Genomic DNA, 72,089 nt, shown 5'->3' with positions numbered 1-72,089 from the left:
GAGGGGGGAAAAAAAGGCAGAAATCAACTTGTAGTTGCTAATGTTTTTGCATGTACAGATACAAAGAATAAGAGCAATTATTTAGTATAATCCACTGAGCTAGAACCCAATACAACAGGATGAAATCTGTAAAATAAAATTAAGATTTTAATTTGTGAAAGCTTCTTAAGAGTGAAATCTATTAAGAAAGGGACATTTGATAGAAGTTGTGGAAATCCCAACATGGTGCATTTTTACAGAACAAACTACACCAAATCCTGTCTAAGAGCAGCCCGTATTGAGATATACTGGATGATCTAATCCAGCATGTCTGTCTAGGTTTTTTTTGAATGGCATAGAAAGACTTGATTCCAAAGATAAAGAAAAAAGTTAACTTTGAAATCCTGTACTAGTGTTCTAATTATCTGATGTGATAATACCCAGCAACAAGAAGAACATAAGCTGGTATTAAGGTGAACTGCAAAATGAAAACTCACTCCAAAGTTTCATCTAAATCCTTCTACTAGGTCACTTATTTCCCACTCAATACAAGAACACATTTTCATTGTAACTTTGCATTATCTTCTTTGAAAACTGTGACTTTTTCATAAGAAATTGGATTTATGTGACCTCAGATGTCAGAGAATAACATTTTTGAAGCTTTTGATGGAGAAAGTTAAATGACTTTACAAAGGACAATATTATTATAAAGCTTATTTAAACTTATTTTCTGCTGAATTTTCTTTGCGGTTTGCCCACTGGGAATATTCAACACTCACATTGAAAAAACTCCTTTTTCACTTTTCTTTTTCAATTCACATTTGAGATTACTTTGAAGAAGACATGACTTCTTACAGGTAGACAGAGTAGCAGAGCTGTGGAAAAAAAAAAGAAATCGTTCTTTTGATTGATTTCACAGCATGCCTTAAAAATTAGAGGCATTTTAGGAAGGCCAGAACAACTTTTCCAAATTATGTTGTCTCATGCTGAGAAGCAGCACTAGGTTCACTAAAAGCCTGTAGATAGTCACTGATAAAGTAGAGAATATAAGGGAAACTACTTTGATGTTGCTAGTACATTTCTCTAGAATGTTGCATAATAATTTATTCTGAATTTTAATGATGACCAAACACACTGCATAGTTTGAACCTCATTGATATATCTTGAGGGTGGTTGTAGAGTAGAAACTTTGTACAATTTGTTTCTGTTTGCCATTGGCAATCCTGCACTAGAAGTGCGTGTGTCTTGGCTGGGAAAAAGAACGGTCTTCTATCATTAGGCAATAGAATTGAGCAAGAGATGGGATCTTGTGCTGTGATGGAGAAATGAGATGTTTTTTTTGAAATACACCAGAAGGTCAAGAATTTTTTTGTAAGATCAAAGCCAAAGCACTAAAGAACAGGCTGCTACTTTGTAGAGGTAGCAAGATTATTCGTATTTTTTACAGTTATTTTGAGGATAGATATCTTCTAGGTATGAATCAATTTCAGATGGTGGGAACAGCTTTCCATGTTGTTAGGGATATCTCGTTACTGTCTCTTGCTTTCTTCCTTTCTTCTGACAGTGCTAGTGACTGCTATCAGAGACAGGATATGGAATTTTGACAATTCCTGTGTGCTCTCTGATACATTCACTGTTTACATAAAGCAGAGGGAAATACTTTCACTCTACATTGTTTTTAGTTTTAATGGAGAAAACAGATCCAAAAAGACTAAAAGAAAAGTCTGTGTGCCAGAGAAGTACTTCATAAAACATGCAGGAGAAGCTGCATGCATTTCAGATGTGTAACTTTTTTACTGATTTTTCTTTCCTCGCCCTGTAGGCAGAAGGAACAGAAAAGACTATGCTGTCCCACTTTTTGGGCTTTCATAACAATTTTGATCCCTGGTTTTCTGTTGAAAAAAACCAAACACCATAAACCAGCTACTGAATGTTCCCACTTACGTCATCTGCCCGACTGTAGTCGGTTCTGGGGTTCAGGATCTGCCCCGTTTACAGTGACTGAAATCGACAGATTTTCCTAGTTTATTGGATTTGTTTCTAACAGTGTAAGTTAATTCTCCTGCATTGCAATCCATTTTTTTAATGTGGAAGTGTTTTAGGAAAAAGAACAAGATTAGAGTAATTACTATACAAAGCGTTCCCAAAAAGTGCAGCAAACAAAAGGAAGCCAAGATTGCAACAGATAAGGAATGTCATTACGAACGTAGCTCAGGGCTATTGTGACTTGTGGCCATAAACGCAGGAAGTAATTTTCCTCCTGGATCTTTTTAAATATAGGAACAAAATAAAAGTCTGGTGATTGGAGGTATGGTGTGTGGGAGATACTGAAAGGTCATATAAATGTCTGGGCAATGGGATGGAGGTATCCCCATATTTAGGCACAACAACACCTTTTGAAAGGATGAATGATTTTTGTTTGCATGTATATGAATTCATAACTCCTAACTGTTAACTTTTTTAGGATGTTACCACTAATACACCAGCATCTGAGATGGAATTACATAACTTCTTAACAGCACTTCCTTTCTTAACAGTCAAATAATGTGGTAGGATGTCCCTGTTCTTATGCTCTGAACAGTATGTTCACAGAATTGCTTAGAAAAACTCTTCACTTCTGTTACCATTATGTCAACTACAAGAAGCACAGGCAGAAGCTTTAGACATTTTAATAAGTAACTGGAGAACTGTCTAGATTGATTAAAAACCCCAGACAAACACCATGTATATGAAACAAATTAACCCTGCTGAGACAATAAATCAAAATTTAATCTCCAGAACTTTACCTTCTTCTTTAGTACAGATCAAATAGTGTATATGTTTATCTCTACATGTGCAGTGTATATGTGTTTTTCTGTGTGCTATTTTCTATGATTAGTAGGTAATTTTCAGCTTTTATTTACAGTTCAACTAACAGTACTTTCACTGCTTTCTCAGGAGACTTTATTAACATTTCTGTTTGTATATTATACACATGCTCTTTAATCCCTCTATAAATATATTCTCTATAAGGACTTTTTTGGGGGGCTAAAGTTTAGCTAAGTATCTTGCTATTGGGTTTTTGACTCAACCACATGTTTTTCATGTTGTATTTCACGGTTAATTCTTGCAAATTCAAACTGGTATCATGTTCAGCAAAAAAAGTATAGTTTATTGCTTATCTGGCCATCTCATTTTCCAGTTGCGTATTTCCTGCAGTTCACTGATTTTTCCTGAATGTTTGAAAAATGAAATTTTATCTGTAAATATTCTTCCTTTACTACTTATTCTGCATTTAAATTAATTCTTCCCAAAATCTTTGTTTGTACTAAACCCTGAGGGCAAACCAATTGCTTTCATTTTAGATTCAGACAAGCAGCTTCCAGAACAGACAGACATGAAGTTTTGGTGAGATAAACAGAGTTTGCACGTTACAGGAACTCTTCCTTTAAAATTCAATCTGCAAATCAAGGTTCTTAGCTTATGAAATTACAACACCTGGAGTGAAATAGTCTTCTGTATGGTAGCTGGGAATGAGGTTGGGGTTGGTGGTGATCTTGCAGGTTGTTTCGTTTCTTAGTGTTTCCCAGAGAAAAATGTCGTTTTGCTTTCTTCCACTAATTAAATGCTTGCTAGATGCAAAGCACAGCACTGGTTTGTATAAAAAGGACAGGTCAAGTGGTTAAAGAGCTACCCAGAAGTCTGTTTCAATGCCCCATAGCCATCAAGTGCCCATATGAATTTTGCAGTACAAAATACTATCTCCATTAAAGAAAATTGTAAAAGCCAAGAGACTTCTTGAAGGTAGGATTTAATCTTCAATGTCTCCCTGTTTCAGGTCCTCCCCTGTAGATTGTAGTCATTCTTTACTGCGCAATCAAGCATACAAAATGAAGAATACACTTCATATAATGTGAGAATAGGAACTGTAGTAAAACATAAGATAGCAATGCAGAATGTGATTGCAAGACTGGGCTTTCTATAATTTATTTGATTTTGCTTAAATTTCTCTCTCTCTGGATCCCCAGCAGGTTTATGGATAGTGCAGAGAAAAATTATGAAGTAATCAGCATTGCAGAAATCATGCAGTGCACTCTGGAGGAAAGCATGCCAGCAAATTAAGTAACGCATATTTAATTTCATTAGCGGTTAGAAATTATGTTGATCAGAATATAAACAAAAGTTGACAGTTGACAATTTTTGTCTCAAGGGAAACAAAATGTTTAAGTTGAAGCATTTAAATTAAAAAAAAAAAAACTTAGATTTGTTGAAAGTTTTTTAAAACTTACATTTGTAACATTTCATTTAAATAGGGTTTTTTTTCATAATTTATACATATTTTTCCAAAGAAAAATGCTGACAAAATTAATGCACGTTTTCCAAGCATTTTAGTGAGAGTATACTGGCATTTTACCCCTATCAAGTTCTGTGGGGAAAATTTAATTCAGGTCTCAATGTTAAAAGGAGATAAGGTAGTTTACAACACAGTCTTAAGTCAAGATTGACTATTGCTAGCTATAACAATGTAAATTTAGAGTTAAGATATTCAAGGTCTTGTGGAAGTGGTGAGGAGTCTTCTAAAAACTAGCCCAAGATGCTACCTTTGGGGAAACTTGCCACAGGACTGTAAAATCATCACTACAAGTTTCATCACGATTCTTGTGAAAAGGCTTGGTTTTTTTTCCTCTAGGCTGCTTTTCCTAGAAGAGACTTGCCTACATAACCCATGGTCAGCAAAAGTCATATTTCTGAGAGAGGTTCTTGGTAAGTGTTTTGAGAAAGATTTTTGGTTTTGCTGTGGTATTAGTCATGTGAACGTTTAGGGGCTTTGTCAAAACAAGAGCTGAGTAAGAGATGAAAACAGAAAACGTTGTGTAATGTTTCTATTGTATCTTTTTGTGTTATTTGAAATTTCAGTTTTATTTATTATGACCTTCATTATTCACTCTTTGTTTTCTAGTTTGATTTTTTAAATCCCTTGGCCAATCCCAGCCAGACCCAGACTCAAGGACAGACTAAGAGGCTCCAACAAGCTGCTGGATGAAAGAGGCACTTGAGTGTGGTCTAGCAAAGAACAGGAGGAGAAGGAATGAGGTTCAGAATTACCTGCCCCTGTAAACACAAACCATTTTTCATGTTCTTGTTCTGTCTTTTGCTGAGAAGAGCTTGTTGGGAGAAGACAGAGAAAGGCCATCTGTCTCTGCCTGTTGACCAATTGGTACTTCATCGGTTTTCCCTGTTCTCACCGCCCCCAAGAAGGCCATGTCTACAAACCTTCTTGTAGCAGGAATTCAGGTCTTATGATGAATGTCATTCTTCTGCAGCAAACTTTTTAACTTAACTCAGTGCTACTGATTTTACACTGTACTATTTCTGCTGAGAATAAATTTCACATGGAAATGTCCCGGGAATTAGGAATTTCACAAGGCATTTTACTTGCAATGTTTTTCTCCATCTTCACTTGATATTTGGTTCATAGACCTTTCATATTCTTCTGTAGCATTAGCTGGTGCAAGGTTTCTAGTGAGAGAGAGGACATTCTTATTTATTAAAAAATGGTTTCATAGCATACCAGAAATCACAGATTGTTTGGAAACCAAGGATACATGGAATCTTATGATTCAAACCATACAAATGCAGTGAACGAAAGGGTTTTTTATAAGAAACTAGCAGCAGACAGCTAAAAGACAGAGAAGAAACCTGAAGCCAAAAGAGAGAAAATGATAAATGTACAATTTAATTCCCCAAAAATTTCAGCAGCTCTACATTGGCAAGTGCCCTCTGTGGTTTGGAAATTAAATATTATTAAAAGTTAATCCAGTAGGCTTTCCTCCTCAGGCCAAGTGTAAGAAAGAGAAGCAGAACGTGCAAGCCTGGTCATGTACTTATAAACATCTTCCTGCATGGTCAGGATGTGGGCTTGCTAGTTGTCCTCGTGCCTCCATGATCCCATACCAGTGCTGATGCCGGTGCTCCTTAGTGGTATGAACTGGCTCAATCTTCTGAAAGCTGACTCACACATATTGTGAGGTACAAAAGGCTGGAGAAGCTCTTGGATTACTTGTGCCACTTTATCAGCAGCTGGTTTGTTTACAGGAACAGCTCATTGAGAAAGCCTGTAATGTGACCAAATGGGATGAACATCTGGCAGTGAAGGAACAGGGGCAGTGTGGGTATAGTCAGGTTCTTGATTCCACTTTCTTTTCCCTTTTAACCTGTCATCCTAAGTTTCAGCCCTATCTGTGTATTTAACCATGACCTCCAAAGCTGTAGCTTTTCAGTAAGCTTACTTGTGTTACTTTTGGTTTACGCAAGAAATGGAAGGCGGCATACATTTGTTCCATTTTTTTTCTCATGGAGCCTGTGTAGTAAAAGCGATTATATGTAAGTTGGAAAAAAACCCAAACCAACAAGCACACACATGGAGCTATCTAAAGTATGTTTCTTTTTTCAAAAACTTATGAATTACAGAGTCTGTGGTACAGGTCACATGCTTGTTACTACATATTGCCACATAAGATAGCAGAAACATTGCAATTCACGCTTTTTCTGGAGCTTCATCCATAATAATGCAATGTGACCTTCAAAAACCTGCCTGGCTACTTTAAGTGTTTACAAGAGAGTAAGGAAGGTATGGTGTGCTCTGTTACGTAGGTGTTTTTAAATATTAATAGAAAGAAATGATCTTTCAACTCTTTCCCCAATCAGTTTCTTTCCTTCTAAAATAAATAGTACATTGAAGCCTAATCTGTTTGCAATGTAGTATGATAAATGTATGACAACTAGTGTTCATGAGAAAATAGAAACCATATTTGAATATCAGTTACTAGTTGAAAAATAAAATTGCTACCCCTATGCAATAGGGTAGTTGCAGCACTTAGTTATGCAGGGTCAAAGTGAGTTTCAGTTCCAAACAGGTCATGGATTTTTGAGAATAAACTATATGAGCTCAGGCCAGTAATGCTGGAAATACTTTCTGTGATGTAACAGCATACGTTATCTTTGAAATAGAAGTGTTTTTCCCTGACCTCCCTACCTGCCAAGGAAAATAATGTAAGTGCATCTAATACTCCTAGTCTCAAATAGACCAAACAAAATCAGGATTGTGTTTATCATTGACAATAAAATTTTCATATGAAACATTTTTTATCTTTTGGGTGAAATGAAACTTCTACTTTTCCCCTTAATGCTAAAAAATATTAAAAGCCTTTTGAACATGATGCTAGCACCGCCAACAATTTCTTGTGAGAAATAAGAGATTACAGGGAAATTAGAGGTATGAGAATATTTTACTAATTAAGAATTTGATCTTTTTATGTGAGGAAGCCTGCCTTACTAAAGTAATCCCATTTAATTTGCCTTCCATCTTGAAAATTGTCTGCTTTTGCAAAGCCAAAAAATACTATATCTCAGTAAATGCTGTAGCAGGGACCTATGAGTGTAAGGTCCCTCCTTAGCCTTTCAGTCCATTTTGCCAGCTTGCTTTCTAAGCTTGCAGCTGTGTTTTTGCAATGATTTGCAAGCTGTAGAATTAGGACCAGCCAAGGATGCACTTGTTGCATACTCCAGATCAGCTGATCAATTCCTGCCGGTGCATGGGCCAAGAAAGGGGGAGGGAAGGCAGATAGAGTAATGTCCCCAGACCTCCTCCTGGGCAGAGTTGATGTTGGAGGGATATACAGGCATTCAGATTATGCTACTCCATTCCAGTCTGTCAAGTCCAGAGTTTCCTTAATGTAGCAGCGTGTCGCTGCCTAGGAAGCCCTTTGAAATGTTGGATGCCTCCTCTTCACAGCTGATTCCAGGCCAGCTTAGGAAAAAACCCCTCCTTTTCTCAGACTGAATTATATGTGTTCTTTCTGTCCATCAAGAGTAACTCAGAAACAATGAAGACATTGTGCGTGGTGTCCTCATGCTGCTAGCAGCACTGGGTTTTTTTTCTACCACAAATAGAAGTTTCCCTTCCTTCATCAGGATGTGCACATGGAAGCAGGACCTCTACTGTTTCAGGCAGTGGCCAACCTCACAACTGGTTTGAGGTTTTTGTGTTGTTTTTTGTGTTTTTTGGGGGTTTCTTCTGATACACTACAGTTAGCACTGTTGTTATCAGTTACTTGGTACGAGATGAAATCCGGCAGCCCGTTCTTCTGTGTATAATTTCTAAACCTCTGGATCTGACATGGGAAGTGGAACTTTGCAGCCACACTCAGTGGTTGCAAGAGAAACCAAGAACTTTGCATCCAAAAAGGCGTTTTGCCCTTCTCTTCCTTCTGACCCAAATCCTAGAACTTACTTTCTTTTAGGAAGGAAATTCCTAGCCATCCACTGTACAGTGGGTCTTTATGCCATTGCTTGCCACCATCTGACATGAGCAATTTGTCAACAGATTATAGTTCAGGCTGGTTGTGGGATGCTGTGGTGGTCTGCAAATGAGTAGTTCCAGAAGCACCATCGTATGGCCCGTGTAGAGGGTGTTGAAAAAGTAATGTGCAGAACCATAGAACAGGCCAGGTTGGAAGGGATCTTGAAAGATCATCTCGTTCAACCTTTCATGGGAAAGGGAGCCTAGGTAAGATGGTCTAGAACATCATAGAGTCCTCTGTTCCAGAGGAGATGCCTCTAACAAAGCTTTCCGGCAGCTTGTGTGGATTCTTGTCTGTCTTCTTACCCTTTATTCTCTTTGCTGGAATTGGTTCATGTTCTTCCCCCATAGGAATTTTGACACTTCATCTCTCAGGCTTCGGACTGATCTCCAGCCAGTGGATGACAAATTCCTCTTCAAGTTCTTCTCTATTTAGTCATCTGGTGAATGTGTTTCACCAGAATTCAAGTGAAACTGACCCAATACCAGTCTGATTCTAAATATGGGGGGGAAACACTCCGATTCTGTGTCTGCTAAGGTGACCTCAGGCTCTACAGATTCACTTCCTTAATGACTACCTTTACTTCACCTTTTCATCCTTGACCATCAGACGCCCTACCTCAAAGTGTAAAAATGTGAAGTTGTAGGTGTGGAAAGGTCAAATATGAAAAATAATAATGTAATTTCATTTCAGCCTGGCACTAATAGAACATGAAATTAAAAACAATGCTTTACTAGATAAGGAAGAACTGATTGCCTGTAGAGACGCCCCAGTCCTCAACTATCAAATGTTCTATCTGACTAACCCACATCATTTAGAACAGGAAACCCAGAAAAATCTGTTTCCTCCAGATCATGTTGACGTAATGGTATACAAGGTAATAACTATTCTGGATTTCAACGTGGCCCACTGGAATCCTCAAAGGCAAAATGAGACAAGAAAGCAAACAAAACATTTCCTTTCTTTTCCAGAGAAAGATAAATAGGAACAGCTAAGCAAGCTCTGACAAGCTTTAAAATCTGATATGAAACTGGATTGCATTATACCACCTGAAGAGGATGCCAGAGTCATCAAAATGATGAGAGTTGGTTGTTCCACTAAATAAACCTCTGTTTTAGGAGGAAAAAAATAACAGTTGGTGACTAGAAACTCTTTTAATCCAGAATGGAAATGCTGTCTATGAGACTAAAAGCTGATGGTTTAAAAAGCCTAACGATTTGCTAGACATTAGAGGAAGCAAAGCAAATAATCTCTCAAAACATTTATTATTTTTTGTTGTTCTCGAGCCATTTAGTTAGGAAACAACTCCGGAGGTATGAAACCTGCAGAAAAATAGTGGAACAGATCTCTGAATAGTGGAGACCAATTATTTCAGTATTACATCCAACTTTAGCTTAAAAAGCAAACAAATGTGCTTGAGGTTTGCTACCCTTCCCCCTATCCTTTCCCTAATTCGATTAAGTAGATGGAGAGAGAGTGACAGACAAACAGAATGTGCTTTCTCTCTCTGCGTAGAGGTGGCTATTGGTATGCAGCAGGCTAAAGTCGATGGTACTTGTGATGAATTGATTGAGTTTGCTCTTTTGGTATAGCCACCAAGTTCTGCTATCAGAGAAGATACAGTATCCTGGTGGATTTTAAAACTATTCTTTTAATCAAAAGTGTGATGTATGGCAAAAGGTTTGCTTTTTACCAGCTTCAGGTTTTTCCCCTTTCTTTGGTCACCAAGTAAGAGGGTGGTGCAGGATGTAAAAAAAATACATTGATCTCCACTGGATTTAATAAGTACAGTTTTAAAACTAATTTTATACAAACTTATCACTCCATTTCATTTTTTTGATATGTGAGTAGAGTTACATATCCAACAACTGATATGCAAAACCCTCAAATGCTGCCAAAGAATACAAGTTATACAAGCGAGCATGTCACAGGCTTAGTGACTCAAGTCTTGGCAGCTGCCCTATAAACAAAGCTACTGAATTGGTTTGAATCTGTCTAATCATCGAACTTCTTATGCAGCTCATTTTCAAAGATACGCTTTAAAGAATTACTAGAGAGTGAAAATTTGATCAAAATGCATGAATTACTAATGAGTTGAAAAATTAGAGTAGGCTTTAGAAATCCAATTATACTAGTTGTATTTCAGTCTCTGAGTTTTAATCGGACATGAATACATGCTAAATCTAAAGCAAAGATTTGCAAATCAAAACGCATTCTCTTTCTGTATTACTGTAATTTGCATTTCTGCTTTGGGACCCAGACTCCAACTCCTGTACCAAACACCACTGTCAGAACTGCTGATCACCTATAAAAACTGATTTTGAATATCAGGCAAATATTGAGGGTCCAGTAGTGCAGCTTGCTTTGTGGATGATTAGAGGCCTGTTCATACATTCTGAGTGTTTTAAATATACAAAAAATGACAGCATGCAAGGGGAAAAAAAAAATAAAGTAAATAATTAGAAACCAATAACTATGATTCTGCAGGTCAGATCTTTCCTCAAAGTTATAATATTATGGAGGTAGCCAAGTTCCAAGAGAGGGCAGTCATGCTGCTTATTAACTGTTATTTGCCGGTTTATAAAAGTATAAAATGTATTTATACTCCAGAGTTTGAATAGCAATGAGTGTTAAGTATTAATATTTGTTGAGGATTCCTTTGCTAGCATAAAATTGCCTGCTTAATTGATAGCAAGCTCCCTTAAGCAAATCCCTGTAAGTATTGAAAAATTAGCGTGATTACTATATTATAATGCTAGAGTCTTTATAGGTAGATTTGCACTAATCTACACCTGTGACTTTAAAGTCTCATCTTATGACAGCTCTTTCTTTCTCTTTTTATTTCTTCTAGGATGTTTGTTGACTTCCAGAACTGAGGACTCGATCACCTCTCCCTGGAGAGGGGAGAAAGACGATTTGTGGTCAATTTGGTTTGACATTGGCATTTCATTTAGAAACTGAAGGTGAGATCTCAGTTTATGCATATTTTCAACTGCCATTAGCAAATCTTCACGGTTTGTCACATGCTCTGGAGCAGCATTTACCGTTAGTTAGTGCCCAACTCCATGTAAGTTAACACTTTGTTCTGCATTTTCTCCAGAATTGTGCAGCTCAGAAGCTGTGACCCAATACATTTGGAGATGAACTTTAGTTTTGGGACAGGCCAAAAATGACTTTTAACTGAATGTTTCTCTGAATATCCAGGAATTAAGGGAAGCTGGAGGTAAAGAGCTAACTAAGACTAAGACAGCTAACAAAGCCCGCTTTTCTCCAGAAGGCGGAGAGCGATGTCATGCAGGAGGCGTTGGAGTGAGGCAGAAAATTCCAACTCGTTTCTTTGGAGGATTCTTGCATAGTTCTCGCCTTCCCTGACTACAAGGGCTGTCCAAAATGCTTAGTCCTCACAGGAAGATTTGGCAAAGAAGGAAAGCTGCACGCCTTCAGGACCTGTATGCAGTTAATGCCTCACTGCTATATGCTCTCTCACAACTTTTTGTCTATAGCACAGAGCTAGACTCCGATTCAGTTGACTTGTACGCTGGTTTCAGTCTCACTGAAGTTGATGGGATCTAAGCATTTCCCTGAAGCTGAGCGTGCATTTTCAAATATTGCTTTACATACAGATTTTTCTGCAAAATGACTAATGTTTCAGTGCCAAAGTTCCATTTAATTTGAGAACAAAAATATTTTGTTGTAAATGTAGCACCAAGGCTTGAAGTTTACAGAAATTAAACACATTTAGTTTATTTAAACAGCTATGACTGCTTTTCAAGCCATCACTAATTGAAAATGCAATTAACACAGTCTAATATGTTTTTAGTCCCCGTGTCTGTTAAACAAACCCCACAGATCTTTGCTGGCACCCTGTAGTATTTTAATTTATGCTACCAACATATTTTCATGGTCAAATGTTCTAAGAAATTCTTCTTGGATATGAAGTTTGAATTTCATTCCAGCATGTAGAGTGATTACTGAGCCATTTTTCTTAAGTTGTATAAATATTTTTTTCCAACAGTATGGTATGATGACAACTTGAGGGAAAATTAGTGGCCAAAAGCAACCTTACTATTCATTCCAACATGTATACAGGCTCTTTGTTGCTCATACAAATGAATCTTATTTTTTCTGCCACAGAGCTTGCAGCATGTACATGTCATAGTCAAATATCTATACTGGAAGAAATAGCCACTTATCTTTAGTTCAGCTTAGTAGTACAAACTTTGTACTTTACGGAAACATTTTGTTCTGTGTTTGTTTTTGTTTTTTTGTTTTTTTTAATGGTTGACATATTAGACATAGTGAGGAATGACAAGGAATAATGAGGCTACTCAGATGATATATTTGACGATTTTTCAAGGAACACAGTCCCAGAGGTGGGTCTTCTGGTCACATGTGTTCTTTTGGCCACACTGTAACATAATTTTTTTTTTTTTTTTAAGCAGAACTCGCTTTTGCATTCAGTGGACAGTTCTGTTCAATAAATGCAATGGCAAAGTATGTTCTCTTACACTTTTTTTCACTTGTCATTATTCTTTGGATGGGTAGCTTTCAAAGGGAAGGGTTTTTTGGGGGGAGTTTTGGGTTTTTTGTTTTGTTTTCCCCTTCTACAAGTAAAAAGTATTAATACTAGCAGCTCAAACAACAGGAGGAGGAAAACCCATATGAAAAAATGTAAATTTGTCCTGCCACAAAGGTGGACTCGATGATCTTAAAGGTCTTTCCCAACCTAAATGATTCTATGATTCTAAAGACTGTCATGAAATATTTGGGAAGTGTCCAGTGCATAAAATCACAAGCATTTCAGTGACTGTGAAATTTATCCATCTATGATAACATAAAAAATAATATATAAGAAATTATAACAGATAAGGCAATAGATTTGCCTCCAGCAGGTGGAATTTTAGGGATACATAATATGTCAAAGATTTTACATCAGTTAATGTGTTTAAATTAAAGAGAAAATCTAATTTTTATATACTTCAGGATCTGAGAAGAAAAATGAAATTACAAATTAGACTTAGAATAGGTAAAACCTGCTCAGTGAAATGTAGTTTATACAGATTTAAGCATATTCGATGAACTTCACAGAACAGATTTGACAGATGAGCATCACTGAAAAATAATGCTTTACAACTTTTCTAAAGGTTACTAGCTTCAGGTACAGGCATAGATAGTGTATGTTGCTCTAGAACAAAAGATAATTTCTATTGTATGTGTATTCTGTGAGTGTATAGATACAGAGATACGTATATGTGGAGATATGTATACGTGTGTGTGTATATATATGTACAAAAATAGTTACGTACAGAGGATGTAAAAATGAAAGTGTACTAGTCCCTGTATGAAGTCAATATATACTGTTCTTCCTCTAGGAAAATGGGAGTATTAGATGAAGTGCCGGTGTGACATTGGCTATGTGTGAATACGTAGCTGCATTTTCTCTGGCTTTGCATTAATACATACCAGGGAAAGTAACTCTCTTAAATCAAAACAACAGCAATAGTTTTGATAAGTGTCAGCTAATTTGTAAGCGTTGCTGAGGGAAGTGTATTTAAACAGCCTTACAAATACAGAGAAGAAGAAAAGCTCCATAAAGGAACACTATATCTGTTTGAAGTGAAATTGCAGAAGGATTTTGTACAAGGAACCTGATTCACTTTTGTAACAGCTGTTCCAGAATAAGTGGCAGAGATTTCGGTATTCTCTGCCCATCTGTGGATCTTTCTTGAGAACTGCAGCATTCATGTGTATGTGAGGTTAACTGCTTGTAGTGTTAATTGCAGAAATATATCTTCAAGGTCAAACGCTGTACAAGATTCTGAAGTGTTAGTCATTTATGTAAATAGGAATGGCTAGATGAGCTAAAATACAACTATTTTTCCAAAGAGTTTTACATTCCTATGTTCCAAAAATATCTTTATTTCCTCTTCTCCTCTGTAGGTTTTGTTTGCAGTTGTGGGAAAGTGCACTCAAAGTTGTCTTTGTGCTTTTTGCTGAAAGCAAGCAGAAGTGTGCTTATTCTCATGTCCTATAGTAAAGAGTTCAAAGCTGTGTAACTGAGAGCCTTATTTCCTATTCTTCTTTCTTGAGTTTCTCAAGATGGCGGCTGCTGAGGAAAGCTCGCATTGCAAAGAGAAGAATGCTGCTGAGGTACCTTGAGCCATTTCTGTGGAGTGAGCTAATAAACTGGCCTTACAGTTTGCCTGAAATCAGTGAAATGAGTGATGTCTTCAGTGAATATGTTCTTGGTGACTGCTGAAGAGGCACAGTTGTGTTTTGGTGTAGCTGGAGTGTAGTTCACTGCTGAAATGCTTGTGTTTAAGGTAGTCCAATGGAAAGATGCAGAGAAGGAGGTGGCAAGGTCAGGGTGATAGATAAGGGATTAGATAGATCTTTTGCATTCTTCTTGGATGTCACTACAGTAAATCTCTGCTTCATGAGGCTAAATCTAGAGCCTTAAACCATCCAGAAATCCTGGACCAGATGTCAGACCTGTCACCAGATGATCATCCTGTCCTGTTTGGCCTTTCTTCTGGGTGAAAGCAGGAGGGCTAGGAACCCTCTGATGAAAGTGAAAGCTGAAAAAGTGCAATTCTGTAGCAAGAAATTAATTCTGCCTCTGCAGTGGTAATAATCTCTGTAAGGTTTGCCCAGCAGATGCCAGCAGCGAATTAGCACAGAGCTTGTGGAAAAATAAAAGGAGCTGAATATGGAACTGTTGTGAATGCTTCACTGCTTAAAGAATGATTGCTTGAAATAGATTAATTTTTTTTCATTAAGGTTAATTTTTACTGTGAAGATCCTCATCCTCTGAATCCCTGAGAACAGTGTGTTAGATTGTCTCTATACAAGTCAGAAAACATTAGGGTTTAAATTTGGTCCACAGTTCATAATAATGGCCTTCCACATAAACAATGGTGTTAATTTACTTATTTTAAAAATGTTATAGGTTTAGCCTTCTTGCATCTTATATATTTTTACCTGACCTGTTCTCTTTCTGTTTACTGTCCCCTGCAGAGTAAGAGCATAACTCTTCTTGTTTACTGTACCTCTCAGTTTGAATTACAAATTTGACCTGACATTAAGCTGTTCCGTTTGGTACTGAAGGGGGGTGGGAGGGTGGGAATCTAAGTCATATGGTATTATCCTTCACTTTCATTGAACCACCTGGACTTCTGGAGCTAGAGCTGAAAACTTTCAACATCTCTTGATGCAAAGCAAATAGATTTAGCTAAAAGGGAAGTTCAAGCTGGAGAATCATCCTGTAGAAAGTTTAGAGCAGTTCAACACTGGAGGAAGGAAATCATTATCTGTCAGAAGAGCCTCATCCTGCCCAAAAGCCATTGCATTAGATATCTAATGCTGTTCCTTTAAAGATTAGGCTCATATTCAAGATTTCAGTGGAAACCAGATTTTGGTTTTACTGAAGTTTATTTTTGGTTTGCTGTTTGCAAAGCTTATGTTCCAAGCAAGAGGAAGAGGTCTAGTCTGTCATATCAGGACTGCCTTAATTTAAGGAAACTACAAGGAGGACTTGTTACTGCATGGATCACCCCCTCAATAATAAAATTGATACACATATGATTTTATGATACACATAATACAAGTGAATTCCAGGTCCTTCTGAACTGCACAGAATATATGTTATCCACATAATTATGTAGATGGCTGTGGTTATGTACCTTTTCAAAAAGATTTCCTTGAGTCAAGGCGTTAAATAATACAAATAAAGTAACACTGTCCTGTCACAAAGCAGTTGAAATGCCTTGTAATTTGGGCTTTCATGTAGGATCATAAGCACTGAAAAAATGGAGTTCACTAGTAATATTTATTCTTTATCCTTAAAAGATTCCTGTTAGAAACTGTAAGAACCCACTGAAAAGTAAACTTGTGTCACATGGGATTGAATGTTCATTACAAGTAATAATCATTATATGAGTCTAGATTATTACTTGTCATTTTATGTTCTTGGCAATTAGTGTATCTCACTTAAAATATTTATTTTTCCTTTTGGCTGAGTTTCCCTACAAAACTGGAACAGTCGTCTTAAAAACGATGATCTCCCAGGCAAAATAAATTAAGTCTTGGAATTATGTCAAGACTTGTAACTGAAGACGAAGTTTCAAAACAATCTTTGTGCAAAAATGAAACTCACTTTCTCCCTTTAACTCATTTTTCTACCTACTGCTTCTCTGGGTGTTTCTGTATGTAAATCAAACATATGCTCTTTTTCTTGCTTTCTGGAAGACTTCCAAAGGTTGGGGGGAAGTCTTACAGGAAACCTTTCCAAAACATATTTAGGACTTGTTCTTCCTGTGCAGATAAAACCCTCAGATGTGTTTTAATACAGACTAACTGAAACTGGAAAACTGTAATATTTGGTTTGGGGCTTTTTTTTTTTTTTTTTTTTAATTAAAAGGTGGAAATTTGATGGCTATTTTTGCTGTTAGAATTTACATCAAGAGTTTTACTTCATTGTTACTTCCTTGTTTCTTTCGGTGAGTTCCAGATGTGCTAATAATTTGAGATTTATCTTAGTATAAATGTTTATTTGATCAAATGAGCATGTATTGCATTCTGAGACTTCCTTATCGGATTATCAGATGGAAGTGAATGCAGTGTCTGCCTTTCATGAAGTTTTCTGTATGGCTTTAATTTGAAAACATCTGTCTTTGAGTTACAAAAATAATCCAGAAGAAAAGACCTATACATACAAGAAAGATATGGCTTTAATTCTTTCCCAGATACAGGCTTAGATTTTCCAGGTGTCCTGGAGTCTAATTGCATATTTTATTAATCTAATTTTGTCTTGTGTGACTATTGATATACCACATAAATGGAATCCATTCTTAGAATACTGCCCATTCACAGAATTAGAATTTTGTACCAGTGCAATATGACAAGATAATTGTGCAATGTCTAAAGTGATTGGCTCTAATTAACTTTAAATTTCTTTCTGTTTTTTCTGCCTCCAGGGAGCATACATCAGAATTCTGGCCTTTTATTACTAACATTCTTAAATTATGTATTCTTTCATTGATCCCTCGGAAAACTCAGCCCTCCCTGTTTAACAGGTATTTCTTTTGGGGCAGCAAGGAGTAGAGATGAACAAAAGCAGTCAAGGCAACAATATATCATCAACATACATACTGACATTTACAATATTCCCATCATTATTTGAAGTATGTTATTAAGAGAAACTGCTGAGTTACTATCTGACATAGTGTGATGCTTGCTAGTCACATGGTTTGCATATACTATCATTATTATTAAACCTTCCCTTGTTTATAAACTACATTGAAATACTGCTTAAACAAGGAGAGAAGCAGAGGTAGATGATTATCAGTGTTAGGACCTAACTAAAGAAGCATGCTGACTTTAAGTTTACATCACATCTTTTGCACTACTCTGTCACGTATTAGGAAATGCTCTGATTTTAATGAGATAAAAGTAGAAATTAATACAATCAAATCAGATAGTAGTTGTTAGTCCAGAGGGATATACACATGCTTTCGGGGATGCTGATGGTGTGGCTAGCATCATGTGTGCATTCAAAATAGGCTTTAAAAATAGTGTTAAAGTAGCCAAAAATGGAGGCGGGGGAGAATGATTCAAGGTATGTGTGTCTGCTTCTTTTCTTCTCCTCACAGTCTTGTTACTCCCTGACTTCCACAGAAGGTAAATATTAGTGTTTCCACTCTTTCAGTTACAATGCTGAAAAAAACGATGCTTACATCAGTGAAATTAAAGTCAGTACTCCTAAGGAGGGTAAATATTAACTTTTCCCAGCTTTCCCAGGAGTTATTAAATCTTCTAACGCTATGAGCCCAAATAATTTACCATGTAAAAATTTATTTTTGTCAGGCATGTAACCCATGGAGTACCAAGGTTTGTTTCATAAATGTAGCTGGGGAGTGACCTGGTTTCAGAAGGTCCAGTGGCACTCAGGAGGTAGGAAGCTCATTTTTTATTTTCATTGCCACTATATGCCATGCTTCATCTAAGAATATGTACCAAAATGGGCATGTATAAAACATGAAAAAAACAGATTATTCAGGATTTAATTGAGGTTTTAATCAAGGCAAGAAATTAGATTTAAAGGTTTATAAAATGAGATTTAATGAGTAAGTAGACATTTCAATCAATGTCAAAGTATTCATCCTTGTATATACAGAGAGCGAAAGTTCATATATATATCTATAAAAGAAAACAAAAATATTTCTGAACTATTTTATAAATAGCTAAAATCCAAGAAGATAAAAATCTATACTTTCTTGTGTGATATGCAACATATTCAGTTGCATATATAAATGAGGAAAGAGAATTTTGCCTCTTGTTCTATTTTACATTTCGTAAGAAAAGTAAATTCTTAACTCCTTATAGGTATATTTATGTTCTAGATTCCTGAACTGAATTCCTGGTCTGTAGAATTCAAGATGTAAATAAGTAGATGCTTACAACAGTGGAAAGAATTATACGAAATAAGTCAGGTCCACCAAAATATGCTTGGAGTATGTAGATCAGAACTACCAGAAGGAAAAAACTGGCCCCTATTACTGCAAAATCAAAAATCTTCAGAGCAGTGTGTTTATTCTACTGAATAAATACTATTATTAGTGTTTATAGAATCAAAATAGGATGGTAACATCTTCCCACACCAGATTTTCTTGTCCATGTCTTTGTTATTAGGATGCGAATGTTTGAACACTGTCACTGCTCTAGATACAACACTAGCCTTTTTTTCCAAAAATTACTCTTATCAAAATTTTTTATATTTAAGAAAAGCCAAAAATAATTAGCATAAAACAATTATTTATCTCTTTGATGATGTAAAAGGTGTTTGGCTGTATTGTTGAAAATGAATCCCTTGGGATGCTGTAATCTTCATAACTTCTCCATTTAGAGTATCATCTTCAATTATTGTTATCAGTCCCTCAGCAATTATTGATGGGCTGAAAAAAAAAAAGTTATTTCAGAATCATGATGTAATAGAATATGTGAAGAGGACAAGTAAAGAAACTTAATGTAAATCTATATACCTTGAAAATTAAACAAACTGGTATTTGAACAAATTTATTTTCAAGAAAAGCAGAGGTGGTATGAGTGTTTCAGGAGAGAAATTCAGTCTCCTCAATCAGGACATACAACGTAAAGTGGCAACTTTACAAATCATCATTTGTTTGCTCTAGTTACTGCTAAATCCCTGTGGACGTCCAGCTGCCACTGGACTTCCTATCAAAGTTTTCTCTGTCAGGGTGATGGACAGAAGTAATCCTTACACAATCCTCTGCAGCTCTTTGCTGTTGATTTATCCTGTCTCTGTAGCAGGACTGACATACAAATTAGCGTAAGGAGAATTTCATCACATGCCGTTTGCTGTGGTCAATAGGTGCAATATATTTTACATATGAAAAAGTGTGGGTGAAACAACACAGTCATACAATTTCCTTTGTGCAGAAGTATCTGAGCAGCTAATTGCTAGCGACCACGAAAGTGTTAAAAAAATATCACTTTATGCTTGTCTTGTTCTCCCACTCTTTCCTAGCTGTCTGCTTTTGGCCTTTGTTGGCAATACCGTAATGGGCTAGGTAACTCTTTGATCTAATCCACCATTGTCGCCACTGTGCTCTTATGAACTTAGTCCAGTTTTGTCAGTTCTTGGTCTGACTTATATCTTGGTTCACTTGCAAATTTTGTGGAAATTCAATACAAATTATATACCCTGTATCTCACAACAAGTTTGATTAAACAAATTTATGAAAGAACACCAAGGGCTATTAAAAACTAAAACCACCGTCTTTAACTTGGGAATGTGATTTGCACTCTGCTGGGAAATGGGAATGCATAAAGGGAAATATCACTATGTAGGTGATACTCTTAAAATAGCCTTAGATATCTGCCATTTGTTCCTTATATATAGGATAACACATTTGATAGACTTTTATCTGAGGCAGCATTTCCCTTTTATTTTAATTTTGCTGAAAGTACTATTGTGTGTGCTTGTTCTTCATTAACAAAGGGCAAAAAACCGCTGTATCTGACTTGACTTACTCCATCACGCCGTAGAACTGCATCATATTTTTGATCTCATCCTTATATGAATAATATTGTCCCATATTCTCTTCTTTATCTATTGACTGAAGAATTGGTGTGTTGACAAATCCTGGACAAATTGTGTTGAGTCTCACGCCATAGTTTTCCATATTAGCAGCTAACTAGAAAACCAAAAAGTTAGGCATTCGTCATCAACATTTTAAAACAATGATGTTGTGTAAGTAATTTTTCAAAGAATGAGATTTACCACTAAGTACTTTTCAGCCTTGCCTAGAATGCAAATTTTGTTACTACTGATTGTTTTGTTTCAACAACTAAGTTTGAAGCACGTTTTCTCTAGTAATTGTACTAGATTGCTAGGAAAAAAACATCTGTTTTGCTGGGAGAACAATTCTACAAGAAAACAACACTCTTCTTTCCACGCAGCTGTTTTTTTCTAATATTTTTGTTATTAGTGCTCTTGGCGTGTCATTCACAGTATTCCAGGGTGATGATATAACTCTCATAAGCAAAACCAAGTAAAAAAAAAAAAATCTCCCAAATGTATGCTTCCAATCTTATAAGAACTTTCTTATTAAAAGAACACTATCTGAAATCAAATCAAGGTTTAACTCTAAGATTGTATTTACCTTCCTCATGTCAACAGAAATAGGATTTGGTCTCTACCGCTAGAACTGTAATGCTAAACCTTTCCAGTTGCTCTATTGTCCCTGCTAAGGGACGAATCTATCACAGAGCATCTCTGCAGGAAAGTCCCTGTGAACTCCAGGAAAGAGGCAGGAGTTTTTTCAGGAAGCAGTTCAGGAACATGATGAAAGCAAGCAGCACAAATTGTTCTGGGAATGGTAGGACCCTTCGTTTGTGGTGCTACCAATGCACGCGTGTAGCAAAGAAGTCTGATCAGCATCCAGGCATGTGCTGAATGCTGGATGAAATTTCTTAGCGATGGCACAGAACTTATGAACTATACATAATATATCCAAGAATAACCGTAACTGGTCAACACTGAGTTCTATTTATTTTAACATTTAACAGGAATCATTTCTGGTATTCTGTAAATCACATGTCATTTTCATGGTATGGTAGCCTGCACTTTTGGTCTGGAGAAGAAAAGAAACTGAATCCTAGATGTTTTGTGTCATACCTGCCCAACATTAGGCTGTAATGCCTTTCCTGGTAAATACAGTGATTTGCTATGTTTATTATTCTTTTTCTCCTTGGCATTCTCATGTTCCATAGGGACAGCAAATCCTCTAATTTTCCAGCAGACCCTTCATTTTTGAACTTAGATGGTGGTGTTTGTATTATCGTGAGAAAACAAAAATGGAAAACCAGGTGTCAGGTTCACGCTGTGGCTAATATCTTATATGCAACACTTATCCATACTAATCTGTTTAGGTTAATCTAAAAAAGAAGTTATTTGGATGGAGGTGTGAAATATGGATAAACTATCCAAATGATCATTTCAGGTGCTTTATTCTGGAAATTAGATTGGAAATCTTATATGAGTAGACTATTTTTAAGCTTAGCCTATGAACATGTAATCATATTTCCTCCCTCCAAGTTATTTTATCATACTGCTTGTTCAATTTAACTAGAAAGTTTTGGAGTCAGAGGCTAAGACTTACTATGTGGTCATATAACATCTAACATGTCCCATCCTGAATGTGTCATTTTGCATTTCCAGCATATTAAGAGTTGGTAAGAATAAATAATGGTAAACATTTTTGTGTTCAAGTCACTTTTTGTACACTTTAATGCCTATTTATCATAAAAAAAGTCATCAAACCTGACTCACAAATAAGGAAACCAAAATGTTAAATGACTGAGATGGAGTTATGAAAAATATTTGTAAAGCTTGGATAAGAATTTGACTTTTGGGCTCCTCCCACTGTCCTTAAATTATTTTGTAACATCTTTCTTCCATGCTCCCAAAACCTTAAGTAGGTCATAGACACACACATGCCTTACTTATTCCATCTGTGGATTACCTTTGTGAAAGGAGGGAACCTCCACTGCTTCAGACACTTCGTATTCTTTAAGAAAATTAGTTCCAGTTGTGTGACAATAGAGAGGGAACATGAGAAACTTAGCGTGTTCCCAAGGGTCTGCTGATACTGTTTTCAAAAACACATACTTACTGCTATTGACCGTGTGAATCCAATTACACCATGCTTTGTAGCACAGTACACAGGCTGGAATGCAGCAGGCATAAGACCTTTAAAATAAAATGGTAGCTGAATGAAGATGTTGGGTACTCCTATTTATGATTACCTTAAACACACATATAGGTCTATAATGTAAAAAATAAGTGATTCATTTATAGAGATGCAACAAAATAGATTAGTAAAAATTGGCAAATTATGTTTTGTAATGTGAGGTAGGCTGGGAAAAGATATGAGATGGATAAAAACATGAGGAGGCAAAAGAAGAGTAATAAAGTATGGCTTTTAAGAGGAAAAGTTGTATCTATGAAGTATGACTTAAAATGGAGGACAGGATCTGGAAGAAAACACTCAAGGATGAGATTTTTAGCCTTATTCTATGAATCTGTAAAGTATTTAAAGTATGTAAACTATTTTAGATAAACTTCGATTGCTGACACCCTACTGCTGATAAGTTAACTGGATACCTGCAATCATTTACAGTGATTTCAGGGAGGAAGTGTGGGAAAAGGTAAGGGAAATAGCAAAATTCATTTTGACTACTGTAACTGATTTAATATTATCTTTGTCAAATAAACAAGCACTAACAATATTGCATGGGCAGATGTATTGCTGACTGCGCTTCAGTCAGCTGTGCAGCACATGCATTCTTATCTCTCGCATTAGGGCTAGGGGAAAAGTTTTATCTGAGGCTGAGTTTTGTTACTATTCCACAGAAGCAACATAAGCAAGGGATTTAAATCAGACATTATACTTATGTTTTGATATATTACAATGTGGTTAGTACTGTAACAAATACATACTCTTTTGCATAGTGGTTTTTGCTCAAAGGAGCAACTATAAACAAAGTAATTCTGACTTGATGCACCATCTGTGAAATTGTAAAATGTATTTTACTTACGATACTAACTACTCTGATAATATTTCATGGGTGATAGTTTTTTTTTAAAGAGATTTAAATTAAATAGGGTAGCCATTTTGCAATAAGAAAATGGGAAAAGCACCACGAAGTGAATGCAGGACCTCAGTGCAGAGAGAGTGTAGAGATAAGTGAGTAAACACTGTGAATGGAATGATAAGATGAAGACCTCAGATAGCGAGCAGAAAGAAAAGAAAGCAGAGATGTGGACAGGAAAGCTTTTTGAAGCATTTTCTAGGTTGAATTAGATTGGTGGAAAAGAATTTCATGGTATGGTACCTCCCACAGTGGGTCCTGTTCTGGAATTAAAAGCCATGATGAAGATTTTTAGAAGCTAACAGGAAAAAGAGGTAACAATCCTGGGTAAATATCATTGCTATCTTCTGTAAGGAAAAGAAGTAAAATAAAAAATGGCTGCTAACATTGTGAACCTTTATGGAGGGAGTGGGAGAGCATAAAATCATTATTTATAGTAGAGAAAGAAGAGAGAACAGCGGTTTTGGAGGAAAATTAAGGACTTAATTCTAGTAAGACTGAGTTTGATGGCAAAAAGCTGGTCAAGAAGAGTTGACAGACCATAAGTGTATATACATTTCTGCCCATTATTCCAACAATTTTGACTATACAATGACAGCTGAACTGGATGCTATAGTTCCACCTGAAAGCTAGGGTCTTGTGAATAGCAAACCACAGCCTCTCTTAAAGTTAGAATATAAAATTTGTCTGTGTTCCTGAATGTGATATTGTAAAAGTGGATACTGATTTTGATGCATTAATGTTTGATTCTAATGGAAGTCATCCCAATTAATATCTCAGATATGTTTTTTCATTCTTCATATTTCATATCTTTAAGTGATATAATGAAAAAGGGATGTGACTTATCTTAGTGGAGATGAAGAATACACTACCCAGCTTTAAGTATGGGTTTGCCAGAAAAATTAAGTATGCCAGAGACTTGCATGGGCTCTTTGCTCTGGAATCCATTTTGTTTGAAGGAAAAAACTTTCTAAGATGGCACAAAGCTCTAATTACAACCCTGACAGCTTCAAGGTTTTATCTTAGTTTAAACGCTACGTTGGTGATCCAGTGAAAGCAACACTGTTATTAGCACTGTTCAGTGGTGGGAAATGAAGAGCGTAACCTAGTGGCTGGTTGTTCTCTTAAACTTGTATTTATCTGCTTAGCTTAGATTAGTGTGTTATGCTTCTGATTGAGAACCTGCTTTATGAAAAATGGCTTTTGTGTTGTCTCCTGCGGGTTGTGATCACAACACAGGCTTAATATTCCTCTGTTTGGTGACTTTTGATGGTCATCACCATTCTTCAAATAATTGGAAACTTTGGAATATTAGCACATTAGAAATATTATGATACTATTTTTTTTAAACTCCTGAGTAGTTTTACATGTTTTAAAGAAAAAAAACAATGTCAATGAGGCTGCAGCTAACAGACATACAAAAAGACAAAATCTACTGGGAAACACAGAGGAGGAATTTAGAGGTAATTTTAGTTTTTTTTAAACACAGTAAGACAAATTACTTGTTACTTGAGAGGGAAGAGAAACAAAGTTAAGAAATAAACAAAGGAAGGGCACAGCTCACAATAATGAAGTGGAATAAGGTTCAAAGACTTACTTAAATGTCAAAAGACAGCAGGAATAACTAGGCAGGAAGGGAGGAACAAATAACTTATTTTTTGAATCAAAGCATTAAAACCAGTTCTTTTTGAACTGAAATTATTATTTTTGCTAAAGTGGAGAACCAAGAAGAAATCAATTGACTCGCTTTCAGCCAAAGCACTGACGATGAAGAGTAGTCCTAGCATCCCTCACCCAAAACAATGACAGTCCTGTCTCACTTTTGTTCCTGATTTCAGTACTCGGAACCAGGGTGTGGGATTTCCAGCTCTGAGCCACTTCCCTGCCCCGGCAAGAGCTGAACCTCTATCTGTTAGCAGTGTGTCCTAGGGACTCTGCTAGCAAGTATTTTGGGATGAACCACTGTGTGACGTTGAGCCTGCTCTGCCTGAGTATTTATTCAACCAGTGAGCAAAGATGAGTTCATAGCATATTAGTTAGGACATTCAATTATTAGAAAATCTGGATTCTATTTGCTGCTCCCATGAATATTTAATTATCTTATGCAAAGTGGAACGGCAGTGAAACAGACTGGAGAACATTATGCACAAAATAATGGGGGGAGGAAGGGGAGGGTGTTCGAGTGGATGGTGATGGGGCAGTGTACTCCTGGAAAGTGATACATGTGGTTTCCAATCTCTCTTAGCAAGGGGAGGCAACTATGCCTAGATTTTCCTCTCTCTGGATGTTGCTGCATCACTGAACTGTTACACGAAAGGGGACAGGGAACTTCCTTCTCCCCTTAAAGATCTTCATCGAGAACTAGTTGGTGAATTGCAAACGATTTCATGATGACTGAAGGTGCTCTTTGGTTTACCAAAACCAATTCAAGCAGACCAGCAGTAATCCTGCGTGCCAGTGTTAACTGTGGTCTTTCTTATTTTTCTCAGTTCCTGGCAGGCTGACAGACAGCTCTTGCCCTTGGTTATACTGTAGTCCCCTTGTTGTTACAGTGTCAAGACCACTCTACCATTTGAGACATGGTATCAGGCTTCTCACTACAACTGCTTATTTATCATGGTCAATAGTTTCAGTATCCCCATCTTGAGAAATTAGTATTAGAGGTGGAGGATTGTATCAATAAGCTTGAATTGTATCAGTAAGCTTTGTTGAAACCAGTATTTCCTTTCAGTCCACTGAAGAGCTTTGATGAATACAGAATGAAGCATTTTTTCCCCAGGTATGCTTTCCCACTGAACACATATTGCCCTCAGAGATTTGAACAAGTCTCATTCTTTGAATAAGATTTATTAGCTTTTAGATGACCTTTCTGCCCCCTATTTGCTCCATGGGTGCACTGTTAGGCAGCTTGAGACAAACGTAATTTCTGTTTGATAGTATCTTTAAGTTTCATTAATTGTTGGAAGAGTGTACTTCATGTTTGGATGAGTGTGGCACAGAGAATAAAGAACCATAGTCTGTTTTCTAACATGGTTTTGTTGATCTCATGGAGGCTTTGGGTTCATCAGAAAGCAGCACTTCTGCACTATGATTATGCAGTGATTAAGCTCTATTCCCAGTTATACTTCAGACAAATATATTCACTGTTAAAACATTTAAATATTCCATTAAAATATTTAAATCTTCTCTCACTAATGTGATAATCACAGTATCATGTGGGATCGTAAAATTATAAATTTTTCATTGTTTATGAAAGAGATGTGAAAATGCTGAAAGGTGAGTTTTAGCAAACTGATGGAACCTATTTAAAAGCAAACCAAAAGTGTGCTTCTCTATGTGCTGGAAAATATTGCCAAAGTAATTTGTTTTCCTTTCTGTATTAGGTTTGTTTTATAAAATATACTTATCAAAGCCTATTGCAAAACATAGAATACTTACAAATAAATAATATCACAAGATGTAGCCATACTTAATTTAAATTAAAAATCTTTCCAAACCACACTACAGAAATCTCCTTTGTCGCCCTTAGGCAAAAGTCTGGATAAAGAGTATGGAATATGCTTACAATGTTCTTTGAAGCCCAAAGCCTCTTTTGAAGAAGCGGGTACGTAACTAGAGAAACGAGCTAGGGGCATGATGGTCCTACAGAGAGATGAGAGAATTGATTAAAGGGGTTTACATAATACCCTATTCTTAAGAATAGAGAGCGGTACAAGATCATGTTCATTATGTCAGTTATACTGCTGTGATCTGTGTCAAAACAAAGGAGACACAGAAATCCTAGCAAAAATTCTAAGCTGTGTCATTTCTAGGAAGTTTTTTAACAGTGAACTGAAGTCTCAAGGGAACAGTTTCTAAATTTTCGAACCCCATTCCTGTGTCATTCCTGTGGATTCTGCTCAGCATCCTCCTTTTTACAAAGGGGAGGGACCAGAAGCTCTTTCATGATGCTGAACTGAAGGCCCCAGTTGTACAGCCATTTACACCTTTGCTCCACTGTATCGCTGTGATAAAGTCTTGCCTTTACTCAATGATGATAATGATATGCTTAGCTTTATTCTTGTAATATATATAGGATCAGGTCCTAAAGAAGCCTGTTTGCCGTGAGGGGTACTTTAAGTATTTCTTTTGGCTGAAGCTTTCTATAGGAGGAGGACAAACTGGCCGCTTGTGGAGCCGGAGTGCTTGAAGTTGAGTGCAATCAAACTGCCAATATGGCTGTGCAACAGAAAGGTATCCAGGTACACTACACATTCAACAACCTCTCAAAATACGAGCATGATCTTATGCTAATAATTTTACCAGTTTTTAAGCCCTCTATGAATACTTTGATTTTCTTTTTTATCTGCTAGAATCCAGGCAGATACAAATTTAGTTTTACAGAATACCTTCTTGAAAGTATGAAAGCTATCAAAACAAAAGTGCATGAATACACATGAATTCCTTTCCCCCTTTACTTACTAAAAGTGTACAGGTACCAGCCACCAAAAGGTAAGAGGCAATGCTAAATTTAATTACGTAAGTAATCTCAGGAGTTAAATTTAGTTTTGTATGCTTTTTCTGTTGCTTGTAACGATTCTTTTAAACAAAATTAATGTGTGTAGCTTCCTACAGAAGAAATTTTAGAACATTTTACTCTTTGAATTTGAAATGAAGTTTATTACAATGCAAAAACCTGCAGTCATTGGCATTATCTTTTATGGGGCCAAGTTGGCAGTATAACACCTTTCCCATTATCTGAGTTGTTTAGCGGCATTATTTCCTCTTGATGTGAATGCACAAATCCCATAAAATTAAGAAAGTTTTATAGCTTTAAGATGCAGTGAGTTAGGAGTTGGGTGCTTGCTGCATGTGCTCACATATTTCTCTCCCTTTCTTACTTAGTCCTGTCTTGTGGAGACACTAAAGAAAGGAAGTTTCAATACTGGAAAGAGGGGTGGATGCTCTGGCTTTCATCTAGCTGAATGAATACTTTAAGCATCCACTTCATAGGAAGCATTTAAGTAGTTCAGTGGGTGTTTGGAAATATAAAACAGTAAGGCTTGATTCTGTCCCTAGTTCAAATCATTGGCAAAATTCCCATGGTGAAGAACTGGAAACTAATTAATGTGTAAAGCAAATATTATTGAATCTTACGTAGGCACTAAATATAACTCCTCTTGCTGCTCAGCAAGATACAAGAATATTTACTATCTGCAGAGTGTATCTGATAAAATCTTATAGAGAACTTGGACGGGGGGGATCAAAACCACTCAAGTTTAATGATCAACAGAAGCTAGCTCTGAGAAAAGAAAACACTTGAAGGGAATGTTAAGCAAGCCAATGGCAGTTTGCCTTTTATGTATGGAATAAACTGCAGGACTTAGACCTTCAGACTGGAAAGGAGAATTACAGTCACAAAGCACAAATAGTAGTAAATAAATAAACGATAAAAATTAGTGTATGTCAGCTTTTATAATGTGTTTTTCTTTATGACCTTGGAAACGATTGCTAAATACAAGCCATGTAAAAGCAAACAAAGCAAAGAACACTTTGTTTTTGACAGATACCCACAATCATTATGGCACAATGTTAATGTTAAAAAAGTAAGTCAATGAATGCAAATTTTAATCAAATAATTAAAATGGCACTTATAAGCTCTTAACAAACTGAGAACAGCCAAGCTGTTAGGTCTTAAAATCAAAATAATTTTGTGTTCATCTGAGACTAGTTAGAAAAGGAATCAAACTACTTGCTACCTCTGCCCTTTTTAAAGCACTGCATGGGCATCAGCACTTCTGTGAAAATGTTTAATCTTTTACTTGTATTGATGAACTCTTGTACTACAATAGCAGTTTCCTTCAGGTTAATTTGGTCCCAATACAATGTCCATTTGAGCCAACAGAGATAAACTTGCTGGCGTCAGTAGGCAATGTGTTAGGCAGCATTGCAAGTGCTGACTTAAAGGTACATGGAGACTTTTAATGAAGAACCCCTCACCCGTATGAGATATGAGCATGTATGTGCCGGATCCTCAAGATCCACGTGCATTATGTCAATAGGGTGAACTGGACTTCTCATCACAAAAGCCAAGGTTTACAGGAGAATTTAATAGTACTTAGAACACTCACACCTATCCACAATCAGGAACTATGGCCGCTGCTGTCTTACTGGCTTTTCATTGTTAAAACGCATAGGAATACCCTGGAATAAAGTTACTATCATTTGGTATTCTGCACGGATACCAAAGAAAGCACTGACAATCCAAGTGTAAGCTAGCATATGTATTATTTTTCCCAGACAGTATGAGAGTAGCAAGAGAGAACAAACTCTTCAAACAAACAAGAGAGAATGCAAGTATTTTCCCACAAATTTTTTGAGGAAGAGTGTCAGCTGACATCATTCTCTGTTTACTGTTCCTCCTTCAGTTGTGCTTGTTTGCTGTGAGCCCAGCCACTGCAACATTGAGCGTACCTACAGGAAAGGGTGCAGAATTCTGCCTCACAACTAAGCAGCAATAACCCTGACTGACTTAGAAGCCATATAATTCTATTTTTATGCCAATAAATTGAAATACAGTTATAGGATAGATAAGTAGTGAGCAAAGAATGTGCTTGCTTAAGCTTAATGAAATACGAGTGTTAATTTATGGCTTCTCAAGCAGAGGTAGATCACATCTGAGAGGACTTGGAACATAGGGTTGGTGTGTGACAATCTTCATTAATAAAGTAGATACAGTCTAATCTTAAATATTCCTACAGCTGTGCTCCTATGGAGTTGAATGGAGGACCTGCTACTGCTTCCTCACTTTCTGTGAAAAAAGATTATCTGATTTTCCATATTTGATGCCCAATAAATACTTTATAATATAAAAAATAATCAGATTTAAAGTAATCCTGAATTCAAATTAGGTCTATACATTAGACTTTGTTTTTTTACACACAGCGCAGTGTACATTATCTTTTAATTCAGCAGTGTTATTGAATAGTGTTGAATAAGCATAATGAATTGAGACTAGTTAGGTTTTCTCAACGTGTGGCAGCACTGAAACCTGAAAAAACCCTATTTACGTCATGCTCAAGATTATTAAATGTGAGACTGATAGGTTAGGAAAATTACTGAATTTTTATTGAACTGAGTTTAAAAAAGCAAATGAAAGTTGTGGTCCTTTGACATTACTTCTGTTGCTATGATGAAAACCATGTCAAAATGGGAATAAACAGGGAAGAGCCATAAGAAAGAAGAAAAAGTATGACTGATCACTGTGATTCATTCATTTTAGAAACAAACCAGTGAGTAGAAAGTGTTTATACAGAAAATATTCTCACCTGCCAAGGATGAGATATTAATGATTACTCCTCCATCGCCTCCATTTCCTTTTCTCATGTATTCTAGGCCGAGGTAGGTTCCTCTAATCACAGATGTCTGATATAGGGGGGAAAGGGATAATTATATTCAAAATATCTTTCTTTTGTGCTCCTAAAAACTGCAACTTGCTTTTATTGTGGTGCCTAGAACCTGTATTGCTTTACCAGTGATCTTATTTATACTTCGAAGATTATAAACACAGAAGACAATCCACAGTAATGCAACTTAATAACTTCAGAAACACAATTGCAATGGATAGAAATAATAGCGGTTTAATTATTTTTCTTGTTAAGATATCAATAATCAAACTAAAATGTTACAATGTGAAATAAGAGCTGTGCAGGAAATGAAATAAAGAATAAGGAAATAATTTATAGATGGAACATATACTTTATCTAAGGATATAAGTGGTGGATGAACTGATCCAAATCCTAGCATTTTTGTTGAGACACACTGGTCTGCAGTATAAAAAATGTACAGACTGAATCTGAAGATAACAGTAATACTTATAACTTCATTTGGCTCAAGGCATGAGAAATTTGCACTTTTTAGGATTATGTGATATATTTCTGGTCCCAGGATATTAAAAATTTGTATTCTTTTCTGACTGAAGTTACTGGAATTTTACCATTCCTCTCAAATGAAAGTTAGCCCAAACAGACAAACACAGATAAGGTAAAAAAGCATTCTAAGAGATGTGAAACTTTGTTAGCATAATATTAGCTGCAGCATGTGATTTAAAAAAAAAAAAATTAATTTTTTTTTTAAAGAAAAAACTTTTGAAGAAGAAAATTTTACTGAGACCTATATTATCTTGGTTCCTTAAGATCTGTTTTTGAACCCTACTGCAGTCAGAAATTCTGCTGGGATTCCTCTCACCAAACTTCAGATATTTAAACTGAGATGCCTAAAGATACACCAAGCCTGGGGTTAGCCTCCTGAACAAATCAAGAGAGTCTCTCCCAGAGAGTAAGTCACTTTATCTGAGATTTTAAGAAGTTATACTAGAAAGGCAGCAGACAATGCTCCTAGTGGAATATACTAACTTCAGTAAAATGCTGCAATATTACTGCATTAGTGATGAGTTTCATCATTATTTACCTTTTTTTTTTTTTAAGATCTCCCTGTAATCAGTTCACATTTGGTTTACAATTTCTACTTAAAATGAACAAATGTATTGAGACACTTTTATTCTTATGGAAATATCATTTCAGCTTTTAAATGAGAATTCCATTCATATTTTATTACTGTTTAGTGCTACTTATTTGACCCAAATAAATTAAGATGTTCAAAAGATGAAGTGGCCCTATAAATATTTCCACATCTGTGCATAATTATTTCACTGAGATTTTTGACCAGGGAAGGTCTACAGAGTTGTGAATCATGGAGATGGAAATTTCCCAAAGTAATAAAAAACCACGGTGAAAAATCTGTATATACCTAAAATCTAATGGATAGTGGCTAGTTCTACTGGAAAGACAAAGCTTTTAAAATCAGAACATTAAGTATTTTTCTACCATTATCTAAATTCCCAAACCAAAATTGGAATAATTTTAACATAGGTATTATATTTAATTTTTATTAGCTGATATTTTTAGACATAGATGTTATAAAACATAAAGTAAAACTTCTAATTCAATTTCATTTATCCTTCATGCTTGTTGGTTTTAACAGGAATCAGATTTGGAAGACTGCATGTCCTGCTTTATTAATATTGTGTGTTCATTTTCCAAGTAACATGAAGTTAAGCTGCCCATTGACAGAGATAAAACAACCTGAGACCTCATTACCAAGTTTGCTTTGGAATTTTGGTAATGAATTAGCTTTTTTCATTTTCTATAGTTGCAGCATTTTATGTGATATTTTCACTATTAGTATATTTCCAGTATACCTATTTCCTGGAATAGTGTAAAAAAAAGATGACAAAATATGAATATTTCAAAATTCTGAAATAACATTTTAAATTTTTCTTAAAAAATTCCCATAAAAAGCTTTTTTCGTTTTTCTCCTGAAAATTTTTGTTTCAGGTAACATGCTTTTTAAAAATGTTTTGATTAATATCAAAAGAATGTTATTGATTAAATGTTTTAACAGAAAATTTCCAAAGAACTATCTTCAGTGGCTTGAAAAATACCAAACTAAATCTGATTTCTCTTGCATGTCCTGGAAAGTAGCAGAGCCCTTATAAATGTAATCTAGTGCTGTTTAATGTTGATTCTCATGTGTAAATTTTAAAAGATTTATTGAAAAACAAGATCGTTAATGCCTGGTAGTGTTGCTGTAAGGTGTACTTATTCTGAACATGAACTCATTGACAGCTCAACTGAAATTAGACTTGGACTTAAGGGTGGGTGGTTTTTTTTAATATATACATATGATAGGCTATACACAAGACATTTTAGAAAGGAAGGGGTTTATGCTGTCTAGGGAGAGCAGGTGCAGGTCCTATCATGCCCTGGAGCAGTGGCTCAGCCTGCTGAACAGAAAAAGAGAATTCCACTTAGGATGATTAGAGGAAATAAATCAGTTGAAGAAGGAAGTAGCTTGGGGCTCCTTGAGGATTTTTCTATTCCTCCAGCCTTCTAATTCAACGAGATAACAGAGCTAGACGAGTCCTTGGGCCAAACCACAATTATAAGACAAGAAAAAAGTGAGTAGCTTGACTCTCCTATCAAAATCACCGTACTGCTCTTTTTTCTCTCTAGAATCCATTAACTTAGCATTTCTTCAGGTGGCTGGGGAAGCCTTCTCTTTTATGTAGGTATTGTGAGAGGTTGTCTTCAGAATAAATGCAGACTTTCATTTGGATATTGCCCTTACACCTGCTGTTATCCTTGCAAAAAACTTCTCATCGAGTGTGTCTGATCTTGGGTGACATGGCTGTTTCTGATGTTTGGGCTGATAACATAAAGAATTATTCTGGAGATAAACTCTGAACCAGATATACAGGGTGAGAAGAACCTAGCTGTCTGCACGCTCAGCAGATGACACTTCAGATGAAAGGCATTGTGTGATAGATCTCCCATTCTCTTGCCAGAATTCCCGTCTCTCCAGGAGAGAAAGTCCTCTCAATAGTTCTCCAAGGAAGAACAGCAGTGGCTGAACTTAGTGTAGCACGGAAGTCATACAATGTGTGCTTAGAAGTCTTAGTGCCACTTTCCAGTCGAGCCTGTTGGTCCGGCTGAGTTGAAAAAGTGAAGCTGACTCGCATATCTGGGTGCCAAACACTCAAATGGGAAAGAGGTTTTCCAAAGAACAGTAGCATATTGGGTTTTGTTATGAAATCCATCTTTGCAAGTGCATAAATTGCAGCCTCAGGCCTTCTCTTATATGAAATGTGACTTTGGATTCCTATTTGTTGACATCAGAATACTTAGTCTGAATTCTAGAAGAAAGATTATCAGCTATTACTTCACTATACCATGAAATACACAATAGAAAGTAAGACCGGCAAAGAATGATGCATTTTGTGCAGCCCAGTTTCCTGGTTTTGGGATATGATGAAAAATGTCTGTAATTTGCCTTTCAATAAACTGAAAGAAACTAAAGGTGTCTTCAGATGGTGTAGTACTCCATATATACTTTTAAGAATAATAATTTAATGCCGTGCTCTTAACCAACAATAATTCATAGTTCGTCTATTGCAAACAGAAATTCCGGGGAAGTTAAATTTGAAATTACCTAATTAAAAAAAAATTGTCTGACTTGTTTTAAAATGAAAATATGCTGGGAGACTTAACTTTGTACAAGAAAGTATGTTGCATTTTAGAGTTGAATTTTTTACAGTTCCTTTGTTTACAACTACATTCAGCTGTGTGGATGTTGTCCCTAAACAAAGAGTCAAGAACAAAGAGTAAACTCAAGAACAAAGAGTAGGAAAGTAGTCAAATTTGCAATTAAATGCAGGTAAGAAAATTGGGACAGCTGACTCTCACCTAGTTTTTTTGCTCCTGGCTACTGAAAACTAGTATCATTAAAATCAGAAAATAATCTAAATGGTTGTCCTCCTAGCTGTTGAAAAACCTGTGATCTTAGTGATACTGCTGTTTGTTTTCTTACCAAAATACAGTGGTTTATTATAGCACATAATGAAGATGGACCATCAAGGTGCACTGCAGGTCCAGGTGTGCTCCCAAGAGAGGCAATTTTACTCTTCAACTGCCAGTAGAAAATTTAGGATTCTTCCCAATGAAGTTACAATGGTAAGTGTGGGAATATCTCCTAGCATTAACTTCCATAAATTCCAGATTTAAATTAGAGGAGGTCAGACATTCTGAAGCACCATACAGTAATAAACCCAAAACTTAGTATCTGACAGCATGGTAAACTTTGCAAAATAATTGCGCAAATACTCAAAACATTTGCAGTTGCTTTTGGAAGTATCATATCAGTAATTAGTAAGTTATTTAACAAATCGTTAAATGGCAATTTAGGTATCAGTGTCAAAATCAGAAACAAAACTTACAAAATCTGTGATTCTTGACATTTCTATGTATTCCATGGCTGTATAGTTTTAATTGTATTGTTTTAAAAGAAATCATATATTGAAACTCTAATTCTAATAAGACTCCAAGTCTTCAATAGAGACCTAATTCATTTTTTTTTTCTGGCGTTAGGAACCAATGTTAGCCAGTGTTGTACAATGTTCTTGTATTCCAACATTACACCTGTAAGTCAATTTTCGTACTCTGTGTTTCATTTTAGTTTGATCTATTAAAAAAAAAGAGTTCTTCAGTGATGGTGCCCAGAACATCATCAATCATCATCCTTTGCAAGTGAAAATTGCTTTGAAAGTAATTTAGTACACAGTGCTTTTTTTGTAGTGTTTCAAGGCAGGTGTTCCAACTGACATAGTCTCTTATACTTATTTAATAAGGTTTCCCTTGCCACCTCTTGTCTGATACTTCTGCTGTCTCCTTATGCATGCTAATATTTTATGCTGAGAAACTATATCTGCATTCCTTCAGTGCTGAAGATGACTACTCTATTGTTATCAAAGTGATAAGGCCACATGAATGCCTTTGAGAGAACAAAATGGTAATCAGTAATTAGTCCTAACATTTTATGTAGGTTTTTGAGCTAATCTAGTTCAGTGCTAGGGATACTGAACAAAAAACAAATGAAAGAGCCATTGACTTGTGGTTTCATAAAGCAGGTTAGCACAGAGCTGGAATTTGACCCAAGATCATTTGACTTTCATACTGTGATGTTGTAAATTGATGGCTATCTACAAGGAAACATTTCAAAGTACTTTATGAACTGCGTAAGACTAACTTCAAAAGTCTGAAACTAAGTGCTGCTAGTGATATCCATGGAAAATTTTAGCATTTTGCTGTTGGACAGGGAGGTGGGACTGATTTTGTCTTTAACGTAGATTTTCTAGGAAGCAGACAGGTTGTAGCAAGCATGCAAGTCCCTTGGCATTCCTATGTATAGGTTAGTTTACTTGCTATATGAAATGAAATTGCAGGCTCTTGAGTTTGAATTTCCAGCTCAAACTGTGGAAAACAAGAAGCCTAGGGAGGGAGAGGCAGAAAGAAGAAAGGAATGTGCAGTAGGATTTAATCATTTGCTAGAAATCAGTATCTTTTGTACAATGTGGGAGTGAAACACTATGTTTTAGTTTTTTACTGTGCGGTTTTCTTTACCTCCCCCCCCCCCCCATTCCTGAAAGACATAGGAATAGTATTGCATTTTGAGTAGCTGGGCTTAAGTAGTTCTTAGTTCAAAGAAATTTACTTTTCATTGTACTTCAACATTGGTTACTGTAAACACACATTAAAACTGTAAGCTAAGAAGTTCATTGACTTACTGTGCAATTAAGGTAAAGCTGTGTCCTTCCTAGTGCAATATGAGCAATAAAAATAATTGTACTTACAGGCTTCTTTATGCACTTAGAGGATTGACCCTCATGCCACTGATTTCAACGTAAGTGGTACTTCTTACTTTTTGGTGGCCACATCTCTCCCTAGGCACTCTAGTCCTCTTTCTGACATCAAATTATGTTGAAGAATAAGCAACTAAGTCAGTGAACAACAGAGTTAGTGTATTTCTGGTTGTCTTAGAATGCAAGCTTGGTAAACTAGTTACCTATGCCATTTTATCTTCTACAGATAGCACTGTTTTGTTTTGTTTTCTATGTTGGTAGCATTAAGAAACAGCGCTTGCCTCTCTCTGTACTGTGTGACCCGGTGGTAATTCCCAGCTGCTGAATCCAGCTACGTGTCCTGGTCACATTATTTTGGGATGAAAGTTCAGTCCACGTCATTTCTCCTGGTACACTGGGAAAGGAGAGCAAGGTGTATGGACCAGAAGAAGGTTGCAGCATACTGCCAAGGGATCCCTTTTACAGCTTGCACAATGGAACAGTCTTGTGATGATCATGAAGTCTTTGTCCCAAAAATAAGTAAAATTAATCACTTCTGAAGTTTGCCCAGTTACCCTTCTGGTTTCTGCTGAGACATTAATTGGCCTTTTGAGGAATAGCTCCTTACTGATGAGCAAATGAATTGATTTTGCAAGGTTTGCTAGTTGCTGGAACCTTTATTTCACCATGAGCTATATTGAATGGAGCTGTGCATATATATACAGTGTTGCCTTCTCTTTTCTGTAGTACCAATCTAAATATTTTGCAGGGACAAACCCTGAGTTAGGTGGACTTCATTTTAGAAAAGGACTTTTCTAAAGTCACAGAAAATTTTTACCTTTGTTGTTTATGGAAATAAATTATGCAAACTCATGAAAAATGTAAAAACTTGGAATTGTTGGGTAGTGCCTCATTTTGCCTAGTAATGAAGGATGAGACTGTCATGCACCTGAACAAATTTTACATGTGTATTTGAATTCTACTTCTCTCTGGGCAACACTTAAATAATTGGATCCCATATGACTGGTTTTTTTTGGCATGCCCAAGTTATGGCCTGCAATTTAAAGTTTTGCCATTTGAATAATGTGTTAAAAAGTGCAAAATCATCACATAAACAGGAGATAACTGTGATTTTGATGTCAAATTCTTTCATGAGTCTATTTAATTTCATTTAGGGAATCAGTTTAAATATACCTACAAAATAATTAATTTGTTGGCATAAGAAAACAATAAGATAGTAAAAACGTTATGTAAAGTGCTTCTGTGCTTTTGATTCAGGTAATATTTAAAATATAAGCATATGTAATACCAGTACTGCTACATTTAACTGTATACTGCAACCTATGTCAGTTTTCAGAAACCTCTGATACGAGCCTAAAAAAGGAACCTCCAAGTAAATTTTGGGATTGTCTTAGTATAAAATGTGCTAAGTGCGTTTGTAAAGAGAAAAGGTACTGTAATTATAGCAGCCACTGTAATTACAGTGGTTCCAGAAAGCCTAAATCATCAACACAAGATAAAATTAGGGAAGCTTCTTAGAACACCAAGTTGTGTTTAACTAACATATATGTTCAAGGTTCATAAAAATGTGGGCACTTTTCTTTCTTTAGGGACTTGAACAAAAAAAAGTCAGATTATAAAATTTCTGGATTCCTTAGGCATGAGTTCTTATGAAGTTGAATGAAAGAAACAGTGTTCTTTTCATGCTGGAGGACTGTAGGTAGGACTCTTGATGAGAATGTATGTGTCATATGTCCTTCTGCTATTCTGTGCATGGGTGTGTGTGTGTGATGGACTGTTGAAACTACACTGGTAATGTCCATTTAAAATGGAATTACTGTATGGTTGCCAAGATCTTTTTGTTATATACCATAATAACAAGAGTGTACATTTGTATGGGTATGAGTGGTTGAAGCTGCCATTGATCAAGCTGATATTGATCAATTCAACACTATCAGCTTTGGAGTTTTGAGGTGAGGAATGGATGGCATTGCTGGAATACTTAACTAAAAAATTAATAGAAGTATTAATAAAGTAATGAAAATGTGGACGTTGTTTAGCACAAAATATAGCAAAATGGTGGAAAGCACTGCAACAGAAATCTCTTTTTAGCGGTTGATACTCTTTTTGTCCCCATCTTTATCAAGCTGTCTTTTCTTGCTTTTGTGAAACTGTAATGGATACAAGTAGGAATTGCATTTTTTCCCCTCTTTTTCCTTCTAAATTAAGTCCCACTCTTCGAACCTGCTTCTTCTTTTCTGTTCTTCATGCTTTCTCAAGCAGTGCTATCAGGGAACTTCCTTGCACTCCTTTAAAAACGTTCCTGAAGACCAACCGGTTCTGTGAACTGTTTTAGCCATAAAGAACACACCCCATATGTGTTTGTTCTGATTTATCTTGCTCTCTACTGCTCTACTTTTGTACTTTGTACTTTAAACTGGGGCAGGGAATATTTGTTGTATCAATATATAAATGATATCACTAAGACAAAGACTGGCATGTAAAGGGTTTTTTTTCCCTTTCTAAAAATAGAAAATATGTGTATAATGTGTATCAAAATGTGTGGCCATAGAAGTTATTCCTGTTCTTAGGGATAATATAAAGGATACTTAAAATGTCCTATGTCGGGGAAATATAGACATTTTAAAATCATGTATTTCATACATATTTTGCTCCTTTCTCTACAAGAAGCAAAAAATATTTTATGGAACCAACCAATATAACATATTACATGCAGCAGCTGTTATTCTTCCATTGTTATAGTTAAAAAGCAAAAAGTACAAAATGCTATATCTTGGTTTATGGAAATTACAGTAACTAGAGAGAAATGCCCTATGGAAATAAGCTAATTAGTTGACTCAAGGTTAGACAGGGTAAGAATATTCAAATCAAAAGATAAATGAGGATATTTCGATCTTAGAGTGTCCTTGATTTAACCCACATGGCTGTACTTCTACTCTGCTTGATCATTTTAGATGTTCTTATTCCAATCATCAGGATGTATTGATGAAATTTTTCAATTTTCAACTATGAATTAAGTCAGTAGGACATTTATGGTGAACTCACCTATACAATAATGTATAAACTATATAATCTTCCCTTTTTTTTTTTTAATTTTTAGGGGCAGTAGCTTGATAGTTAAGCATATAGATTTCTAAGACTTGGATTTCATTTTTTCTGCTGCTTGAGATGGTTCAAACCCACCTATGGTCTGCTTCAGCCCAATCACTGGTGATAAGACAAAAGGAATAGTAGAAGAAGGTTCTCAGTGCCTACTGTTTGAAGCTTTTAGCACTGAAAAATTGTTTGGATGTCACTCTAGGTTAGCATATTTACCTGTATATTAAATATCTTCAAGATTTGCTGATCAGAAATGCGTTCATTTTTTGAGCTAAATTTAAAGGTGAATCACAGACAAATGTGTTTCTCACATGGACTTCAATTTTTCTGGTGATGACTATCTGTGCTTGCAAATTTGACAGGTGGATGGCTGCCTACAGTAACTTATATCCTGTGTTAAACCAGGCACAAAAATAAAGAGAAATAAGTCATCTAGAACACAGGTAAAGTCGTCTTTCAAATTCAAGGGATCTGTACTAATAGATATTGATGTTGCATAGCTCTGAGGATGTCACACTCCTGTTACTTCACAATATGAACTTTCCTGATGTTTAATTTGTCAGAATATTTTAGAAATGAAAGAGGGAGGAAGAAATATGTGTAGTTAAATCTTAAAGAAGATGTAAAGAAAAGACAAAGGAAATTGAACAAATGTATTTCTCTTATTGCGGAAATTTTAACCTGTGGTGTCAGTTCAGTCCCTTCCAAGAATAAGCAAATTTGACCTTGGATACATATAAAAGATCAAGAAAAAGTTTTATTATATCTAACTTTTTTTTTTCAAATACATATTTTCCTATTAATTTTTCTATAACTTGTCTCATATACAGCTTGTGTTACTTGTCCTGGGGTTTTTTTGTTAGTTTGTTTTCATGGAGGCAATAGGATTCAAAGACTGGGGTACCTTTGCCCTTAAAACTTTTAACAAAAACAAACTTTTAATTTTCTTATCCTGACCTTTCTTGTTGCATTGACAAATTCCAAATGACTGATTGGAGAAAACTCCACATTGCACTCTTCCAAGCTTCCTTTTGCTACTTTCTTTGCAGATCTAGATTATAACACTTTGCCCCATTTTGGTCATAGGAGTGACTTGCTGAATCATCATTGAATTAGAACTTCACGGGTGGTAGAATACAAGCTGGTCAGAATTCTGTTAACCTAGAAAGTCAGGCTTTCCTTTGGAGCTTAGATCTCCTAGCAGTGTAGTCTAAATTAAAAAATTTTCAACGGAGAAACAGATATTGTGGTCTCACCTGATGAGATACCAGATGATATCAAAGAACTGGTAATAGTATGTTTGAAAATAAACTTTACAGGCTTGTTGAATGTACTAGGTTTTAGCAAGTAAGTGCTCTGAAGTGGTGTGCTTCTATCAGTGATGATGGTGAAGTGGCCTATATTAAAAGCTCAGATTGTATGCTTCCTTCATTGGTGAAGAAAATGTGGAGCTCTTGGTTGAACAAGTTTTCTTGTAATACCAACAAATGGCAACTTATTCTCTAATGCAGGCCAGCTGAGTCTCACAAGTAACTGAAATGTTCTAAAATATTCATATAAACACACTGGCCTCCTGTAGATGCAGCTCTACTGCTTTGGGCACCTAATTGTTACACCTACCTGGGGTTTCATTGGGTTTTATAGAAAGAGAGTGTTGTCTGGTGTTAGCCTGAGTACCTCTACACAGTGCTGTATGTCTTGCATAGACATCTTAAAGGACCCACCACACACACACTTATTGGTTAGTACATATGCAGTTATGTGGTTATTGTTTCAATAGCTGTGCTTACCAATCCGATAATTAATGTTCTGTCATATGGCACAATCTGTACAAGCCCAGGGCTGTTAAGTGTATTCCAGCATTAAATACTGAAGGATGAACGTGTGAAAGGAGATAATGCTTACCAAGTTAATTTGTATAGTGCTTTCCCAGTCCTTCTCATTGTTCACTCCAGCATTATTAACCACAATATCCAGCCTTCCAAAATGTTCAAGTACTTTTTTGAAAGCACCTGTAGTAAGATCCAAGGGTGAATTTTCTTAGCACTTACGGAAAGTAAGATATAAAAATACAATGCATGCATACAAATTAATGTTTTATTAGTCTACCAAAATGTCTTCACTGTTTTCTTAACCACTAATGAGCAACATGCAATTAAATTCTTTGTCTAACCATTCACCAATATTAAAGATATTCGGGAAAATTGAAAGGATTAAGGTACCGTAGTCGCCTTTTCATTCAGTTTTATAGTGTCTGGTAACAGGAGCTAATGAAAGTTCTTAGCACCCACACATTTTGTATTAGATAGGAAGTCTGGCACCCTAATTATATAAATCAAGCATTTATAGCTTGATTTGTAACAGTTGATACAGCTAGTGAATTCAAGATTTGGCACCATTTATTTTAAATGAAAAATAAAAGCTTCACCACGACAGTTCACAGCAATTTTCTTGGTTGAGTCTGAATTTAGCCTAAGAACGCAATTCTTATTTGGTGATATAACTAATGTGAATCTTTCAACTACAAATAATTCATCATATTTCTTGTTTAAGTTTATCCATTTATGAATAAATGGTTATACATCCTACTTGTCAGGTAACTTTAATAATGTGTTTCTCAAATTCAAATCTCCTTCTTTCTGTTGATGAAAATAGTGATCTGTCTTCCAAAGAATTTCAAAATAAAGAACTGGGAAACTTCCACAATGACATTGTGTTCTCCCAGGTGACAGTGTTTGAACTAAGATAAAAGATGTGTATGGAAAAACATGATGATGTCATAGTGATGAGCAAACTCATCCAGGCTGGCCCTGCTTTGACAGGATAATTGGATGAGATGACCTCCAGATGTTCATTCCAGACTAAGATTTTCCATGACTGCAGACATTATCTGACATGTATATATAGCTTGTTTGTTTTTTCCCTCCAAATATTGTTCCTCGTCACTAAATATTTATTATGTAAACCAAGACACCCCCCCTCAATATTGTTTTTTAAAAAACCCATCATTTGGTGACTGACTAAAAATCTAGAGTATTTCAGGTATACTGACGTTATGCTTGACAGGCCTTAATGAAACTGCTTCACTAAAGGGTGATCCCAGGATCATCTTAATTCTCTGATCTTTAGTCGTTGGCTATTAGTGTCAATCAGGAGCATAGCAGCAGCTTTGAGACATCTACCTTTTTTGCAGCAGTTGCAGGGGTTTACGAAGTTTTTTTTCTTGCACCAGATGGTCGGTACTGTTACAGCCTTTTCTTTGCCTGAATGCTGCAGGTCCATCACAGTCATCATCTTGTCATCAGAACAAGAGCTGGGCAGCTGATGGGAAAGGTTTTATTTGTCCAACTGCCTTTATTGTACAGATTTTTCTAATATTCTTATTCTGTACTAGGATATTTTAATATTACTAAAGTCTCTATTTTTGGCTGTCTGCCTTTTTGGCTTTTGTTAAGTTTGTTGCTAATTCATCGTCTGGTTTCTCAACTTAACTCTTCAATTACTTCTCATCTTTCCAATCCTGCATCAGCAAGGGCAAATGAAAACCTTTGGCTTTGTCAGGAGTAGAACTGATTATTTAACTTAGTTTCAATGAGTAAAATAAATACAATTTGGATCCTCAATTAGCTTCTCAATTTTGGAAACTGGCTCTCTGATTCCCTTTTAAGCCTTCTCTGATTAGCATCTTTCATCAACCTCATTCTTAATAGAATCTTTTGGCTTCAAAAAACACCATAGTACTTTCACCGACTATTTGTTTATTAAATTCACACAGTCTTGACTAATTGTAGTTTTCTAGTTTACACATTGAGAAAAGAGCCAAATGCTTTTCAGCTGTTTGCATATCTATGTTAAAATAAAGAATGATTACCAAATTTGGAATATTTCTGGTAAAAGTTCACCTGCCTACAGTAATCCCATCTATTTACCTATCCACAAAAAAAAGAATCTCATTATAAATTCTTAATAAAGTTATCACCCACACATCAGCGTAAACTGACTTGTTCTTCCCTTTTCGAATGTAGAATAATTCTGTGTTTACACTGCACACTAATTAGTGCTTATGGAATCATAAAAATTGAAAGCAGACGGTCATATGAAATACTGAATGAAGAAAAATGAAGAGGAGGATCCATTTTAAAGGAGAGGTAAGAAAAACAGTGGAAAGTAAGTATGAACACCAGTTATAGGTAAGCTTCCTAAATATTCATGGAAAGCAAAAGTAAATGTATGATGATTTTTCAAAAGTGGGACAAGAGAGAAGATTTTTGTGGGGGACTACGTGAAAGAGCCACCAGAGAAAAAAGCACAGGCAAGACTTGAATGTAGATGAAGCAGCTGATTTCCTATCCATAAGCATTATGTACCTACAGATACTAGTTCTAGTACTGTGACTTGTTTCATACTGAAAGGGCTGAAGTTAAAATAAGAGGAACTTCATTCACACACATGACCTTTAACATAAAAAGCAAGTACAGGACTTGACGCATCCACTAAGAACTTTAATAAACTTAAATTAATTTCACTCCTAGTGTTTAAGTGGTGGCTTGCAATTACAAGTGAAAAAATAGGAAAATAAAGCAGTAAAAAAACCCCCACCCAACAAAACCACTAAAAAGTACCCCAGAAACCCCAAAGGATTGTAAGACATGGTTGCAAATTTATGCTAAGAAACCTGCAGCAGGAATAATGCAGTATCAGAGAAGCATAAGCAGCAGCTGCCTGTTCTTTCACTCCTTGCAAGAGCCCATTCTGATCCTATTCTGATTGCTCTTTTCCTACTAACTTGGTTCCAAAACCTCTCTCGCTGACCCGTGCTGCTCGCTGCAGTTCCCAGTGCACACCCTGTTGGTCCTGCACTAGCCTGGCTCTAAAGAGAGGAGGAATCATGGGAGAGAAAGCACACTGGGGTAACACCCATGCTGCAGCCGATGCTATTCCTACCCCTAGGATGCTTTCTAGGTTACTCCTCCCACTTGGAGAAAAAGGCAATAATCAACCTAGCTGATAAAAACTTTGCTGATTAGAGCAAATCTCAAATTTAAAATCTAGCATCTCTCTTACAGACAGGCAACGTAAAGATTTGGAATTAGGCATAATCATGCTAGCTCGGAGCAGTGAACAATATTGCTGAATTCTGGACTAGCTACAATGTTTTGTGAAAGAGGAATGGATATGCTCAATCACCGCTGTTGAGAAAGCGGCCAGTGAAGTGCAGCGAATAAAAGCAGAACTAAAAATGTTCACATCTAGCCTGATACAAATGAATCTGGGGAAAGGGCACTGACAAAAGTGATGTCAAAATCTGAATCTGAGTCACTACCTATGAATGTATCATTTAACAATGAAACTTTGATGAAGTGATGTGCCTGTTATGAAATATGGTGAAGGGCACATCAACATTATGCGATACTCTAAGAACTCAGTAGGAAACACGATTTACTCACTAAGTGAAAACACAAGTGCAAAGCATACATGAGGGAAGCTCCTTGCCATTCCCTGCATCTGCAAAATGTGTGTGAAATGTTATCAACCCATATTTAACGATATGATAAAGCAGTGTGCCATCTATTGCCAATTCTGCTTTCAGCTACAGCAGCACACGTTGAAAGTAAGTGTGCTGTATGGAAAGAGCACTGCAATCCAGAGCAGAATTTATTACTCCAGTGATGAGGGAATGCAGCTTGGAGTCTGTACTGAAGCCTCATAAAAAGCAAGTCCGTGCTTTAAAGTTTATATATATTACTCATAAAATAACAATTATCTTCTGCAGAGGCTTTCATGCAAAAATATCACACACAGCAGTCAATGGAAATGGTTTCTTTGGCTTTTTTTTACAATGTTCCAAGCAACTCGGTGAAAAACACGCATGCTGGTAGTAATATTTCACATCTGCAGGTTCAGAAACAAATCCTTTTTGAGTCACTGTCAGAAGCGATTGGGAGTAGGCTGTCCTCCAGAAACCTTAATTGCACACTTATTGGTGCAGCAGCCCAGGCTCTTTCAGGTTGCTGCATGTTAAGCCGGAGCACAGCGCTGACAGTTTCCTTCTTACCTTTCAGCTGCTCCTGATCCGTAACGTCGCACTGGATGAACACCGTCCTCTGCGCTTCGAACTGCTCGTCCAGGGCCGCCTTGCTCTCCTGCCCGGCCTCGGAGTTGCGGTCCAGCAGGGCTACCTGAGCGGGGAGGGCGGGAACGGCTGAGCGGCGGCCGGCCGGACAGACAGGCGGCCGGCTCCCCCGCCGAGCCGAGCCCCGGGGGCTGCCGCCAGCCCGCGCCCGCCGGTGCCGGCCGGAGGGGAGAGGCGGGAGGCAGAGGGGAGGGGGCGCTTCCCGGGGCTTACCTTCGCGCCCTTGCCCAGCAGCGCCTGGGCGAAAGCCCTGCCGATGCCTTGCGCCCCGCCGGTGACCAGAGCCACCTTGCCATTGACGTGCATGGTCGCCGCGCTGCTGCTGCCGCCGCCGGCCCCGCGCCCGCCGAGCCGGAGCAACCTAGCGCGGTGTCACCTGCCCGGTTTCCTCCCTCCTTCGCTCCCTCCCTCCTGCCTGCCCTCCCTCCTTCTCTCCTCCTCCTCCTCCTCCTGCCGCCGCTGCTGCTGCGGCTCATTCCCCCCTCTCCCCTCTCGTGTCACCGAGAGCCGCCCGGAGCTGCCTGGGCGGGGGGGGCAGGGGTGGAGCAGGTCATTAAATCGCTTTCCCGACTGCCTGGATGAACCCCAGAGATCAAGAGCCAGAGAGGAGACCAGCTTCATCCCCTCTTCAGCCCTCCCGGGCTTTCCGGCGAGGACGAGCTCCCGCCCGGGGAAGGGGTCCCGGGGCAGCTACAGCTCCCCTCAGAGGGGGAGAAGAGCCTTTGCGCCTCCATAAATCGCGTGAGAAGCGGCTACAAGCTTTGATAAGGGCTCTTGGCAGCTCCTAAGGCTGTGTGCATTTTGGTTGGCCCAAGTTGCGTGAGCAGCAGGGTGAGGAATTGAAAGAAAGTTCAGCCTCGAAAAAAACAAACATAGAGCCTTTTTTCACACTTCAGAATACCCCACCAGCCTTCTCCCTCTCATTCTGCTAGTAAGTAGAATCTGTTTGTACGAAAAAGCAGCCATTAAGCATTATGGATATTAGACATATCAAGATAAATGCTTTCTAGAAATTTTCAGGTCTGTGGATAACATAGCTTGTACCTTAAAAAAATGTTTAACCACTTTTACAGATTATAAGCCAAATTCTGCTACATAATGTGAATTACATGCAACTAAAATTTATCAATATTAAGATATATATCACCACACAGTAGAAATAAGAGCAACCTTAATGATCTAAAAGCTGAAATCAATTTTCTTGTTCATTAGTCTGTTACGAGATTCACAAATGTTATCCCATAGAAAATACAATGTAATGGAGTGTTGGGTAGATGGGAAAAAATCCATTGTTACAGTCGTAAGCTCTATAAACATATGTGCATCATGTATGTGCATGTGTGTATTAACACACATATTTGCCTTTTGGATTCTCTGTTTTCTTTTGCCTGGTGTATCAGGTTTAAACTTTTTGCTTGTGCTTTCAAGGCCCTGAAGTACTCTGACTCAGACTTCATCTCTATCACTAATGTCTGTTTTCTACTAGGCTGCCTTCATGTATGGAATTCCCTTCTTTCGTATTACCTAGAAGAAACAAATTATATCACTCCTAACACCAGCAAACTGTTACAGAACCATTAAGGTAACTATGTTACCTAATTGAGTAAATTGAGTAACACAAGATCTTGTTATTATAACCTTTGTCCTTAAAAATGTGAACTAATATGATCCAGCTGCTAAATTGGATAGCAGCCATTTAGTTTTCCTAAAGATCATGATTCACAGTACTTCATAAAAGCAGTCAGAGCTGGCCTCTGGGATTAGTGATTTGTTTGAATATGATACCTGTATTTCTGGGAGGGCTCCAGATTGCTTTGGAGCTGTGAAATTTGTGCCACCTAAACTGCCATGTCTAATGAGCTCTTTCCCAACCAGCTGAGCCAGCTTCTCTAATTTGTTGAGAGAGAAGTACAGTGCCAGGTCAAAGGCACATCATGAGAACAGTATTACCACACAGGGACCTAACAATAGCGCTGCAGTGGAGTCTTTCACCCTCAACCCAACCCTGATAAGTGTGTCGTCCCCCCGCCACCTTTGGCCAACTCATGATCGACATCTGTCATGGTCTTTTTGTCCATGATGTATTAATATTTTTTTAAAGTTCTATGCAAAGGAAAAGATCAATAAACCCCTCTGTGTTTCCAAACAGCTGTAGTTGGAATGACCTTTGGCAACTGTTTTCTAAATTGTTGATAACTTGGCATGAATGTTAAGAACAATCTGGACTCATCAGAGATGCTGGAATGCTTTAAGATCTGAGTGCACACACTGTTTCCGTAAAACAAATCTTATAATCTGTGTCCCAAAGATCAGCTTGGTTGAATAAAATCTTGGGTATCATAGGTTGTAATCATTTAAAAGTGTCGTGATAAACTAACCCAGGGTTTCTAACTCTGGTTTTGTTGGCTGAATGGACTCTTTCTGTTATTCCATTCAAGAATCTAAATGACACTTCTTGCAAGATGGCAAAAAAAGGCTCCACGTCAATACCCATAACCTTGGCAAAACATATTTGAAATTAGAGACAGTGTTTCTAGCTAGAACAGTATGTGCCAATCCTCCAAACCCAGGGGGAAGTAACAGAAGGAAGGCTCTGTGATTTACCCCTGGAGCCAGCAGAGATCGCTTGGCTGTAAGGGATGCGTCTGCTCTGCTCCTTCAAACCGCACTGGATTTGCTACCAACTCACTACCCGTACTTTTAAGAACTTTGTTGCAACATAGTCCTTTAACCCCCCAAGTTTGTAATATGACCAACTGCATAAAAGATAAAACGTTGCCCATAGGAAAAAGCTCTTTGTAGACTTTTACCTTGTTAGAAACCCAGAGTCAGCATCTCAGTCTTCTTGCTGGAACTTGGGGGGGTAGTTATGAAATATTTTTTCTCCATGATTCATAAATTGACAGTTGTTGAACCTTGCCTTCAATTTTCATGAAAGCCTTCATAGAAGCATGAGGACTTCCACTTTTTAATGTTTCAGTGGTCCACCTTTTCAGATGATCTATCCTTAAGAAAAACCAGTGCCTGACTTCACATAAAAAGTTGGAAGAGCTGTCACAACGGGCAGTAACGTACTATAAACGATCTATCTTCCTAAGTGGACAGCTTACAGAAGACTGAGTATACGCTTTGCATACCTTATTCTGTGTGTGAGAGAAGCTGATATGCTCATTTAAGAAAATGTGAGATAGTTAAAAATGATGTTGCATTATTCAATGGTGGAGTCAAACCAAATCATATCACATTTATGATTTTTTCACCAGAAGGTGCACTAACACTTGCCCTAGGGGTTTGTTATCCAGTACGTTAGCTAGACTCAAAAATACCACAAACAGCTATTATCTGAAATCACAGGCATGAAAAGATATTAAATGACTCCATGTATGTTTGATTTGGGTGCTTTGAGAGACCAGTAATTCCGTATAGGTAATCTGCACTTTCTGTTCAAAGTTAAGAAACAACAATAATACTAAATAATGTCGTAGATGCTGAAGCTGTTCAGATTAAATCTTTCACATGCACTCCCTGCTAACAGCGCAATGCCTAGTGCATATTAACAGTTGCATGTTATTTGTGTGCAGAATGTGATTTCATTTACTGTTTTCTAGTAGACCTTTTGGCTAGCAAATGTTTTTTTTTGTTTTCCTTTTATAGCTATTGTGCTTCCTCTTCCATTTCCCTCCTTTCACTTACATTTATTCTTTTCCATGGCCCATGCCTTATGCTCCACTGTTCCGCGTGGACCACAGTGGCATGAAAGCATGAAGAGACTCCAGGTAGTTTTAATCTGTTTTTGAAAAGGAGACAGGAATATGATCTCTCTCAGACATATGTCACCTGTTCATTCAAAAACAGTTTTTCAAAAAGCAACCCGTGTCTCATTTTTGTTACCATCTCTTCATACTCTGCAAGGTGCTATTCAAGTTGCTATGAAAACTAAGTAAGCGATATCACCCCTGTGAATGGATTATCAGGCAATGCATTTAGGAGGGCATCCAAACACCGTTGCGCAGCATGTGTACTTTGGTATGTAGTTTAGTGCATTTCCCCAACTTCTGCTGAGAAGAATGGGTGGAAAACAAAGCTAAAGAAATGCCCCAAATGTCTAGTTTTGCGTGGGGTAATTAAAAGACAGATTTCAGGTCACGTACTTAATGTGGTGTGACCAAACCTTCCTTAACAAGAAACTTAAGCGTTCAGCAAGTATAAGACAGTTTTCCATGTCCAAGAGTTTTTTTCATAATGCAATTTCTGTATGATCTCTCTGTATCCACTGAGTTAGAAAGGCAGCAATTACTGCATAAGAAGATGAAGTTATGCAGCTATGCTTTATTTCAGATATTATATCTAGCTGTGTATACAAAATAATTCAAGACAGATAGACTGGCTGCCAGAAATGTCAAACTAACTCAGAGGGAAAGAAACTGAATGAACAACAGGCTCAGAGATTTGCCAAAATGCATTTTTACAGCACAACATCATATCAGCTCATGCTAGGTCAGTGGCTAGATTATTTTGCTCATCCAGGACAAAAGCAGTACATGCACAAACATGTCGTGTACTTGGGGAAAATAAGAGAACACAGGATAGCTCAAAGCAGAGTATAAGAAAATAGTTATGAAAACTCTATTAACAGAGTTCATGCTATATGAGTTGTTCAAGATGTGAAGACTTCCATGGTGAGATTTGGAGGAAGACACTAAAACAAACAGCCTTGTGGTTGTCTGTCTTTTCAAAAATAGCAGGCAGGATAGGAGAAAGCATAATATGTATTATGAAAATATAAGAAATAGCAACTGAAGTTAGTAGTATTGTCAGAATAGAAATGGAAGTTAATGCCTTAGCAGTATATGAGAATAAAAAGGCTTGGTTTAGTAGCTTAAGGAGGATCATAAAGTGAAGACTAGATCACTTTGCTTTATAAAGTAGAAAAGGGAAGTCACTGGAGACATTCAAAGAGGGAATTAGAAACTTGTACAGTGCAATTTCCTGGTTTGTAAGAATGCCTAGAAAGTATGCAGTTTTTGTGAAAAGATTTGCCAGAGCACGTGGGAGGATGTTACAGTAAATGAAAGGTAAGAGAGGTGATGACTGTTTTTTAGATTGCCTTTAACTAGCATTAGAGAAGAAGGAATGCTAAGAGTTAGAGAGCTTCCTGTCACTTTGGAAACGTCTACTACAACTGAAAGAAATGTTTCGGAGTAAAGAAAATTATTTAGTGGAAGAGGGGTAGGAAATAGCTGCCTAGGAAGCTAAGGACAAGGGGATTTAGGAATCCAGTCTCGGATACCTACTCAGAGAGGCTTTCCAGCTCTCCAGTGTGCCTTTCCTTGACCAAATTCCTACTGTCATGCTCAACATTACCACAGCCTCTATCTTAGGCATCGCAATGGTAAATTTTTCAATCCATTGTCTTGCATATAGGTCAAATAACTGGACAACAATAAGCTGCTAATGTTTCACCTGAGATACTTAATGCTTTTAAAGAAAAAACAAACTTAAAGCAATTAAGGTAACACAGTGCGCAATGAGGATATGAGTATTACTATTTAAATCACTTTTTAAAAGTCACTAGATAACTTAGGGAATATGGGGTTAATTCCATGCCTGAGAACCAATAACACATTTTTAAAAATTATAGTCTACTGGAAGAATGAGAACATGAGCACGAGTGTGTACGGCCAGGGCAGTACAGGCCTTGCTAAGGAAGGCAGTTCTGCAAGGTGTTAAACTTCTCAAGGCTCAAGGCAGGCTCTAAATGAATAAGGAAGGATTCAGTGTTAAAGCATGCCCTGCCCTTTCTCTATCTGATATAATTATAGGAGAACCTTTAAAACCCTGTATTTGGCACTGTCTTTAAACACCACAGCAGTATGGCAGCTGGCAGTAAAAACAAAACAAAAATATGTGAACCCCTCCCATGCCTCTTGCAACTTTGGCAACACACTATATGAAGGACTGACTGTCTACCCTATTCATTTGATTATCAACTCATCAAGCAGTGCAAATACCTATACATTTGAAAAGAAATTGTTGTAGGCTTACACTCAAACTGTAAAAGGCTTCTTAAAAAGCTAGTGTGATCAATTAAAATCAGACCAGCCACCCAGTAAAGTAACTTGTGTTTCTTACAGCTGTGTAATTCTAGTGCAACTGAATTGTTGTCTACTTAAAGGATTATAACCACATAGATAAAACTCATGCTTTTTGATATTTGTTGAAATGCTAGAGTCTTATTAATTATCTTATTTGATAAATACTACTAATGTGCTTTCTTTGACTAATATCCAGTTAAAGAGAAAAGGAATATCTTTTTGATTATGTTTTAACTTTTAAAAAGTAAGATCCTGAAAAAAAAGAGAGAAATCCTAGAAAACCTTCATTCTTAAGGAAATGTAACTGCTGATATTAGTTGATGAAAATACAGAAACAACGCATAAATCTTTATTTCAGGCATGGTCAATTTAACCTTAAATGTAGATATTAAAAATAACAGCAGTTATTTAAAAAAATCTGTAAAAATGCGTAATAAAGTAGTTCTATGTCAAAAGGAAGACCATAGCTAATACTTTAAATTTAAGCCAGTAGCCTGTTTGTGAGTATTCTAACTATTAGAAGTTTACAGTCAGTTACTGGATATTATTTCTGATCATTTAAAATGTTTACAACTACAAAATAAACTGCATTTGCTAGTCAATTGAGAATAATGTATTATAGGCTTTCTAGCTGAGATCCTTAGATGAATCTTGACATACAAAGGAATATACAGAGTTCTAAGGAACTCATCTATGCAGCTTGGTAAAAAGAGCATGTTATGCTGGTATAAGCACCTTTATTTTTCATGAATGCAGCCACATTCATCGTTCTGTCCATATTAAAATCTCTAACCAAAATATTTAGTACAAATCTATGTGGAGGCATCATCTGCACATGCTGAATTCATTTGCTGAGACCTACAAATTAGTTCCTGTTTATGTAATAGTGTTTACTTCATATTACCATTAGGCAGAAACTGAAATCCTCAATGTAATTATTAAGCTAAGTTCAAATTGGCCATTCTGTTGTAGGATATCTGGAAATCTTACTAGTAAGTACATTCCTCTAAGACAATATAAATAACTAGATAACTCTCTTCCATTTTATATTTCTGCTGTTTGAACATGCAGAAATAAACTATCCATTTTCAGAATTAAAGACATCTGAAAGTCTTTTTTGCTACTGGAAATATTGTATCTTTGACTATGTTACGAAACTCAAAACCTCCTGACATAGTTTTGTTGGGACGGTAAACCTATAACGTGTTGCAAAAATTTTTATGTGAATTCATATAAATAAGTCTTCCAAGACATTTCAGAAATCATATGAAAACAGAATCCACAGCCACATCAAATATGGTAACATACTTAGATATTCAATAAGGTCACCAGTACGTCATTTTAAATGACAATACAGAAAACCTAATAAAGAATTATTGTGAATTAAATGAGGACCTGGAATTTTAGAATGTCCTATGCAAAGGGAGATGCATAACACACCATTAAGACTGTGGTCTGAAGTAAATCAAACAATTTATTTAACATCTAAGAACAGGTTCCATCTAACATAAAGTTCCATTGCAGTTGACTGTGAAGCTGTTTTTTCACAATGATTTTAATAACAGTGGGCAAAAAGCTGAATATGTGCCAACACTGTGCCCTTGCAGCGAAGAAGGCAAACAGCCTCCTGGGCTACATTAGGCAGAGCATCACCAGCAGGTCGAGGGGGATGATCCTTTCCCTCTGCTCAGCCCTGGTGAGATGCATCTGGCGTGCTAGGTCCCGTTCTGGGTTCCCCAGTGCAAGAGAGACATGGATGTACTGGACCAGGTTCAGCAAAGAGCCACTAAGATGATTACAGGACTGGAGCATCCAACATACGAGGAGAGGCTGCGAGAGCTGGGACTGTTCAGTCTGGAGAAGAGAAGGCTGAGGGGGATCTCATCAATATGTGTAAATACCTGATAGGAGGGTGTAAAGAAGACACAGCCAAAGTCAGTGGTGCCCAGTGACAGGACAATTGGCAATGGGCAAACATTGAAATTCAGGAAATCCCACTTAAACACCAGAAAAACCTTTTTTCCTGTGAGTATGGGCACTGGAGCATGTTGCCCAGAGAACTTGTGGAGTCTCCATCCTTGAATATAGCCAAAATTTAAATGGATGCAGTGTTAAGCAACTTGCTCTAGATGACCCTGCTTTGAGCAGGGGGCTGGACTTGATGATATCCAGAGGTCCCTGCCAACCTAACATTTTGTGGTTCTGTGAATATCATAAGAACAGTTTCCACTTGTAATGTTATCAAGCTAAATCACCAGCCAGTAGATTAAAATACACGTAAATACTTTTGGGGGTTTTTTAATGTTTAATATGAATATAGGTAAGGTTAGACTATAAATGCTTCTAGTGTACAAAAGAGTTAAGGCCATAAATATGCTATAAACAAGCACAACTGATTTCTCTCTACAGCTTATTAATGTAACATTATGCAATTACATTTGCAGAGCAACCTGGGATCACTTTGCAGAAACAAAGAAGGGAAGCAGATCACTTTGCCACCTTTTTCAGAAAATGGCTTTTACTGAAGTAATACCACTGTACAAGGAACCGTTGAACATGCATCACAGCAACTAAAAGGTGTTCAGCAAAGCAATGCACTTACTTCAAACTAGAAAAGTAATTGATTACAATGGTGAAGAAACCCCACTAATACCAAGGTGGGCTGGATTACACGAAAACTCCATATGAGGCTTCCTTACTTAGGAAGCTGTTTTGATTTGCAATGTGTGCATTGTCTAGATATGTCCCTGATGCATACTGTGCGCCTCCATGGAAGTCGAGTCAGACAGTTTCTGACAGCAAAGTAACTGATACACTGCTTTTAAGGTTTTCATATTTTCCAATTAGTAGTTACAGTACAGAATTAAAAAAACCTCAACAATTATTGGATTAATTCCATCTCGAGGTAAATCAGACAGCAGCTGGCAGCAAAAATAGTTTAACCTTATTTCGTCTCATATATGCACATTCATAAAAAGAATGGTATGAAAAGCTTAAGGTCACGTGTGTCTATGAACTGGGGACAACAAAAAAGATTTCCAGAAAATATTTGATTTAGTTCATGCACTGAAATTACTGCAGTGCACAAACTATCTTCTTCAAATTTAGTGTTTTTAAAAAATTATTTTATTTCACAATTATAGATCTTCATGAAAGAGAACATAAACCATTTGCTTAGAAATTATTATGTGGGTAACTATAAACAGGGTTGGTAGCACAATCTAAGAAGTTGTCTCACCTTTCTCATTAGAATTAGTCTACTTAAAATTCTTCATAATCCTACCATGTCAAAAGTAAGAAATTTTCATATCAGATGTTTTCTTCAAATTGGAAAACTGCACATAAAGACAAGTTAAGTAAGAATTGACGCTAGTAAGATTTGTTTGGTTAAGTCCATTGAATGGTAGTCAGGAATTTGAATTAGTTCTGGTCTGCCATGGAGTTCCCACAAGAAGGGAAGGGAAGCCTTGGAAGTTTCGTAGTCCACATTGTTCCATTGTTTTGGAACAATTAATGAGTCATTACCTTTTTCTGCAAAGCAGAGGCTCCACTTTCATGCTCATTCCTCCCTCTGAGCCCCGATACTAGCTATGTCCTTCCATGCTTAAGCAGCTGTGCGAAAAGGCTCTACAGTTACTATAAATAACATCTTACAGAGGATATTTTCTCCGTGATACAAATGTGTGTTTTATGACAGCTAACTCAATTTTCATATTTATTAAATCTGATAAAAATGTTTAATTTTCTAATACAACATTGATAATTATTTTTTACTTTCCAGTTCTGCTTTGTTTTGGTTAATATTTCACTGCAGCATTGAGAAATCTGAGTCTGGATGAGTCTGAACAAATAAAACAGGAAACACTCTTTTGGAGATAAAATGCATGATGTAATAGGATTTCATATCCTAAACCTTTCCTTTAATTTAACATTTTGAAGATGATGTTTAATGTTAAAACTGCATATGTAGGAGTGTGTTAGAAGGTTGAGGATTAAAATAAAAAAATTAAAAAAGATATAGATAAGGTGAAGATGGAACTAATGTACATAAAAACATTTGAATGGAAATTAGTTTAACACAGGGATATTCCATTTAAACCCAACAACATTTGTTTTGATGGTGGGATTAAATAAGGAACATATCAACGCTGAGATTATGAAGCAGTGGTTGCCTTGGAGAAGGTGAACATACGTAAAGAGGTAAGGACATTGCTAGTCATGTTTATATGAATTAAATATGTTATCTGGTATACTCAAACAGTTAATGAGGCATAGGACAAGATGATTAAAAGGAATTCTTAATTCTTGTGACTTTTTGTAGATTTAAACAGAGATACATATTGTATTTCTTCCTCAGCTGCATGCTTCGTGTACTTTGGCCATGTCATGCAGAGCTACATCTGCAAAAGCACATCAGTAGTTTTCAAACAAGTGCTCAGCTGCTTCACCCTTTGGAGGTTTTTGGTTTTGCTAGGAAAACTGTCTCACTGACAGTGTTAATGTGTAAAGTGTAAACTGTGTGTTAATCTTCGCCTAGTACATGCATAAACTCTTCCAGTCTCCTGACCGGTCCTATATGCTGAGATGTGAGCAGTGGGCACAGATACTGATTTGGGCTTTGTGCATAATACCATGGCAACGCCTCTCTCACTAGATTATGTTGTTGTGCAACTCTTGCTTTTCAAAATAATACCATGGCAAAATATTTGCCTAGTCTGTGGTTCTTTGCTTTTTCTATCAGCGAGAGGGGAAGGTTCAAATCCACATCTCTATCTTTTGAGAGGCGTCCTTTACCCATGTAAATTCAAGCTGCTTTAGGGCTTAAGTGCTTCTAGTGTTCTTGTGATACAGGGCAACAATCAAATTTCATTAGGCCAGATGCAAAGTGAAATATAAAGGCAGGGACACAGCAAATACCTTCCTCTTATTGTTTCCTACTTACTGCTTTTGAACATATTTAGAAAGGTGTACAGTGAATGAGCTGAACAATCTTATATTAAGCTAGGCAGACTGTTTATTGGGATACCTAATTTCCCTCCTGTATTTTGTAATGCACCATTGTTGATGGAGTTAACAGGTCTATAGAAATGAAACATGTACATAACTACTGAGATACAGACATCTTTTTATGGATCTAGACCTTCATCCTTATGTGACTGAATTTCATTTACTGGAATAGTGATAGTCAATACCTTAGCATTATACTATTAAATAAATTTTTCTAAGTTTGTGAGATGCTTTATCAGTTAAGAGAGAAATATTGCTCCTATTTGAATTATTTCATGCCCTGTAACATTACTTAATAACAGCATAATGTTTGAGATGTTAAGGATCACTTAGTTTTTTCAAAAGACAAATGAAAAAAAATCCTGAAAACTGAGAAGTTAAAAATCCAGAATAAGAATATGAGAATGAACATAGGGAAATACTCTACCAAAAATGTGTAAACCATGTAAAACCAGAATGAGTCCTGGTGACAATATAAGTATTTTTGGAAAAGTGAAGTGAATCAGACTGGATCATTCCACCTTCTAGCTCCCTATACCACACCATGTTTCAAGTCACTGTTCTCTATAAGTAGGGATGTTCAGTGTTTCAGTATTAAGAAAGGCCAAATCTCTTATGGAACCACATTTATTCTGACAAGTTTCAAAGCAAAAAATCATTAGAACAAGACTGTTTTTATTTCATTAGTAATGATAAGATTTCTTTTGGCAAAATGAATGTGTTTCATTCTGAATTTGTTTTGTTATTGTTTATTTGGGCTTTTATATTCTATTCGTTGTGTTATGCCATAATGTAGTTTCTGTTATATATAATATTTCTTGATATGTTTCAATTTCCTAACAGTTTTTCCCAGAACTTCCAATTTCATATTCCATGAATAATTGTAAATTTCCTGACTATGAATTCCTTTGTAGTGATAAAAGTAGTTGTGAAATATGAGCATTTTCCGTAAAATTGAACTTCAAATTCTCAGCCATTCTAGTCAGGGTTTTTTAAGGCTTATGAGACAAATGTGTTTAGACAGATTGTCTGCCTGGAGAACAAATAAAGATAATACTACTAGACTGCATTCCCATGAGTGAAACCATCTATTCAATCGCCCTATAATTTTTAATGTCTTCCCACTATTGCCTTTTCTTTTGCTTTAAATCATGAAGCTCACACAAGATACTGAAGTGTGTGCTGTACAAACGTTTATTAGATATACCAGGATATGATAAAAACATCATCCTCCCAGTTTTGGAGGGAAATTTTGTGTTGGGTTGTGAATCGCAGCCTAGGTGTAAGGAACTATGTAATCCATTTCTAAGCAGCTGAGACAGCAAAATCTATAAGGCAATTTACAGTATTGCAGCAGAAGTCTTCAACAGAGTTTAATTAAAGTGTTCTGGTGATCTGAAGATATTCATAGTCCAGCACTGAAATTAAACAAGTCCATATCAACAGAACTTCTTCTCAGGCTCATGATGCCAGTTGGCATTGTTATGCATGTATATATCTCGCATGTCTAAATCTAGAGTTAATGACCAAAATACAGAATGGTTGTTCAACCACCTCCAAGTAAGTGAAGCAATGCCAAGATATGAGGCACCTAATCCCAGCTGGTTGATTCAGATCACTGAAGTGAGGCATTCTATACATAATCTTTCTATACAGTTCATGGAGAGAATGAGGTGGGTGATCTAAAGAGGCAACTTTTCTGCTGAGCTGCTTAGAGCTTGCAAGTAAGAATGCTAAGCATTGCATAGGGCTGAGCCCTGTGCTTTGGGTATCTGTTCATTTGGCTCCAGCATCCCTTCTCAGCATCAGTGTCTAACTAGAAAGGAATATTTGGCTATTTAAAGGACAGATGTTAATGGTGGTGGAATCATTACAACATGCACAATGCAGTTAGATTGTGGAACCTGTTGCCATAGGATGTCGTGATAATTTTACATGGGTTCAAAAAATGATCAACAAGATTTAGGTTAATTAGTCACCAAATTACCATCACTGAATGTGAGATAGCAAAATGTGGAGAACTACAATACATATATGTCCTCTTCTGTTCCGGTTACTGTCAAAAAGACAGGATTTTAGATTAGAATATGTGAATCTTTGTTCAGAAAGAGTACAGTCATGTTTTTGGTATTATGGCAGTACCATAATGTCTACTAAGTTAACTAAATCTATTCCACACATTTTTCAGAACATTTTTCAAGGGAAAACAGATTATTTTTGAAGAATGTTTGAATTTTTTTTACCTAATTTAGGCATATTCCATTCTGTCCTTCTCTCTATATCAATATGCATTCAATAATCAAAATATAGTTGTGTGTGTGTGTACACATATACATAGTCTACATACTTTCCTATACCTAGGAAACAGTCCGGTTCTCCATGTCACTAATTTCTATTTGAAAGATAAATTAGCCCATTACGAACTCCCCAAACTGGTACAACCTGGCAAAAGGGCAACAGTATTTACAGAGTGAGTTTATGTTTTTCTTCCTGCCTTAGGTGACATTAGGTGGGGCTGATAGAGTTCAGTGCCAAGACAAGCATACATATGTATCTCAAATTGCCTTTTAATGAACTTACCTGATTCTATACCTTAAAAAAAATATTCTTGTTTAAATGAGAAGAAAGAAATTTTGATAAGTGAAATTTTTAGCACTCTTACAGTAAGAGTTTTTGTTCTTTCTCCTCCTGGATCTCATGAGATTAAGGTCAAGCCTATAAATCCAGTTTCTGTGTGATTCTAAAATAATTTCAGACAAGCTGGAGGTATTTAGTGGCTCTTATGCTTCTAAGGACTGAGAATTTGGTATGATCATGATCCCACACACCAAAGACAATTCAACCACAGAGTTTATAATATGGTTTAAAACAACAGACAACCAATATTTTATAGGGGATGAAGGAAGAGAATAGCACTGGTTGGAACAGACTTTCATAAATGTGTTATTTTCACAAATTATAGAGTTACAAGACATTAAAATATGCTAAAAATATTCTCTGCCTCTGTAATGCCTGTTGACCTACTTGGACTATCTAAAAGAATGAGTATTCTTCATAAAGAAGAAGGAGAATAGCACAATGCCTCATTATCATTGGATAGTCTATTCCTGAATATATTTATTTATTTTATTTAGGACTTTTTGCTTTTACAAGTAAACCTGGTTGTTCCTTTTTATTTAATTCATGCCTGTCTTCTGTAGGGTAGAAGTATGTTCTCTTGAAATCAGTTATATAGGGGCTTCCCAGGTATAAGGCACAAAAGTCAACTCTTTATATGTTGAATCAGAGGTGGCTAGTAAGTGCAAATTGTACTGCTAGGCTGGAGCCTTCAGGTTTCCTTTTGGCAGTTTTTCTGAGGTCATTTTTTGCAGCATTGGGCCTGTGGATGGAGCATATGTTTGTTCAATGTTTTCAGAGTACCTTCTACACATGAAAAGTGAGGGTGGATCTTGGCACCACTGTAGGTTCTTTTTCCATATCTGTTTTGGCCTTTTTTTCTGGGCTCTAGCTCAAAGTTACTAAGCACATCTGGCCTCTGGAGCAGAGAAAGTTCAAGGCAGGATGTCTCAACAGCCAGCAAAGATGTCAAAAAATTTAGAGAGTAACTATGTGCAAATTCAAAATCATACACTAGGAATCTAGGAATCAAGACAAATCAAATATTGCATGACTAAATGTAATCCGACGAAGCTAGGACACACATGAAGTATTTCATGCTGATTCACTTAGGTATATGACTAATCAGGCAGAGCTAACACAGTAGCAAACTCATAAGGGGAAGAGAGCTGGAGAAATCACCAAAGTTGGAGAAAATATCAGTAATTGGGAAAACACTTTGCTTAACACTTTTAATTTATTGCACAAATTCATTGCATAGCTTCCTCCTATTGCTCTGAGAACAAATAATCAGCCTAAACAATCAGAGATGTGTCTATACTAGCCTTTTGCCCTACATCTTTCAACCATTATTATTAGTGAGGAAGCAGTCCTCATGGTAGTTGATACAGTACTACTAGCCCCAGTAACTCTTGGCATGCCTGACTGCAGATAGCACGGGGGTCAAAGGTAGTAGTAACTTTCCCACAGTAGGCCCCTACAGTTTCTCGTAGTAGTACAATTATTTTAGTTTAAATCAAGGCTCAGAGAGTTTCAGGCCAAGATCCACAAAAATATTAAAGTGCCGAAAGTGGATCTGTAGATGGTTTAAACATATAAATCCAAGACTGTGATTCTCAAAAGCCCTGCTGAACAGTGTTAGGGACTATATTTTTGGCAGTAAAACTCCTCTAATGCAGAAGATTCCACTCTTTTCAGTGGCTGCCATCTTGTTAGGATTAAGACTGGCAGCTGTTTGAAACTTAAATCTAATCGGTAGTCTGAAAATCGACATTTCTCTGCCCAAGTATTTACCTGTCCTGCTTCACATTAACTTCAGAGAAAATATGGTTGTTTTGGCCACTTTCTTTAAATTTACAGGGTAGGTAGGAGAGAGGAGCTGTCCTCTGTTTTGTGGAATACCTGAATGATCAGAGCATTCCCACAGAATATGGGGCTAAGGGGTTCAAGACTTTCCACAAAATGAGTGAACTGAAACCCGCATCTCCCTAGAAAATGTCTTAACCACAAGGCTGTGAGGCTGTATGGTGATACTGTTTTGGTATGGGGGACTGCCCTTCTTTTGAAACTAGGGCACTTTAAGTAGTGCTTCCTGAAGTATGCCTGTGTATTTTAAACTAAATCATCATTTTATGTAGCTGCAGAAACGGCCAGGCTTATGTGAGGTATTTTTGTTGTTTATTTGTTTTTAAGCTTTTAAGTTAAAATGTATACCAACATGATTCATTTAAACTCTAAACTAAATAATTCCTTGCAAAGGCTGCTTTCTCACCCTGTGGGGAATAAAACAGATCCTGAAATTATCAACTCCAATTAGAAAATCCATCTTGTCATAACTGAGGATTAATTATTGCATCTAGATATTGATAAAATAGTCTTCAGGAAGAGCACAGAATGAAGTAAGAGGGATAGATGCAGAAGTAAAGTAGAAAGATCTGTGAGTCTATTGAATTCTTATTTGAGATTGTTGTTGTTCATTAAACCTAGAAGTTGTATCAGCAGGAGATGTCAGTTATCATGACATTAACTAGTTGTGACTAGTATTTGGAAAGGGTTTTTTCGGGGAAAAAATGAGGTAAATAAATACAGCTGAGTATCATCAGCCTACTTTGAGACAACTGTTCTCTCCGTTTTTCTGGAATCAGACAGCATTTTTTGTCACAGAATCCAACTGAATTTTCAATGCTGTAATTATGAAAGGCACACGGAGTCCGAATTAATGTAGAATAAGAAAACCAGAACTAGAGAGAAAGAGACAGAAAATGAGAAACGGAAATAAACACACAGTATGTAGTAACCACAATTTAGTAAATCATAAAGCTGAAATACAGATGGAGTATCCTGTGATAGGGAAGTTGTAACTAAACATCTGTTTCTTCCAAATTTCCAAAGAAAAATAGATTTGTGTCTTATGCCCAGATGTTTAAGGAACTAGACTATCCAAATACGTCAGAAAATGTCAACTTCATATTCAAATTGTAAGAACTTAGTTTGTATGTTTATAGGTTCTTTAGTACAGTCACTGGCAAATAAACAATAGTCAACAAAAATGCAGATTTACCCCTTATGACTATTTTTTTCCTTTAATTCAGAGACAACAGAAAGTATGTCATGGGTTTTGTCTACAGGTACTAATAAAGAAGGCCAATATCTTGACTTTTGAACAGTGGCTATTCTGGCTATCTTCTGTTCCCTAAGAATTCTTGACAGAAAGCACCAAAATAGTTATTGCTCAAAGGTCAAGTACTGAACTAAATCTTTGACCAGCACTCTACTCTGTAATATACCCTTTACTTCAGTTTAGAGACAATAATGGGAAGGATTCTGCTGCTTAAACCTAGGCATCCACACCATTTTAGATGCTTTAAGGAATCTTAGATACCCATTGACAGATATGACATAGGGCATTCAAGAAATCCAGATTTTCTGGAGCAGCAGTGAAAAAGTAACCGTGAACGTAACCCTGAGACACAAGTCTGCCCTAATGCAACAAGTGGAGATTTCCTGTAAGTAAATGAGTTTCCGTGTGGCATAAAGACTGTCATATCCTGTTGACAGTCTTAACAATCCTGAGATCCAAGGATTATGCTGAGGTGACAGGACATATATGTGCATGTGTATGTGTATCATACATATGCATAGGTGGAGACAAGGAGTTAATGAGTTCATGGTAGCGTGAAATGTTTGAGATCATATAAATGATTAATTCTCGATCCATTGTGAAGTAATTTTAGATTCAGCTTAGTGCTCTCTCACCTCAGAGCAACGCATGCTAATGGCATCCTAGCCATGGAATAATATAAGGTGATAAATCAAAAATAATTTAAATATTTTTTCTGTCATACCAGGATGTTTACAGCTACAGAGTATGAAATGAATTATTACCTCAGGATGACTCCAGGAAGATATTATATTTGTATTTGGAAGATGGAAGATTTTAAAAAAATGTTGCCTCTGGCACATGAGAGTCTGTTATTCATTTCAGTTTACTTAATGGATTCATTACTAACGTTTAATTTAGCTGTGGCGACTATGTGCCAATAGTTGCTATATAGATTCTTTACTGCACAAGTACAATCCAATGACTGTTCACTTATGTGTCTTTAGCAGGCTTTTAGTTCCTCAGTTTGTTCCTAAATGTTAACCCCATTGTATCACCCCTGAATAGAGGATAGATTTTTCAGGCAGTCAGAGAATACCTGAAGATCAGATCTCTGAGTTTTACGAATCTATTCTGCACTTTGCAAGAAGTTTTCACTAAAGTTGGTCCAAATTTTTCATGAATGGCATTTTTCCACGGAAAATACTGGTGAACTGAAGCCACATAATTTGTATTGGCGTCAGAAAAATTTCCAGTAGCATGCTTGAGCTAATTGAAAAATGTGTTGCCTATTTGGTACCATTGTGGCTTTACTATTTCATTCTGGTTTGATTTCAGGAAGTTCTACTTCTGTTACATGTTATTGAATGTGTCTGGTGACTGTGTGAGTTCACACTGATGATACATGTGGTTCACTGTAGCAAACTGAGATAACACTTGAAGTCTGCCCCTTATTGTAGTTGTAAGTTCGTCCATCTGAAACTGTGCCTGTTTACAGTCGTGCAGGGAAGGGACTGCCGAGAGGAACAGAAGCAGAAGTCACTGAAGAGGATTCTCTAGAAGAGCAGGCTGATTGCATACATAAGTATACTTTTTGAATGCTGAAAAAGAGGATTGGGAGCTATTAATTTTCCTAGTCTCAAGAAAGAAAGAGAACTATCTCTGATAATGCAATATTGCTGCTTGATCTGGCAACCTCACAGTTCCCAAAGCCACAAGCTCTGTTTATGGTTCTAGGAACAGCAGTACAGGCTGTTCACAGGCAGCATTCCTCTGAGCAGTACTTCAGAAGGAGAAACAGAAAGAAGTTCTCTACTTCTGGAAGCTTGCTAAGTGGAACAGCTAATCTGGAAGTTTTGCAACATGAATCCCAAGAATCAGTGAATATGAATTAGCCTAAGCTGAACTCTGACCTTGAGGCACAGCCTGTCACTTTGAGAACATTAATGATGTGGAAGAAGAGGAGCATCTCTAATCAGTCTAGGATCACCTGAGATAACTTCTCCAAAGTCTCAACAGTTGCTGGCCATTTCCCAGAGATTACCAATTAATTCCGTAACAGTGGTCTGCTTTCAATTCTGGCAAGAATTGTTTTTTTTTCACAGCACCTAGCCAGAGGAGTTCCCTACTAGGAGATCAAGTGACATATTACTACTTTGTAGAGACCATCTCCACTTGTAATTGTTAAATTCTGTCAGCTTTTGAACCCAACACTATTGAATGGCACAATGGCCGTTTGCTGGCTGTGCAGATGTTTTGGCTGTGATCCCAAAAGGGTGCGGACATTAGGCATGATAAAACAAATTAAAAACAATCACAGAACAAATATGCCCCAGAAGGTTACTTCAGGTGAAAAGGAGGCAAGCACTGTGTCTGCTAGCAATATGAATACAACAGTTACTGTTGCTTCTCATGATTTCATCAGCTCATTCCAGCAGCATGGCTCAACAGACTTTAGCAAGTCTTTTCAGAGGCAGCAAAAATATCATTGCAAACACCCCGGAGCCATGAACTTGGCCATGTAATGTGTGTAGATGCTGACCACAGTTATGCTTTCTTCTTGGGAACAGCAGAGACATTAGACGCTTTGTTGCTGCTGCTGCCTCCAGTGACAGGTTCCCCATAGTCTCTTCTGTTAAAAAGGGCAGTCGCCAGGCTCTGTAGTGCCATGAGAAGAGTACTACTGTACAGAGATGATGTTGGCAAAGCACAACTGATCACCTACCATGCCAACAACTGTCTGTAGAATAGTACTGCCTCTCGGATCAAATAAATAAAAAAATATAGTAAGGAGAACAGGTCCTAAAAGAACAGTTTACCAGGTGGTGCATTTGTAACAGAAGAACAACACACTCCCAATAGTGTCTATGGAAAAGCACAGTGTCATGAACGAGTGATCCTGAGAAGCTTCTGCTGAGGTTTTGCAACATGACAATAAAACTTCATAGGCAGCACAAAATGATAACTTTCAGCATGACAAATGAGAAGTTTCCTAAAATGTATGTAGACCTATTTTCCAGGTGGATGATGTCGCTTTAAAACCCAAAGTGAGTCATATTATCTGCTCTTCTAGCAAACTGGCATTTCTGTGCATTCAGCAACTGATATATCAGTTGCTACTTCCTTTCTTTCATGAGGAAGCAGCAATGCAAGGGAAAAAAACATCCAAAAAAACCTGTCAGACATCACTGAAATCTATGTATGTTCAAGACAGTATCCACATCAGGCAGAGTTAGCCTTTACATTTTGCTACAAAACCCATATTGAAGTTTTTTTGGTTGTATCTTGAGCAACATATGCCTCTTCTTCTTAATCCTGTGGATGGGACCATGAAAATGGCCTAAAAAGATGTGTTCCTCTAACGCTTTTAACCTAGCCGCTCTTTTTCTGGTTTTGACACAATCATATACAAGATTGTATGCACTGCATCATGTAATTGCATGCTGTCAAATCAAAGTAAATTCATGCACCAGCCTCTAATTTGAAAATGAAAATAACAACCACAATTATAAAAATGTTTCAGGAAATAGAAATCCTAAATAAACCAAATTATCTTTAAAAAACAACTACAAAATCACTGCTGAATGGTGTAATTTAAAACTCTGCTTCATGCTTACACTGTAAAAACAGTCTTAAAAAAAGGCTGAACTGACTTTGGCTTTACATCTCTAGCCAAATCTACTTGCTTACAAAAGCACATTCTCTAAGTTAGGACAAAGGACAGATAACCTCCAAGACCTTGCAGAACTGTCCAGAAAATAACAGGAACTAAACTGTCTAATATTGAAAACATAGTTCTTGCTGCTTGAGAAGACATTCATAAAGAACATTTCCAAAAAGAAAGCAGCAGCCCTCTTTGAGGAATTTAGGAGTGTGTTTCTTTGGGGGATGTCTGATGCTAGAAGGTATGTTTTGGGCTGAGGGCGTCCCAGACCACAAGCAAAGGGATTGAAAGGTTGCATATTAAAGAAGCCAGACACATTGATGTGACAGTTCTGAACAAAAAGGCTTTGAACAAAAAGCCATGGTGAACACAGAAGGTGTGGTTGATGTAAATGAAGAATGTTTCTTCAGTGATGTGAAGAAACTGAAGAAAAGATCCAGGATTTGATGTGAGAGATTAAAGTGTAAACTTCGTCTAGTATAAACTGTCAAACCCAGTCATCCTTATGTGGTATATATTTTGCCCTTAAATTTGCATGAATGCACAAGAAAACATAGTCTTTTTGTTTTTACGTTGCTGTTGTTGGGCAAATTCTAGCTGATCAGCTGCAGTTTTTGAAAGAGCTGAAGGCAGTGCCTGAGGTATAACTCCGTAACAGGTAAAAGCATAATAACAAAATTCCATACAGAATCAGAGCAAAAGGCCAGTATTCCCTGGTGGTAGCAATGAGCATTTTGATATAAGAAACAAAGCACTTCAGAATGGTTCTTTCCCTGTTATACACACAAGGATCTAAAAAGTAAGGGAAAACATAGCTCAGACTCAAGCTCGGAGTTCCCCTTTAAAAAGCAGTTATGCGTCCCCATGCCTCAGACAGTGCTTCCAAGTGAGAGAGTCATTCCTCGGGCATTGGGCAGACCTGGAAGTTTCTGTCAAAGTGTCAAAATATGCAGCTGCAAGAAGTTGTAGTGACTAAGATATGGAAAAGGAAGCAAAAAATAAGTTCTCTGTTTTGGCTGCTGAACCAGAAAATTCAAAGCAAAAAATGTTTTCTATTGAATCAAAATATGTTTTGTTGTTTGCTGTACTGAAATAAGCTTGATCCTTACTTTCCTCCCCCACTTCTTAGCAAAACACTTTGTTAAAAAGGAATGCTTTCCAGGCTTTGTCAGAACAGTAAAAGAAAGGAAGGAGTGTATTCACAAAACCAGTGAAAGATCATGTTTCCTTTTGCCAGGTGGCTAGGGTATTCAGACATAGACTCAGGGGTCTGTTGGTGTTCTGTTCTGTCTGAGAGATTTTGAAATCATGTCCTTTACCTCCTGACAGAGCATCCTGACTACTTGGATGCTGAATGGCTGTCTTAACTACTCCTGTTATGGTCCGTCTTATGGAAACTGCAGAAAGAAAAGTGTGAGACACAAAAAACAGGAAGGAGAAGAATGATTCTGTTTGGTCATTGGGACATTCACTATAGAAATGAGGCACCTTGATTCCCATTTCACTGCAGTGTTTTAATGACTATTGTTTGCAAGGATAGGTTGAGCGCTCCTTCCACTGCTAAGGATGTTCACTTAAGAGGTGGGAGATACAACTAGTTGGCAAGTTGTGAAGTAATTTTTCACAACTCTAATCTCAAACAGCCTTCTCTACACAGGCTGGTGTTTGCTATTCATATGTTCAAATTTTGGGAAGTAAAAATTGTATTTCTTTTCATCCTTTCCTTATTTCTAAGGTATGAAAGCATGCAGAATTTTTAATAAGTTCACTGTATTCAGTATTCTGGTATTTAACAAAAACCCTATCAAACTTAAAACATTTTACCAGAAAAAAGAATCTAGCCACTGTGGATTGATTTACAATATTTGCTTATATTTCTCTGCACTTGGATGCTGCTAAGTTTGTTTTTTTTTTCCTTTCTCTCTCTAAATGCTTATTATTGTATGAGCAAGCATTACGCTTAATCCTGTTGTGGTTAAATGAGCAGATTTAGCAATTTCATTCCATGCTTTCATCTTTAACTGTTCTTACCCATGCATGCATGTCTCTTGCTACTGTTTGATCTGCCCAGAAGAAATTTGGTCCAGAACGTCATCTATATGGAGTTTCTTCAAGGGTTATAAGCACATGATTTGGGGGCTGATAAAAAAGATTTGCTGTAAGTTTGCATCTTCTTAGTTGGAAGTAGCTAAGGAAGAGAAATATAAGTCATTATTGATGATCACAGCATGGGTGTAAATTGCTAATGGGATGGAGCCATGAAAAAAGGCAAATGCGACTTTGAAAAATTCCCCACCAGGAGAATTCCAGGAGGAGAGCCGAGAGCGGGTCGATGGTGCTAGGCCTTGGGGTGCAGTCATCTGGGATAGTCAAAACTCCAGTCACAGACATGCAAAAAAGTGAACTGAAACCAGTTCATTTTCAGAGAAGGCTACCAGGGTGACAGGAGGAATGGAGAACCTGACTAATGAGACGAGGTGGAAGGGTGTGACTTGTTTAACTTTGCAAAAGGAAGGCTGAGAGGGGATAAGATTGCTCTCCTCAGGGATAAACACCACAAGGGAACAGATCTGTTTAAGTTAAAGAACAATGTTGGCAGAAGAACAAATAGATATAGGCTGACCCTGAAAAATCTTGGACTGGATGTTAAAAGAATATTGCTAACTATTAATAAAGTGTTCTTCAAGTAGTCACAGCCATCCTGCAAGGATCACCAGCATACACCTGCATCTGAAGCAAAGGGATTTGCATCTCTGAGTGAGGACGAATAGCCCAAAGAAGCAGAAAGCCTAGCCCTGTAGGTGTATTTCTCTAGCACCAGCTTTTTTCCCTTTAAATGTAGTTTACAGAATGAGTCTGATGTTGTGTTGCTTTTATTAGCAAGGGTCCAGGTGCAAAGACTCTCTTCCAAGCTCTCTTTCCAGCACATATTCCCAGCACATGTTCCCATTAAGCTCCTAAAATTTAACTGATGATAGAAGTTGAATTCTTCTGTACTGTGATATATTCCGATTCAAGAGCAAGTTGCTGACTTGATGCAGCATTTACTTGCTGATCTGCTACTGATCTGTCATGTGTATCAGGTCATAACAAATGATCTTAATAGTCCCTTCTAGTCTTAAAGCCCATTAATCTGTGGGTGACTTGACCATAAGTTCACTGGAACCCAGGGTTTCATTGGTATTTATAAATAATAAGTACATTTTTTTAAAACCAGCAAATTATTTTTGCCAACAGGGATTTTGTGAGGTGTCAGCTATAAAGGCTGCTGTCAAGTTTTGTTATGACATTTGCAAAGAGAAAGTAAAGAGGCTTTGAAAATTACATCACTTACAATAGATTATTTACTTTTGGCTGTCACAAATGAAAGATTTAGAGCTCTGTCCAAGTTATATTGCAAAAGAACATTAGGGGTTATGAACTTAAAAGCACCTGTTTTTATGCAGTAGACTAATATGAGATGTACTGTCATATGCTGTAATGTTTTCCTTGCAGGTAAAGCCTCTGCTCTGCTGACAGCATTATATTGAGGAAAAATAAATCCAGTTATTGAAGACTTTTTCTAAGATATCTTCACTTTTGTAGGGAACAGAGATATAAGGGCAAACACTTGGCATAAAAAAAGCTAAGATAAGGTCTATTGAGAACAGTATAATTAGATTAAAGAAAATAAAATGCTTTTCTGGAAGAAAATCAAGGTTAAAACCTTTTAGTTACCAGCTTTTCCTGAATTAACATATCACTGAAGTCTTAGTAATTTTTTTGTCTCTCAGAGTTGAATAGCACTTTCTAAAATTTAAATTGTGTCCTTGCCCTAGATGATTTAAAATCCAGTGAATCAATCCAGCAAACATTAGGTTGGGCATAAAACAATGGTTAAAGAAGCAAAATAAATTTAGATTCTTACAAAGATCAACATAATTTTTAGAGTGACAGCAAGTAATAGTGCTTGATTTGTCCAGCAAGGAATAGCCTATTTTCAAAATGCCTGTTTTCACAAAAAAGCGGCAGATATTTTTACTTTCTTTCAAAAATATTGTGGTTTCTTGGTCTAGATAGCTCAATGATCACAAGGACTAGCCTGTTTTGCTAGAAATGTGTGCCTCACATTTGACTTGTTTTGGTTTCTAAAAATGACAGCAACTTTTCCTATGGCAGGCGTATTTATAAGATGTCTCTCCCATGTGGATTTGTTCGTGTTTAATAATGTACGAACTGACTTTGCATCTTTTCTCAAAGTTTGAAAAACTGCATAGTCTGGATTTTCTCCCTGGCTGTCTATTATCACGGAAACCACCACCTCCCTTCTACAAGATTCGTTTAAAATCTGCCAAACCATTCAAGAGCTATTAGGAGAAAACAAACAGTCAGAAAAAAACCCACTGACAACACATTCACATTAAGTCTTGTTTCCACGGAACATCATATTAAAAATTAAAAGAAATGCATTGAAAGTATTGTCTGTTGTCCTGCTTTCTTCTGACTACTCATTAGTCATATTGATAGTTGTTTTAATAGCTTTCTATACATATTTTAAAAATGTAAAAATAAACTCAACAGCAAAAGAGAAGTTACCTGTAATCTTTTGAAATGGGAAACCTTAGAACTTTAAACATTTTTGATCATGCTTTTTCACCTGACTAAATCTTGTTCTCACAGAAACTGGGAGCCAGAGTGTGAAAGAAGAAGAAAGGAAGCAAAGGAAAGATGGTAGATGAAAATCAGTTTGAATTGCTCTGTCTTCATTGAATGAGCATTTGCTGAGCAGTAAATTGAAAATCAGTGTACATCTCCTGCGAGGATTTGGAGTTTCTAGTACACATAGGCACAGATGTGAATTTACTGAGGGGGAGGAAGACCATTTCCCGAAGACGTGAAGTCACCAATTCTGCTGCTGCCGAGATGACACCTCATGTAATCCCAGTGCTACGCTGTGACTTCTGTCTGATGCTTGACCCTCCACAAAGATAAATGGAGCAAAGATGGGGTGTTGACAGCATGTAAGTAATGTATCTCTTTTCTCTACTGCAGACTGGCTGGCATCATCCAACATAAACCAGGGAACACTCTCTAGTCATGTAACTCTCCCCACTCTTTGCTTCAGGGTTGTAGATGTCCTTGAAGCCATAAATGCTTTTAAAAAGTTCATTTTATTACTCTGCTTTTAAAAATTTTATATGCTTTTTTTAAAATGCAGACGCTTACCCAAAGGTAATTCCAGTTAACTGCAGTACATTCAGCATTTATCATACATCAAGAAAGCACAGAAAGTTTTCTCACAGACCTTAACGGAGATGCTCTTTTAGAAAATGTTTGACTTTAATGATGAAATGACAACTGTGTTCTTAAAACGGGACAAGGAGGGATATTCAGGGCAGAAAGGAAATCAAGTGGAACCTGAGGGAAACACAGTCTTAAGCAGAAGGAGCAACTTGTCCAGAATAACTCCTGTTCCCTTCATTGACAGTAGGTGAAATACCCAGCACATATTGATGTCGTATATTCCTGAAAGTGCCATGGAAGTGGAGTGTGAACTGGGTTCCTGGAAATCATTTTTTGGTCTCCAGAAGAAACTTTACATTGTATCAAAGTTGACTGATGCACAATATTTTGTATGTCTTTTTTTTTTTGTGTGTGTGTCATTAG

General features: G+C 36.9%; 1 protein-coding gene across 3 annotated transcripts; it reads right to left on the bottom strand.

Annotated features, from left to right (window-relative positions):
- Positions 1-18,577: 18,577 nt before the first annotated feature.
- On the bottom strand, positions 18,578-46,267 carry HPGD (15-hydroxyprostaglandin dehydrogenase). Of its 3 annotated transcripts, none has more exons than XM_050896229.1 (7): positions 46,175-46,267; positions 45,884-46,007; positions 41,734-41,840; positions 30,803-30,899; positions 22,513-22,593; positions 20,373-20,532; positions 18,578-19,273 (listed from the first exon to the last, which is right to left on the bottom strand). In XM_050896229.1, exons 1-7 carry the CDS (start codon positions 46,265-46,267, stop codon positions 19,135-19,137), a joined length of 801 nt encoding a protein of 266 aa, XP_050752186.1. In that variant the 3' UTR covers positions 18,578-19,134. The 3 variants fall into 3 exon arrangements, with proteins under 3 accessions (XP_050752186.1, XP_050752185.1, XP_050752187.1); XM_050896228.1 differs by having other exon boundaries at positions 20,373-20,536; positions 22,517-22,593; XM_050896230.1 differs by lacking the exons at positions 30,803-30,899; positions 41,734-41,840 and having other exon boundaries at positions 20,373-20,536; positions 22,517-22,593.
- Between the last annotated feature and the right edge of the window lie 25,822 nt (positions 46,268-72,089).

This window comes from Gymnogyps californianus, chromosome 4 (genome assembly GCF_018139145.2).
Source record: "Gymnogyps californianus isolate 813 chromosome 4, ASM1813914v2, whole genome shotgun sequence".
NCBI lineage: Eukaryota > Metazoa > Chordata > Aves > Accipitriformes > Cathartidae > Gymnogyps > Gymnogyps californianus.
The sequence above is the reverse complement of the archived record's forward strand: the minus strand, read 5'-3'. Positions and strand labels throughout refer to the sequence as shown.

What these genes read in the sequence shown, in the direction of transcription:
- HPGD (XM_050896229.1), bottom strand. Translation starts at nt 46,267, where the DNA reads ATGCACGTCAATGGCAAGGTGGCTCTGGTCACCGGCGGGGCGCAAGGC. An exon ending in CACACGGTCAATAGCAGTAA is followed by an intron (nt 20,533 to 22,512) that starts GTATGTGTTTTT and finishes TTTTCTAGTTAG; the next exon opens with CTGCTAATATGGAAAACTAT. An exon ending in CAGTTCTACGGCGTGATGGA is followed by an intron (nt 19,274 to 20,372) that starts GTAAGTCAAGTC and finishes TTTTTTTTTCAG; the next exon opens with CCCATCAATAATTGCTGAGG.